The sequence below is a fragment of the Stylophora pistillata genome, unplaced genomic scaffold (genome assembly GCF_964205215.1).
Source record: "Stylophora pistillata unplaced genomic scaffold, jaStyPist1.2 SCAFFOLD_63, whole genome shotgun sequence".
Taxonomy (NCBI): Eukaryota; Metazoa; Cnidaria; class Anthozoa; order Scleractinia; family Pocilloporidae; genus Stylophora; species Stylophora pistillata.
The window spans coordinates 418,982-489,719 of NW_028290915.1; the positions used below are offsets into that span (position 1 = coordinate 418,982).

Below are 70,738 nucleotides of genomic sequence, written 5' to 3' on the forward strand. Positions count from 1 at the left end.
TCTTATTAAGTTCCGATTTAACTTTATTCCTTAACGATTTATATTTATTCCAATCAACTTCAAGCTGGGTAAATTTGGCTTTCTTCCAAAGGCGTTTTCTTTTGTGGAAAAGCTTGCGTATATCAGAAGTGATCCAGGGCACATTTTGTCTTGATTTTATTTTCTTCGAAGGAACGTTGTTTTCAATGGCTTTAAAGAATGCAGACTTCCAATTTAACCAAACCTCTTCCATTGTGTCATTGTCGTTCAATATAGCGTCCCATGGGATATTTGATAGTTCAAGACGAAAGTTATCCCAATTAGCATTTTTGTAGTCAAAGATTTGTTTTGGTCGTTGATATGGACGAGTGACTTTGCATGTCAACTTGAGAGAGACAACATTGTGGTCTGAAGAGCCAATTCCGTCCAAAATTTGGATGTTTTTAAGTGATTCTGGACGATTAGATATCACAAGGTCTAGGATAGCATCTTGACGCGTAGGCTCGTCGATCAATTGAGAGAAACCATAGAAGTTCACAATATTATCGCAGAAATAGTCTGATAAGACATTTGGTTGAGAAGGGCATATCAAGTCCCAATCAATATCCGGAAAATTAAAGTCACCCAATAGAACAACATTAGTGTGATCGGATACCACTGTAACTTTTTCTAGTGACCTTTTAAGGCCTTCTAGATAGTTCATGTCACTTGAAGGAGGGCGGTAGAATACTCCTAGGAAGTACGATCCAGTTTTCAGTGGAATTTCGGCCCATAAGAGTTCGCAAATATCTTCTTCCAAATCAGGACGTCTTGAGCATGATATATTAGATTTAACGGCTAAAAGTACACCGCCACCCCTACTTCCACGGTCATTTCGAAGAACATTATATGAAGATGGAAGGATTTCGTTGTCGGCTATTCCCTCATGAAGCCATGTTCCGGTTATCGCAATTATGTCGGGGTTCATCAGCGCTACATGACTCTGAAGCTCCAGTCTTTTATTGACGATACTACTTGCGTTAAAGGAAGATATTTTAAGAGTATTCTTTCCCAATGGTGGACCAGGGTTTCTTGAGTTACATTGTCTGTGAGGTCCTGGATGAGGATGAATGTCTCCACTTCTAACCACAGAAAGGGCAACCGGGTTGAAGGAAGCCGTACAGTTTGAATAGTACGCCACTCTTGACTTCTGAAACTTCTTGTGAGGTGAGGTGACAAAATGGCCGCCGATCCTTGACATATGCCTTGGCGAAATTAGATTGAAATCGACCAGGTATGAGTTGAAATACTTGAAGAATTTATCCCCGTAATACACTTGAGCATTCTTCGAGAGCTTGAGAGAGTATAAGTTGACAGAGAACAAAGCTAACAGCGAAAAACTTAATAAAATTACGGACAGGCTCGGAACACGTCTTACCGCCATAATATCAAAGGTCACCTATCAAATTCAAAAGGGAGCTAAAAAATCCATTTTCTTCTTACAAAATAATATTTCTTGAGGGCGTTTTTAATAAAACAATTATTCCACTCGCGCTTGTTGGATATGAGATGATTATAGCCAACTCGGCGCTACGCGCCTCGTTGGCTATCTATCATCTCATATCCAACGCGCACTCGTGGAATAATTGTTAAATATAGGGATGTTTCTTTTCGAACATAATACATGAGTAAGACTTGACTACCACATTATACCGCTGACCAAGAAGGCGGAAATCAAATATGGTGCCTATAGTTATCAGGTCGATCACCGGACAAATAACTGATGGGAAAGTAAATCTGCTGGCTTAGCAAGCCAAAAAACGAAGGAATTATTATTTACTGTTCTAGTATTGTATGTTTTCATCTCCTGTAGTTGTAAGATACTGAAATGCTTCAAGAGTATTACTTCAAATTGTTTGTTGCTTTTTTAGTAATTTCTACGTCCGTGACCGAAAGAAAATAAAAGATTCTAAAATAAATTAAGAGATGTACTGTGGGACTCACTGCATGGGTTGTTGTTTCCCATGAAGTCAAATATACAACAGCTTTAATTTTTCTCTTCACATGACAGCAAAATAAACCCACAACATGCAACAAAATTGAGCCGCAGGAGGTGGGAGGTGGAAGGGAGAAATAACTGCTAGTATTAGTGCTCCACGTGTTTAAAAATTATAACCCCGCTCTCAGGTCTTATGAAAATCTGTTGGTAGGAAATAAACGGGGATTTCAACTCGCCTGGCAGAAAGAAAAGGGTGAAAAACAAGGTTATTCAAACTTCAAATTCTCCCCTCTCACCCCACCTTAATGGAGAGTTAATTTGCATGCGCACTTTGCTCTGATTTCCTGCCGGCTCAGTTGGAGGCGTCTGTCCAATTTCATGTCGTACAAAATTACAAAAAAAGGCAAAAAAAAAATTGAGTGAAAAAGAAAATAGAAAGAAAATGTATATTGACATGGCAATTGACCAGGGATTGATTCGCTCATGTTTATTTATGGAATACTAAGTCCCTTGCCCAAAAAAAGTTTTCAAGAAAGGACAAGGAATCAGAAAAGGCGTATAAAAGGCAGCAATTGGAAGAGAGATATCAGCTCTAAATGGAAAATTTCAAAGAATTTCCCCTTTTACATGTGAGCAAAAGTAAGTTTTTCTTTACATAAATCTTTTGAAGGTCACTAAATACTTACAGGTAGAAAAATGAAGCACAATTACAAAAAAGTATAATTACCTCAATAGGTCTTTTACTCAAGAAATATAAGGCCACTGATAACCAAATTTCACAGTGGTCACCACCAGAAAAAAAGCAACGGTATATAAATGCATATTCTATGGAAAGCTGGCAGACAACTGCCCAGGGTAAAAAATCTCAGCACCAAATAGAATGCAAATGCTGTCTCTTAACAACACCAGCAGAGAGTAGACTCTTCAAAAACAGCACAGGTTGTGTGGCAAGCAGAAGGGAGGCATTCACAGATGTAAAAAGTCAAGCCAAAGAGCTTTCAGGAAAAAAAATCTTCAAACCAACACAAAAAGAAGGGAAAAGCGTAGGCTCAGTGATATATAAGGAATTTGACTCTGAATGTAAGGAGCAACTGGGAAAGTCCTTTAGGGAAGTCATGTCCATGGTTTCCGAGGCTGGGTTGACAAAGAAAGTTTCACCTGTTAAGGCAAAAAAAAAAAATACGTAAAGAAGAGAGAAAATTAAAAAAAAAAAGTATAGAAAATTCCTGAAAAAAAATTAGGTTAACCTTCACCTGGCTCAACGAACATATTTTGCAACCAGGAAAAGGCAAAGAATGGTACAATGTTCTGAAACCATTGATGAAGCAGAAGGAGGGTAAAAAATTCCCCAAAGCGGAACACCTGAAGTCATACAGCCTGAAAAATTACACAACAACCTAAACTGCAACCCCAAATCCAGATATTGTGCCAACAGGTATGAAAACCACCCGGCAAAAATACAAGTTCTTGTCATGAAGGCCACTAAGCAACTACAGTCTGATACAAAAGTATGGGATGCAACCTTCTTAATGCAGAATAACTGGCTTCCCAATGCTAATGACTATGAGTTATCAGATGAGGGAACCAGTACTCTTGAGAAGAAAAAAGTTGCTCTGAAATTGCTACAATCCTGGACGATGATCACAGTACATTTGTAAAGTATTTTGATCAAGCATTCTTACCTAATCTTATTACCTTAAATGATTTAGTCAGGTCATTTAAAAAAGGTAGTAAGTCACTTGAGAGTGATTGTTGTCCATCATTTTTACCACCGAAAGCTTCAGATTGAGAGCGAATTTGTTACTGGTAATTAACACTTATTTACTAATTGCTCACCTTCATCATAAGCGAGTCAAAGATTATGTTTGGCTGCAGAATAGCTGTGCTGTTGAGCTATCTTGTCCCTATGGATTTAAAAAAATACACTGTGAATATGAGATTAGAAAAGAAGTCTCAGGCAACAGTTTACATTACTTGGCTTAAAATTCTACCATAACTTAGATGGCTTTAATTTCACAAGTTGGACAACATACCCTGACGAATGTGGAAGTTGAATAAGAATTTAGGTAAAAATCATTGTTAAGAAAAGGTAATGGTCAGATTCCTATTTGCCATGTTCATGTATGATTGAGAATGTCTGTGTTATTCGTCACAGGCTGGCAAATCAGTCATTGTTAACTAAGGTTAAAGACGACAACCCAATTTAGTTTGTCACCTCTCTTGGGATCGATTCAATCTAAAACATTGATGTATACTTTAAATTTCGCTACACATGTATAAGAACACAACTGTTGACGCATAGCTTTTTGCTCTCTCTCATTTACATGCCGTGTAGATTGAGTAATGAACTCGCTTTGTTGAAGCTCATATAAATACATTTACCCACAAAATTGTACTATAAATCTTCGTTAAATTTCTAACTCGGGATTGAGCCGAGGCATTTAAATTTGGTAAACAACAAAATTTACGCTACGGGTAAGTTTTCACACCGCGGTTTATCTGTTTCCACCTCATCGTACACTGAGGGGATTGGAAAATTTCCGAAACATACCAAAGCATTTGTAATCTGTAATTTAGTAAAGGAAAAAATGCGATTTCCTTAAATGAAACGTTCGTTATTTGGATTTACGCCTCAGGGCATTATGGAAGCTACGGCAAATTAGAGCTAATTCGCCGAATGAAACACAAAAATACCACTCACCTCAGCTGTAGACCTCACATCTGCACTAAAACAACGTCTTCTAAAAAAATTTCGGTAGATACATCCATGTTCGCCTTCTAAATGTGTAAAGGCTCTGATCTAAACTTTGAACGCGCCGTGCGGTAACGGCAGCCATTTTTTTAAGTTTTGAAACTCTGCTGGGGGTCTCAAACCAAGATAAAACCCAGGCCTCAAACTACTTGAGTTCAGGCTAATTTCTCTAAAACCTAATAGGAGTAAATCATACATTTTCATAAAGAGGTGAACAAAACTCTCCTCATTATTTTAATCTGACTTCATTCAGTCTTGTTCCCAGGGGATACAAGCCTTGGGAAACAATTTCTTTTTGTCCTCTCTGATACTATCAGCTGTTAAAAAAAAAAACAAGAAAAACACTGTTGCCTTGAATTACTGTAAAATATTGTAGAAGTCTGAGCTTTCACCACTCAAAGGCATCATCCGGGACGGATAAGATAAAATATTTCACGAGGGCCGAATAAAAGGGAGAGAAGTGTCACTATATCAATGAGCTAGTGTCACTGTGATTGATCAGCTGTACAGGTTCTCATAAAATTTTTAAGATACCTCTTATTTAATAAGTTGAAAAGTAAGGTTGTGAAGGGTGTATCTGATGTTTTTGGGTAGCAAGGATAGATGAAGTTGAATATAATTTTTATCTGGATAATAATTGATTTATTTAACTATTATTACAACAGGAGGCTCAGGATGTTATTTGATTTTATTCACCTTTAGGAAACAGGCTGGTTTTTCTTTTTTAGTTCACACCTCTCCAGTTATGGTAGAATTCTCATCTGTTGAGGTTTAGGGGTAGTTTGAGGAAAATAAAATGATCAGATTTCAATAAAATTTTTCAAGTCATAAGGCACATGTGATGATATTTTGAAGACTGACGATTGAAAATAACCTTCTTTCCTCTGCTAAAAATCCCCCCAGGTTATGACGACCAAAGCCCTAGTGATAACATTATCTTACTTTTCTCAACGCGACAGTTACATTTTGTGTTTCAGTGTCGTTCACGCCGGCTGTGATTCGTGAGAAAAACTTTTCAACCAAAACCCAGATTTCTGTGAAATTTAATGTTTTGCTGAAATTGCAAATACATTGCACTGCAAGTTGAAGCTCTCAAACACTCAAAGGAAAGTGAGTATTACAAATGTACTCGATTTGTTGAGATAGCAGTGACACAACTCAATTACTTTCCAATACGTCTGTGCTCGACAGGCCTCCTGTATCATTAACAAAAAGTATCATCTACATCGATCGCGCCACTAATTATTAGAGAGTACTGGAATTGAACTGGATTGTACACCCTTTTGCTTTTGGAAAATCAATCGAGTGCGAGTTCCTTTCGCCCATGCACCGCACAACGATATTGAAGACTACGACGCTTGAATGAAAGTTATAGAGGGAAAAATTGATAAGAAAAGCTGTCTGAAGAGGTCGTGACCCTATTGTTTTCCGACGAATTTTCCTCCTTCACTTCAATCGCGGGAAACCCAATCCGGCGCGTAGTGAAGCGTTAAGCCTTGGTGAAACGGCGCATGGTAGTCGATGATAGTTGATGACAGTCGATGATAGTTGAAGCGCGCGCTTCTGTTTGACCACCAACTATCATGCACTATCATCGACTATCACCAATTAGTATATACTAAAACAGTGGATAGCGTTGAAGGCGCGCTCTGATTGGCAGGTCAAACTCGGAATATCCTTTGCTATTTACCTCCGAGCAACTCGGAGGTAAATAGTGTAGCTAGCTAGTATCCGCTAGCTAGATATATATATATATCACTGTCATTAGTTCCTCTTGTGTCCTTACAAAATACTTTTCTTGGCTCCGCACTATCTTTCAAGCTTTGCAACCACCTCACTTCATCCCAAAATACTCCACTGTGTTCTGTGTAAAAAGGAAAAACAAAATACAGAAAAAAAGTCAACATAAAATCAATGTAGAAATCAATCGGAATTAACACTCCTTCATCGTAACACTAAAGAGCAATCCGGCCCGACAAGAATCATCGCCAACAATCAATTCTATACAACAAATTCTGGTATTGCCGCTAGCTTCATCAATATTTTGATTGTGTAAGCCCTACACTTGCCAGCTCCCTAGGGAATTATGTTGGCAACCCCCTTACATACAGAAAATCTTCTCCTCCCAGTAGTTTTGTCATTTAATTAACTCCCATAAGTGACCAAGACAGAATTTCTCCTTACAATATCTATTCAATATCTAGCAGAGAAGTACTGACAATAGCTAAAAACATCAGTTAGGGGATTTTAGGTTGATCCAATAAAAAATTCTCCAAACCAACTTCATAAGAACTCTATGGCAGACTGTAAGGAGAATCAAGGTAAGGAGACCTCGCTAGTGAAGTTGTAGATAAATGAACAATTAAGATAAAGGCAAAGAACGAAAAATTGCAACATCTCAATCATGAGGTCAGTTAATTCATACAGAACAGGACGATTCCTTGTAAAAATACACTGGCCCAATCAAAAAAAGAAAACATAAATATACATTTATAAGCCCTACACTTCCCTGCTCACTAGGGAATTATGTTTGCAACCTCCTTAAATACAGAAAATCTTCTGCACCCTGGAGTTTTGTCGTTTAACTCCCGTAAGTGACCAAGACAGAATTTATCCCTACAATATCTATTTTCAATATCTAGCAGAGAAGTACTGACAATTATAAGCTAAAAACAGTAATCAGGGGATTTTAGGTTGATGCAATACAGAATTCTCCAAACCGACATCATAAGAACTCCATGGCAGACAGTAAAGGAGATTCGATTTAAGGAGATCTCGCTAGTGAAGTTGTAGATAAACAAACAATTAAGATAAATGCAAAGAACGAAAAATCGTAACATCTCAATAATTAGGTCAGTTCATACAGAATAGGATGATTCCTTTTAAAAATACACTGCTTCAATCAAAAAAAGAAAAAAAGATATACATTGATAAGCCCTACACTTGCCAGCTCCCTAGGGAATTATGTTTGCAACCCCCTTAAATACAGAAAATCTCCTCCTTCCTGGAGTTTTGCTCTAACTGAGATGACTCAAGGACAGGTTTGTAATCTCTTCTCTAAATGAGATGACAGCAGAACTCCACTGCATATTCCAAATGAATTGATGAGGATTGCTTCTGAGAATCTCTCAAAAACCTTCATGGCATAAATTTCTATGGAGTCCACCAAGACTAGCACAGTACCAGATATTTTCAAACTATCTCCAGTGACTTCAATCTGTTTATAGACATGGCATATCATCACTGCGCCAGGAGAGAACCTGCCCATATTACAGTTCTATCACCCTTTAGTAGAGTTCTTATTGATCGATTGATTGATTGATGGACTTATTTACTCAACTTTAATCGTACAGATCTTCATCCTTTATCATCCTTTATTGTGACCAAGACAGAATTTGTCCCTACGATATCTAATATTCAACATGTATCAGAGAAGTAGCGAGAATAACTAGGAAAACATAAGTCAGGGGATTTTAGGTTGGTCCAGTAGAAAATTCTCCAAGCCGACATCATAAGAACTCTATGGTAGACAGTAAAGGAGATTGAATAGTCCATTTTACAGTTGTGTGCTTGGTTACCAAGCCTTTGAACGGGAGTGAGGCTAGGGATGACCTTGTTATGATACAAACCTTGCTGCCTTTCAAATGTAAATCACTTTGTTATCATGCTAGCTCGATAGAGGTCTCTATCACAACAAGGTCGTCTTTAGCCTCACTCTGAATCAAAGGCTTAGCGACTAAGAACACAACTGTAAAATGGCCTATTTAAGAAGATCTCGCTGGTGAATTTGTGGATAATATAAATGAACAATTAAGGTAAATGAGTAGAAAGAATTAAAATCACAACATCTCAATAATTAGGTCAGTTCATACAAAATAGGATAATTCCCGTAAGTACTAAAAGAAGGGAATGACCTAAAACCACCTGCAAAAATCTAAAACCACCTACAACCACCCACAACCACCACCTACAACCATCTAAAACCACCTACAACCACCACCTACAACCATCTAAAACCACCTACAACCACCACCTACAACCATCTAAAACCACCTACAACCACCCACAACCACCAACTACAACCATCTAAAACCACCTAACACCACCTTCAGAATACTATTGTGTGACAATTTGTGACAATTTAAAAGCACACAGGAAATGTTGCTGTATGTCTCACATGTCATGACCAAGTTACTAAAACAAGGAATGACCTACAATGAGCTACCATGGAAACAAGGACTGACCTAAAATGATCGACAACGATTTACAATATGACCTACAATGAGCTACAATGGCCTACAGGGAGCTATTATGAGTGTTACAAAAAATTGTGGTGTGGCTTGTGTGACTTTCTAGGCCCATGATGGTGTGATGGTCTCTTTGTTTTGCTCTCTAAAAATTTCAACGAGTTAAAGCAGGCCAAATATGTCTCATAGTCTCGCGGTGCTGTGATACATGACCTTATTAATGGTTTTGATATGAAAATATCAATGAGTAAAAGGTGCTGACAGGCCAAATACGACTCATAGCCTCATGTTAGTGAAAAATTATGGCAGGCTTGTTATATAAGACCCTCAAAGACATCTTAACCGTCACCTATGTGACATTTATGTATCTGTAACATATATATGTGAAATTACTTGACATGTGTGTGACATATATGTATAGATTTTGGAGCAATTGTACGTATATTTAACATAGATGTAATATCTAACAAGGTAAATTAACACATATGTAACACCCCTTGCCAAAAAAGATGGCCTTGAAGTATACTTTAAGTATACTAGAAGTAATGGTTATACTGCAATCATACTTCAATAATACTTCAATAGTGCTGCACTTACTAAAGTACATCTGCAGTACCCTTTCTTAAGTACACTTTAAGTATACTGCTCAAGAGAAAATCATGTTATTTATTGTTGATGTTGGGTTCATTGGTGTACTTTCAGTAAACTTCTCATGTACTAAAATCCCCAGTAATTCTTCAACATTCCTAGAAATTCCTTAGATTTCCTTGGAATTTCCTGCAAATTTGAGATTCGCAATATTTCAGGGAAGGCATTGATGCTCTGAATTGGAATTCCTAAGAATTTCAAGTCCTGTTGGCTATGAATGTGGAATTTTTCTTGGGATAATTAAAAAGTTTCTGATGTTACACAAGTAAAATACAGGAGCTTCTAGTCATGTGTTTGATAGTTAATGATGCAAAAAATATGACAGACACATTTAGTGATTAATAGCTGCCTAAAATCATTATATTAGCTTTGGAAATTGTCTAACTGCTATAAATCCTTCTTCATTTACAGCATTTGTTCAATAAAAGTTGAAAGAGGAGAACAGTGTCACAATTTTAAAGTCCATAAAACAGTACGGGACAAATGTACAAAAAGCAAGAGAGGCATTTCCAAAACAGCGAGACAATAAGATGAACTTTATTACTTGTAACTGTACCCTTACCAAAATTAAGTATATTTTTAGTATACTAATTCTGTAATGAAAGTGTACTGCAAATAAGATACACAAAGTATACTTTCAGTAGACTTGAAGTATGGTTTACAGTGCTACTAAAAGTATACTTGTAGTACACTTGGTCCGACCTTAAAGTGGAACACCCAAAAGTATACTTGAAGTATACTTGAAAGGTACTTAAAATTTTGCAGTGCACTTGAAGTATAGTTCATGAGTAGAAGCAATAGTGGCAAACTGAGTGGTACTTAAAGTATACTTTAAGTTATGATACTTAGAATGTATTCAAGATAATTATTATAAATGAATGGCATGCATACATGCAGCCAGTCAAATTAATATGCAATAAGAAGCATGCACCCTCTAGTTCATATGGCATGTGTTCAGCTTTATTATATACTTGGTCAAGTCAGATAGGCATTGAAACGTATAAGTATGAAATTCATTTCGTTAATTAATTTGGTACAACTGTCCATGACAATGAAATAAGCAAAATTTGTAAAAGACCGCTTCAAAATGGTCTTTTAATGTAAAAACAAATATATTTTACAATGAAATCCATCATTGGATTATTTTATAAAGTTATTACAATAAATTCCATGCAAATTAGAAGTGACTCTCATAATGTTGGGATACTTAACCAAAATGAGTTATTGTTTCAAAAGAAAGAATATCCATAAAATGGAGTTCATCATTCAATCATGTACAACAGAAAACAGATTTCATACAAATCAGCAGTGTCTTACCATGTCTCTAGCTAGGATTAAAGCCCACAAAAAAAATGGTTGTCATAAAATGTAACAAATTTATCATAAAAAATGGACTTCACTATTTAATAATTATAAAAGTAAGCAACTTGTGCAAATCATAACAGCAAATAGTTTATCTAGTGAGCATCCAATCATATCATATTAATTCATGTTAATAAATGTAATCAACAAAATTGTCTACTTTCCTAGGCGGTTTCCAACCACTTGCCCTTGTGGTTAGTGAACAAATTGAATTTCCAGGAATTCCTGGGAATTCTTAGGAATTTCAACTGAGAGCACCAATGACTTCCCTGAAATACATTGAATTTAAAAACTTGCTGGAAATTCCAAGGAATTTCAAGGAATGTTTAAGAATGACTGGGAATTTTAGGAATACTTGAAGGCAACTTATATCAAATAAATACATGGCTTGCATTATCTCTCAACTATAAATTCAAGTAGTCAATGAAATTTATTTACATGCTTAATTAACTGAGCTTTACATGTTGATTATTTGCTGTTGTCTATTAACTGCAATATGTAGTGATAGGATGAACTTTCTTTTTCTATTCTTAAAAACTTCATAAAAATTATCCTCAATTACAGCTGTTAATTAAAAATAGTCCTACTGAATCAGTAAATTTTGTTTGACACAATCTGTTGATTCTTCATCATGAAATGCAATAAGTTGGGTCATGTTTATTGCAAGAAATACTATCAGTGAAAAGATAGTCTTGAAAAGAATCAATTGATTTGGGATGATGATAGAAATATCATTTTATCCTTTCCTCCTTGAGTCAGGCTTTGACTTAATTAAATGCAGTTGTAACTTCTTTGGATAAAACTCTTGCGTATTAAAATTAAAATGTAAGGTGTCAAGCAGCATCTTCATGCGATATGTTGTTTGTTTTTGTTGATACTGCAAGTTAAAATTGAGAGATTTCTTCTAAAGTTGGACTGAACACTCTTGGGAGTGAAAGGCTTAATTTCATTAAAAGAATTGATTTTTGAAAATGAAATTCTTGTTGAAACTGTAGTAATTAATTGCATTGAAGTTATCCCAAACTGCAGACTTAAGCAGTTGTTTTTCTTTTTTCTGGTGGCCTCGCAGCTTGCCAAACGCAAGAAAAATAATCCTGAAACCTTTAGTCTATGGATAGAGTTATTTCATTGTAAAGCATAAGCTTAAGAAACTGTGTCATGCAAGTGACCGATTCACTTCACAGGTTTGACCACATACCAAATATTACAATTTGTACCCACCACTAACTTTGAGAATCGTAAATGGCCGCTCAAGCCTTGTACTGGCCAGTCAATAACTGTTGACTCTTCTTTTAACTTGATGGCGCCAACAACTTGCTTTCCATTTACAACACTACTTAAATTTCTACTGTATTTAGATCATTTTTGAAATACATGATTGTAATCACAGTTTCTTTAATTAACCTCAATTGACATGAATTTTTAATGATTCTGTCATTGTTGTACTATAATCGTTTTAGCAAATTTTTTCCATTGAGAACTGTTATAATTATAAATAGAAAAACTTAAAACTGAAAAGAAAATGAGAAGGTCGCTCTGTGCGGGAGCAAGCACAACCTATCTCACAAAAGGTAGCTCCCATTAATACTTTTTGTCACATATGTCAAATGTATGTCACATATATGTGGCATATATTTTATATTTATTTGTGTAAAATTGATATGTTGACATATATGCCACATAACTGGACATAGGTTCTAAATTGCTACATTTGAGACGTGTGTCATATATGTGACACATATGTCAGATAAATTATGTTACATGTATGTGACATATATTTTACATATATCTGCTACATATGTATGCGACAGATATGTTACATGTATGTGACATATGTGAGATACATATGTAGCAGATATATGTAAAAGATATACATGTGGTTTTGGTAAGGGCCATTAGAAAGGAACACCTATACTTTTCTATTTTCAAAATAACCAGCCGTTTTAGGAAAGAAAAAAGCCATAGGTAGTTTCAAGTGGAAGTAAGACTCTTATAAAATGTAGCTGCTTGACTCCTCATGCAGGTTTTGTAAGTTTTGCTTTTTGAAATGAAACCATTGAAAGCAGGCCTTATACCTCAGCATTATCATCAATGGCAAAAGTGAGGAAAAACTGAGTAAAATTTTCAGGTGGGTTTTGAAGCATTTAGAGACATTAAAAAATACTTGACTTAAATATTGTAACCTCTGCAGAGAGTGAAGATTGACTTTTTCTGATGTTTGTTACATGAATGTTTATCCCCTCTACTAATGGAATTAATTAAAGTGCCTATAAAATTTCCAGTAGACCAACCATGAGTATAAATTAAAACATCCATTTGGGGTCTTTTAGCCCTTTAACTCCCAAGAATTGATGATAATTAATTGTGACCTCCAATTGCTCCACATTTCCTGGTAAAAAAATTGGGGAGAATTGAGTTTTAGACCAAGATAACTTCTACCTAATAAGTTTGAGTATTGTAGCGCGTGTAGCTTAGTGCCAACCAATTTTCAATTGTGTAGGAAAATGAAAATGAAATTTCATTTTAGTTTTTCGTTGCGCTGTAAAAAAAAGAAGTTGGACTTGAATGTTTTCGTATGGACTTTGGAAAAGGTGTTGCACGTGAAGTCAAGTGGCTATCTTGAAAACAGGGAATGGGGAATCTTTAAAAGCGGGACTCTCAAGTAGCGAGAAACTTTAAAACGAGAAATATTTAGGGGCGTAAAATGAACCCGCCGAAATGAATGAGCGGTCTGGTGAAGCTGCTCTTTAATTCAATTTTACGCAAGGGAAGCATGAAAATTAACGACTGTTGACACAGGTAAAATTACGTTGCAATTAAAAGGGCAGTCAGCAGATACCTTGAATGCTGAAAATGGTGAAATTGTTAAAATTATTTAGGCATGAGAATCTTTATTTTCATCAAGATATTTGGTTGCTACAATTCTGTTTATAAGAAAGCGTAGTGAAGGGCTTAATTTGTCGTTGTTTGTTCAAGGATGAAATAAAGAACTTTTTGTGACCAAAATGTCGCTCTTGTTCATTTACAGTCATAGGAAACGGTACTATCAAGCACCGACTTTAATAAGGACGTGTGGGAAGGCTTTACAAACGGGGATTAGGCGAAAATAAAGGGCAAAGGCAAAATGGGATTAGGCGGAAAATAAAACTTGATGAAAGGTAACAGGTACGTGAAGAAACAGAAACATTTCGCGCTCTAAGAAATAGGTAGAAAGCTGAATATTGTGATCCAAAAATACTAACTGTAGGCATAGTTGGTCCCTTCTACTAACTATGCTTTAGCACGCTTAAAATTGGGAAACTTTATACTCGTTGAAGTTTGCAAAAAGTTTTGAAACATTCGTTGGCTGTTTTATGGTATGATATGAAATTTTCACTTGAACACGACAAGGACTTTGACTTGAGTTGAAGAATGAAGAAGCATAATATTTTCTAGAAAATTGTAGTTGTTTGGAAAAAAAAGTCGCTTGCAAGTTTAAAGATTCCTAGGTGCTGTAGAAGATTAGACATTTGTGAAGAATTATAAATGTTATAAATACGCTGTACCCGAATGAAGAGCGCGCATTATCTAAATGGCGTTGGTTTATGGGCAACCATATGGAGTAAAGTTGAAGCCTAAGCAAGGTTGTTATAAGTGAGCAAGTTACTTACAGAAATCCTGCGATTGGAGATGAATTGCAGCTAGTTCTTTGCGCAAGAATAGCGGTCCGGGCCTGTGAATAAACATTTAGATGGCAATATACAGTAGCGTGCGGATGGTTGCTGCGAATAAATGTACGTAACGACCCGTATGTAGGTGATGACGCGTGAAGGAATTGTGACGTTGCATTCGAGCGGCAAAGTGTAGTGAAGTGAAGTTTTAGTAATGGCGGGCGGGTTGAAAGGAATAAAGGGTGGAGTTATGTTGTTTTGGTTGATTTAGGGCCGCCTGGTGACGGAAGGGCATCATGAAGCCTGGAAGTCCGTAAGCCTTGTGTATCATTCAAAGAATGGAGTGATAGGAGACGGGGGCCAGGTGGAAAGTGTAAAAGCAACTCTCTATGTTAAATGCGCAAATAAACAAGCATGGCGCGTGGAGTTTTAGAGCTTGTAGAGTGGGGGTTTTAGGTGTGGTGTTGAACAGGCGAGTTGCTTTTAGACTTAGATAGATTTTGATATATGCTAAAAGCGCTACGGGTGCTCGCGAATGAAATTTCGGATATGCCAATGTAAATGGGCACGGCCGCGTGGCATGCCTGCAAAATCCGAGAAAACGCGCGCTGGTGGCATGTTGAGAGCCCTGGCAAAGATGGGATACGTGGGCAGGGAGGCTGAAACTCACTGAGCTTGTAGTCCAGCGGGATGGGTATTACGGCGCGCAAAGCGCGCGTCTCAAACAATAGGCACGGCCGCGTGGCATGCCTGCAAAATCCGAGAAAACGCGCGCTGGTGGCATGTTGAGAGCCCTGGCAAAGATGGGATACGTGGGCAGGGAGGCTGAAACTCACTGAGCTTGTAGTCCAGCGGGATGGGTATTACGGCGCGCAAAGCGCGCGTCTCAAACAATAGGCACGGCCGCGTGGCATGCCTGCAAAATCCGAGAAAACGCGCGCTGGTGGCATGTTGAGAGCCCTGGCAAAGATGGGATACGTGGGCAGGGAGGCTGAAACTCACTGAGCTTGTAGTCCAGCGGGATGGGTATTACGGCGCGCAAAGCGCGCGTCTCAAACAATAGGCACGGCCGCGTGGCATGCCTGCAAAATCCGAGAAAACGCGCGCTGGTGGCATGTTGAGAGCCCTGGCAAAGATGGGATACGTGGGCAGGGAGGCTGAAACTCACTGAGCTTGTAGTCCAGCGGGATGGGTATTACGGCGCGCAAAGCGCGCGTCTCAAACAATAGGCACGGCCGCGTGGCATGCCTGCAAAATCCAAGAAAACGCGCGCTGGTGGCATGTTGAGAGCCCTGGCAAAGATGGGATACGTGGGCAGGGAGGCTGAAACTCTCTGAGCTTGTAGTCCAGCGGGATGGGTATTACGGCGCGCAAAGCGCGCGTCTCAAACAATAGGCACGGCCGCGTGGCATGCCTGCAAAATCCGAGAAAACGCGCGCTGGTGGCATGTTGAGAGCCCTGGCAAAGATGGGATACGTGGGCAGGGAGGCTGAAACTCACTGAGCTTGTAGTCCAGCGGGATGGGTATTACGGCGCGCAAAGCGCGCGTCTCAAACAATAGGCACGGCCGCGTGGCATGCCTGCAAAATCCGAGAAAACGCGCGCTGGTGGCATGTTGAGAGCCCTGGCAAAGATGGGATACGTGGGCAGGGAGGCTGAAACTCACTGAGCTTGTAGTCCAGCGGGATGGGTATTACGGCGCGCAAAGCGCGCGTCTCAAACAATAGGCACGGCCGCGTGGCATGCCTGCAAAATCCGAGAAAACGCGCGCTGGTGGCATGTTGAGAGCCCTGGCAAAGATGGGATACGTGGGCAGGGAGGCTGAAACTCACTGAGCTTGTAGTCCAGCGAGATGGGTATTACGGCGCGCAAAGCGCGCGTCTCAAACAATAGGCACGGCCGCGTGGCATGCCTGCAAAATCCGAGAAAACGCGCGCTGGTGGCATGTTGAGAGCCCTGGCAAAGATGGGATACGTGGGCAGGGACGCTGAAACTCACTGAGCTTGTAGTCCAGCGGGATGGGTATTACGGCGCGCAAAGCGCGCGTCTCAAACAATAGGCACGGCCGCGTGGCATGCCTGCAAAATCCGAGAAAACGCGCGCTGGTGGCATGTTGAGAGCCCTGGCAAAGATGGGATACGTGGGCAGGGAGGCTGAAACTCACTGAGCTTGTAGTCCAGCGTGATGGGTATTACGGCGCGCAAAGCGCGCGTCTCAAACAATAGGCACGGCCGCGTGGCATGCCTGCAAAATCCGAGAAAACGCGCGCTGGTGGCATGTTGAGAGCCCTGGCAAAGATGGGATAGGTGGGCAGGGAGACTGAAACTCACTGAGCTTGTAGTCCAGCGGGATGGGTATTACGGCGCGCAAAGCGCGCGTCTCAAACAATAGGCACGGCCGCGTGGCATGCCTGCAAAATCCGAGAAAACGCGCGCTGGTGGCATGTTGAGAGCCCTGGCAAAGATGGGATACGTGGGCAGGGAGGCTGAAACTCACTGAGCTTGTAGTCCAGCGGGATGGGTATTACGGCGCGCAAAGCGCGCGTCTCAAACAATAGGCACGGCCGCGTGGCATGCCTGCAAAATCCGAGAAAACGCGCGCTGGTGGCATGTTGAGAGCCCTGGCAAAGATGGGATAGGTGGGCAGGGAGGCTGAAACTCACTGAGCTTGTAGTCCAGCGGGATGGGTATTACGGCGCGCAAAGCGCGCGTCTCAAACAATAGGCACAGCCGCGTGGCATGCCTGCAAAATCCGAGAAAACGCGCGCTGGTGGCATGTTGAGAGCCCTGGCAAAGATGGGATACGTGGGCAGGGACGCTGAAACTCACTGAGCTTGTAGTCCAGCGGGATGGGTTTTACGGCGCGCAAAGCGCGCGTCTGAAACAATAGGCACGGCCGCGTGGCATGCCTGGAAAATCCGAGAAAACGCGCGCTGGTGGCATGTTGAGAGCCCTGGCAAAGATGGGATACGTGGGTAGGGAGGCTGAAACTCACTGAGCTTGTAGTCCAGCGGGATGGGTATTACGGCGCGCAAAGCGCGCGTCTCAAACAATAGGCACGGCCGCGTGGCATGCCTGCAAAATCCGAGAAAACGCGCGCTGGTGGCATGTTGAGAGCCCTGGCAAAGATGGGATAGGTGGGCAGGGAGGCTGAAACTCACTGAGCTTGTAGTCCAGCGGGATGGGTATTACGGCGCGCAAAGCGCGCGTCTCAAACAATAGGCACGGCCGCGTGGCATGCCTGCAAAATCCGAGAAAACGCGCGCTGGTGGCATGTTGAGAGCCCTGGCAAAGATGGGATACGTGGGCAGGGAGGCTGAAACTCACTGAGCTTGTAGTCCAGCGGGATGGGTATTACGGCGCGCAAAGCGCGCGTCTCAAACAATAGGCACGGCCGCGTGGCATGCCTGCAAAATCCGAGAAAACGCGCGCTGGTGGCATGTTGAGAGCCCTGGCAAAGATGGGATACGTGGGCAGGGAGGCTGAAACTCACTGAGCTTGTAGTCCAGCGGGATGGGTATTACGGCGCGCAAAGCGCGCGTCTCAAACAATAGGCACGGCCGCGTGGCATGCCTGCAAAATCCGAGAAAACGCGCGCTGGTGGCATGTTGAGAGCCCTGGCAAAGATGGGATACGTGGGCAGGGAGGCTGAAACTCACTGAGCTTGTAGTCCAGCGGGATGGGTATTACGGCGCGCAAAGCGCGCGTCTCAAACAATAGGCACGGCCGCGTGGCATGCCTGCAAAATCCGAGAAAACGCGCGCTGGTGGCATGTTGAGAGCCCTGGCAAAGATGGGATACGTGGGCAGGGAGGCTGAAACTCACTGAGCTTGTAGTTCAGCGGGATGGGTATTACAGCGCGCAAAGCGCGCGTCTCAAACAATAGGCACGGCCGCGTGGCATGCCTGCAAAATCCGAGAAAACGCGCGCTGGTGGCATGTTGAGCGCCCTGGCAAAGATGGGGTACGTGGGCATGGAGGCTGAAACTCACTGAGCTTGTAGTCCAGCGGGATGGGTATTACGGCGCGCAAAGCGCGCGTCTCAAACAATAGGCACGGCCGCGTGGCATGCCTGCAAAATCCGAGAAAACGCGCGCTGGTGGCATGTTGAGAGCCCTGGCAAAGATGGGATACGTGGGCAGGGAGGCTGAAACTCACTGAGCTTGTAGTCCAGCGGGATGGGTATTACGGCGCGCAAAGCGCGCGTCTCAAACAATAGGCACGGCCGCGTGGCATGCCTGCAAAATCCGAGAAAACGCGCGCTGGTGGCATGTTGAGAGCCCTGGCAAAGATGGGATACGTGGGCAGGGAGACTGAAACTCACTGAGCTTGTAGTCCAGCGCGATGGGTATTACGGCGCGCAAAGCGCGCGTCACAAACAATAGGCACGGCCGCGTGGCATGCCTGCAAAATCCGAGAAAACGCGCGCTGGTGGCATGTTGAGAGCCCTGGCAAAGATGGGATACGTGGGCAGGGAGGCTGAAACTCACTGAGCTTGTAGTCCAGCGAGATGGGTATTACGGCGCGCAAAGCGCGCGTCTCAAACAATAGGCACGGCCGCGTGGCATGCCTGCAAAATCCGAGAAAACGCGCGCTGGTGGCATGTTGAGAGCCCTGGCAAAGATGGGATACGTGGGCAGGGGGGCTGAAACTCCCTGAGCTTGTAGTCCAGCGGGATGGGTATTACGGCGCGCAAAGCGCGCGTCTCAAACAATAGGCACGGCCGCGTGGCATGCCTGCAAAATCCGAGAAAACGCGCGCTGGTGGCATGTTGAGAGCCCTGGCAAAGATGGGATAGGTGGGCAGGGAGGCTGAAACTCACTGAGCTTGTAGTCCAGCGGGATGGGTATTACGGCGCGCAAAGCGCGCGTCTCAAACAATAGGCACGGCCGCGTGCCATGCCTGCAAAATCCGAGAAAACGCGCGCTGGTGGCATGTTGAGAGCCCTGGCAAAGATGGGATACGTGGGCAGGGACGCTGAAACTCACTGAGCTTGTAGTCCAGCGGGATGGGTATTACGGCGCGCAAAGCGCGCGTCTCAAACAATAGGCACGGCCGCGAGGCATGCCTGCAAAATCCGAGAAAACGCGCGCTGGTGGCATGTTGAGAGCCCTGGCAAAGATGGGATACGTGGGCAGGGACGCTGAAACTCACTGAGCTTGTAGTCCAGCGAGATGGGTATTACGGCGCGCAAAGCGCGCGTCTCAAACAATAGGCACGGCCGCGTGGCATGCCTGCAAAATCCGAGAAAACGCGCGCTGGTGGCATGTTGAGAGCCCTGGCAAAGATGGGATACGTGGACAGGGAGGCTGAAACTCACTGAGCTTGTAGTCCAGCGGGATGGGTATTACGGCGCGCAAAGCGCGCGTCTCAAACAATAGGCACGGCCGCGTGGCCTGCCTGCAAAATCCGAGAAAACGCGCGCTGGTGGCATGTTGAGAGCCCTGGCAAAGATGGGATACGTGGGCAGGGAGGCTGAAACTCACTGAGCTTGTAGTCCAGCGGCATGGGTATTACGGCGCGCAAAGCGCGCGTCTCAAACAATAGGCACGGCCGCGTGGCATGCCTGCAAAATCCGAGAAAACACGCGCTGGTGGCATGTTCAGAGCCCTGGCAAAGATGGGATACGTGGGCAGGGAGGCTGAAACTCACTGAGCTTGTAGTCCAGCGGGATGGGTATTACGGCGCGCAAAGTGCGCGTCTCAAACAATAGGCACGGCCGCGTGGCATGCCTGCAAAATCCGAGAAAACGCGCGCTGGTGGCATGTTGAGAGCCCTGGCAAAGATGGGATACGTGGGCAGGGAGGCTGAAACTCACTGAGCTTGTAGTCCAGCGGGATGGGTATTACGGCGCGCAAAGCGCGCGTCTCAAACAATAGGCACGGCCGCGTGGCATGCCTGCAAAATCCGAGAAAACGCGCGCTGGTGGCATGTTGAGAGCCCTGGCAAAGATGGGATACGTGGGCAGGGAGGCTGAAACTCACTGAGCTTGTAGTCCAGCGGGATGGGTATTACGGCGCGCAAAGCGCGCGTCTCAAACAATAGGCACGGCCGCGTGGCATGCCTGCAAAATCCGAGAAAACGCGCGCTGGTGGCATGTTGAGAGCCCTGGCAAAGATGGGATACGTGGGCAGGGAGGCTGAAACTCACTGAGCTTGTAGTCCAGCGGGATGGGTATTACGGCGCGCAAAGCGCGCGTCTCAAACAATAGGCACGGCCGCGTGGCATGCCTGCAAAATCCGAGAAAACGCGCGCTGGTGGCATGTTGAGAGCCCTGGCAAAGATGGGATACGTGGGCAGGGAGGCTGAAACTCACTGAGCTTGTAGTCCAGCGGGATGGGTATTACGGCGCGCAAAGCGCGCGTCTCAAACAATAGGCACGGCCGCGTGGCATGCCTGCAAAATCCGAGAAAACGCGCGCTGGTGGCATGTTGAGAGCCCTGGCAAAGATGGGATACGTGGGCAGGGAGGCTGAAACTCACTGAGCTTGTAGTCCAGCGGGATGGGTATTACGGCAGAGCAAAGCGCGCGTCTCAAACAATAGGCACGGCCGCGTGGCATGCCTGCAAAATCCGAGAAAACGCGCGCTTGTGGCATGTTGAGAGCCCTGGCAAAGATGGGATACGTGGGCAGGGAGGCTGAAACTCACTGAGCTTGTAGTCCAGTGGATGGGTATTACGGCGCGCAAAGCGCGCGTCTCAAGCAATAGGCACGGCCGCGTGGCATGCCTGCAAAATCCGAGAAAACGCGCGCTGGTGGCATGTTGAGAGCCCTGGCAAAGATGGGGTAGCGTGGGCAGGGACGCTGAAACTCACTGAGCTTGTAGTCCAGCGGATGGGTATTACGGCGCGCAAAGCGCGCGTCTCAAACAATAGGCACGGCCGCGTGGCATCTTTGAGAGCCCTGGCAAAGATGGGATACGTGGGCAGGGAGGCTGAACTCACTGAGCTTGTAGTCCAGCGGATGGTATTACTGCGCGCAAAGCGCGCGTCTCAAGCAATAGGCACGCCGCGTGGCATGCCTGCAAAATCCGAGAAAACGCGCGCTGGTGGCATGTTGAGAGCCCTGGCAAAGATGGGATAGGTGGGCAGGGACGCTGAAACTCACTGAGCTTGTAGTCCAGCGGGATGGTATTACGGCGCGCAAAGCGCGCGTCTCAAACAATAGGCACGGCCGCGTGGCACAAAGCGCGCGTCTCAAACAATAGGCACGGCCGCGTGGCATGCCTGCAAAATCCGAGAAAACGCGCGCTTGTGGCATGTTGAGAGCCCTGGCAAAGATGGGATACGTGGGCAGGGAGGCTGAAACTCACTGAGCTTGTAGTCCAGCGGGATGGGTATTACGGCGCGCAAAGCGCGCGTCTCAAGCAATAGGCACGGCCGCGTGGCATGCCTGCAAAATCCGAGAAAACGCGCGCTGGTGGCATGTTGAGAGCCCTGGCAAAGATGGGATAGGTGGGCAGGGACGCTGAAACTCACTGAGCTTGTAGTCCAGCGGGATGGGTATTACGGCGCGCAAAGCGCGCGTCTCAAACAATAGGCACGGCCGCGTGGCATGCCTGCAAAATCCGAGAAAACGCGCGCTGGTGGCATGTTGAGAGCCCTGGCAAAGATGGGATACGTGGGCAGGGAGGCTGAAACTCTCTGAGCTTGTAGTCCAGCGAGATGGGTATTACGGCGCGCAAAGCGCGCGTCTCAAACAATAGGCACGGCCGCGTGGCATGCCTGCAAAATCCGAGAAAACGCGCGCTGGTGGCATGTTGAGAGCCCTGGCAAAGATGGGATACGTGGGCAGGGAGGCTGAAACTCACTGAGCTTGTAGTCCAGCGGGATGGGTATTACGGCGCGCAAAGCGCGCGTCTCAAACAATAGGCACGGCCGCGTGGCATGCCTGCAAAATCCGAGAAAACGCGCGCTGGTGGCATGTTGAGAGCCCTGGCAAAGATGGGATAGGTGGGCAGGGAGGCTGAAACTCACTGAGCTTGTAGTCCAGCGGGATGGGTATTACGGCGCGCAAAGCGCGCGTCTCAAACAATAGGCACGGCCGCGTGGCATGCCTGCAAAATCCGAGAAAACGCGCGCTGGTGGCATGTTGAGAGCCCTGGCAAAGATGGGATACGTGGGCAGGGAGGCTGAAACTCACTGAGCTTGTAGTCCAGCGGGATGGGTATTACGGCGCGCAAAGCGCGCGTCTCAAACAATAGGCACGGCCGCGTGGCATGCCTGCAAAATCGGAGAAAACGCGCGCTGGTGGCATGTTGAAAGCCGTGGCAAAGATGGGATACGTGGGCAGGGAGGCTGAAACTCACTGAGCTTGTAGTCCAGCGCGATGGGTATTACGGCGCGCAAAGCGCGCGTCTCAAACAATAGGCACGGCCGCGTGGCATGCCTGCAAAATCCGAGAAAACGCGCGCTGGTGGCATGTTGAGAGCCCTGGCAAAGATGGGATACGTGCGCAGGGAGGCTGAAACTCACTGAGCTTGTAGTCTAGCGGGATGGGTATTACGGCGCGCAAAGCGCGCGTCTCAAACAATAGGCACGGCCGCGTGGCATGCCTGCAAAATCCGAGAAAACGCGCGCTGGTGGCATGTTGAGAGCCCTGGCAAAGATGGGATAGGTGGGCAGGGAGGCTGAAACTCACTGAGCTTGTAGTCCAGCGGGATGGGTATTACGGCGCGCAAAGCGCGCGTCTCAAACAATAGGCACGGCCGCGTGGCATGCCTGCAAAATCCGAGAAAACGCGCGCTGGTGGCATGTTGAGAGCCCTGGCAAAGATGGGATACGTGGGCAGGGAGGCTGAAACTCACTGAGCTTGTAGTCCAGCGGGATGGGTATTACGGCGCGCAAAGCGCGCGTCTCAAACAATAGGCACGGCCGCGTGGCATGCCTGCAAAATCTGAGAAAACGCGCGCTGGTGGCATGTTGAAAGCCGTGGCAAAGATGGGATACGTGAGCAGGGAGGCTGAAACTCACTGAGCTTGTAGTCCAGCGTGATGGGTATTACGGCGCGCAAAGCGCGCGTCTCAAACAATAGGCACGGCCGCGTGGCATGCCTGCAAAATCCGAGAAAACGCGCGCTGGTGGCATGTTGAGAGCCCTGGCAAAGATGGGATACGTGCGCAGGGAGGCTGAAACTCACTGAGCTTGTAGTCTAGCGGGATGGGTATTACGGCGCGCAAAGCGCGCGTCTCAAACAATAGGCACGGCCGCGTGGCATGCCTGCAAAATCCGAGAAAACGCGCGCTGGTGGCATGTTGAGAGCCCTGGCAAAGATGGGATACGTGGGCAGGGAGGCTGAAACTCACTGAGCTTGTAGTCCAGCGGGATGGGTATTACGGCGCGCAAAGCGCGCGTCTCAAACAATAGGCACGGCCGCGTGGCATGCCTGCAAAATCCGAGAAAACGCGCGCTGGTGGCATGTTGAGAGCCCTGGCAAAGATGGGATACGTGAGCAGGGAGGCTGAAACTCACTGAGCTTGTAGTCCAGCGTGATGGGTATTACGGCGCGCAAAGCGCGCGTCTCAAACAATAGGCACGGCCGCGTGGCATGCCTGCAAAATCCGAGAAAACGCGCGCTGGTGGCATGTTGAGAGCCCTGGCAAAGATGGGATACGTGGGCAGGGAGGCTGAAACTCACTGAGCTTGTAGTCCAGCGGGATGGGTATTACGGCGCGCAAAGCGCGCGTCTCAAACAATAGGCACGGCCGCGTGGCATGCCTGCAAAATCCGAGAAAACGCGCGCTGGTGGCATGTTGAGAGCCCTGGCAAAGATGGGATACGTGGGCAGGGAGGCTGAAACTCACTGAGCTTGTAGTCCAGCGGGATGGGTATTACGGCGCGCAAAGCGCGCGTCTCAAACAATAGGCACGGCCGCGTGGCATGCCTGCAAAATCCGAGAAAACGCGCGCTGGTGGCATGTTGAGAGCCCTGGCAAAGATGGGATACGTGGGCAGGGAGGCTGAAACTCACTGAGCTTGTAGTCCAGCGTGATGGGTATTACGGCGCGCAAAGCGCGCGTCTCAAACAATAGGCACGACCGCGTGGCATGCCTGCAAAATCCGAGAAAACGCGCGCTGGTGGCATGTTGAGAGCCCTGGCAAAGATGGGATAGGTGGGCAGGGAGGCTGAAACTCACTGAGCTTGTAGTCCAGCGGGATGGGTATTACGGCGCGCAAAGCGCGCGTCTCAAACAATAGGCACGGCCGCGTGGCATGCCTGCAAAATCCGAGAAAACGCGCGCTGGTGGCATGTTGAGAGCCCTGGCAAAGATGGGATACGTGGGCAGGGAGGCTGAAACTCACTGAGCTTGTAGTCCAGCGGGATGGGTATTACGGCGCGCAAAGCGCGCGTCTCAAACAATAGGCACGGCCGCGTGGCATGCCTGCAAAATCCGAGAAAACGCGCGCTGGTGGCATGTTGAGAGCCCTGGCAAAGATGGGATACGTGGGCAGGGAGGCTGAAACTCACTGAGCTTGTAGTCCAGCGGGATGGGTATTACGGCGCGCAAAGCGCGCGTCTCAAACAATAGGCACGGCCGCGTGGCATGCCTGCAAAATCCGAGAAAACGCGCGCTGGTGGCATGTTGAGAGCCCTGGCAAAGATGGGATACGTGGGCAGGGAGGCTGAAACTCACTGAGCTTGTAGTTCAGCGGGATGGGTATTACAGCGCGCAAAGCGCGCGTCTCAAACAATAGGCACGGCCGCGTGGCATGCCTGCAAAATCCGAGAAAACGCGCGCTGGTGGCATGTTGAGCGCCCTGGCAAAGATGGGGTACGTGGGCATGGAGGCTGAAACTCACTGAGCTTGTAGTCCAGCGGGATGGGTATTACGGCGCGCAAAGCGCGCGTCTCAAACAATAGGCACGGCCGCGTGGCATGCCTGCAAAATCCGAGAAAACGCGCGCTGGTGGCATGTTGAGAGCCCTGGCAAAGATGGGATACGTGGGCAGGGAGGCTGAAACTCACTGAGCTTGTAGTCCAGCGGGATGGGTATTACGGCGCGCAAAGCGCGCGTCTCAAACAATAGGCACGGCCGCGTGGCATGCCTGCAAAATCCGAGAAAACGCGCGCTGGTGGCATGTTGAGAGCCCTGGCAAAGATGGGATACGTGGGCAGGGAGACTGAAACTCACTGAGCTTGTAGTCCAGCGCAATGGGTATTACGGCGCGCAAAGCGCGCGTCACAAACAATAGGCACGGCCGCGTGGCATGCCTGCAAAATCCGAGAAAACGCGCGCTGGTGGCATGTTGAGAGCCCTGGCAAAGATGGGATACGTGGGCAGGGAGGCTGAAACTCACTGAGCTTGTAGTCCAGCGGGATGGGTATTACGGCGCGCAAAGCGCGCGTCTCAAACAATAGGCACGGCCGCGTGGCATGCCTGCAAAATCCGAGAAAACGCGCGCTGGTGGCATGTTGAGAGCCCTGGCAAAGATGGGATACGTGGGCAGGGAGGCTGAAACTCACTGAGCTTGTAGTCCAGCGGGATGGGTATTACGGCGCGCAAAGCGCGCGTCTCAAACAATAGGCACGGCCGCGTGGCATGCCTGCAAAATCCGAGAAAACGCGCGCTGGTGGCATGTTGAGAGCCCTGGCAAAGATGGGATACGTGGGCAGGGAGGCTGAAACTCACTGAGCTTGTAGTCCAGCGGGATGGGTATTACGGCGCGCAAAGCGCGCGTCTCAAACAATAGGCACGGCCGCGTGGCATGCCTGCAAAATCCGAGAAAACGCGCGCTGGTGGCATGTTGAGAGCCCTGGCAAAGATGGGATACGTGGGCAGGGAGGCTGAAACTCACTGAGCTTGTAGTCCAGCGGGATGGGTATTACGGCGCGAAAAGCGCGCGTCTCAAACAATAGGCACGGCCGCGTGGCATGCCTGCAAAATCCGAGAAAACGCGCGCTGGTGGCATGTTGAGAGCCCTGGCAAAGATGGGATACGTGGGCAGGGAGGCTGAAACTCACTGAGCTTGTAGTCCAGCGGGATGGGTATTACGGCGCGCAAAGCGCGCGTCTCAAACAATAGGCACGGCCGCGTGGCATGCCTGCAAAATCCGAGAAAACGCGCGCTGGTGGCATGTTGAGAGCCCTGGCAAAGATGGGATACGTGGGCAGGGAGGCTGAAACTCACTGAGCTTGTAGTCCAGCGGGATGGGTATTACGGCGCGCAAAGCGCGCGTCTCAAACAATAGGCACGGCCGCGTGGCATGCCTGCAAAATCCGAGAAAACGCGCGCTGGTGGCATGTTGAGAGCCCTGGCAAAGATGGGATAGGTGGGCAGGGAGGCTGAAACTCACTGAGCTTGTAGTCCAGCGGGATGGGTATTACGGCGCGCAAAGCGCGCGTCTCAAACAATAGGCACGGCCGCGTGGCATGCCTGCAAAATCCGAGAAAACGCGCGCTGGTGGCATGTTGAGAGCCCTGGCAAAGATGGGATACGTGGGCAGGGAGGCTGAAACTCACTGAGCTTGTAGTCCAGCGGGATGGGTATTACGGCGCGCAAAGCGCGCGTCTCAAACAATAGGCACGGCCGCGTGGCATGCCTGCAAAATCCGAGAAAACGCGCGCTGGTGGCATGTTGAGAGCCCTGGCAAAGATGGGATACGTGGGCAGGGGGGCTGAAACTCCCTGAGCTTGTAGTCCAGCGGGATGGGTATTACGGCCCGCAAAGCGCGCGTCTCAAACAATAGGCACGGCAGCGTGGCATGCCTGCAAAATCCGAGAAAACGCGCGCTGGTGGCATGTTGAGAGCCCTGGCAAAGATGGGATAGGTGGGCAGGGAGGCTGAAACTCACTGAGCTTGTAGTCCAGCGGGATGGGTATTACGGCGCGCAAAGCGCGCGTCTCAAACAATAGGCACGGCCGCGTGGCATGCCTGCAAAATCCGAGAAAACGCGCGCTGGTGGCATGTTGAGAGCCCTGGCAAAGATGGGATACGTGGGCACGGAGGCTGAAACTCACTGAGCTTGTAGTCCAGCGGGATGGGTATTACGGCGCGACAAGCGCGCGTCTCAAACAATAGGCACGGCCGCGTGGCATGCCTGCAAAATCCGAGAAAACGCGCGCTGGTGGCATGTTGAGAGCCCTGGCAAAGATGGGATACGTGAGCAGGGAGGCTGAAACTCACTGAGCTTGTAGTCCAGCGGGATGGGTATTACGGCGCACAAAGCGCGCGTCTCAAACAATAGGCACGGCCGCGTGGCATGCCTGCAAAATCCGAGAAAACGCGCGCTGGTGGCATGTTGAGAGCCCTGGCAAAGATGGGATACGTGGGCAGGGAGGCTGAAACTCACTGAGCTTGTAGTCCAGCGGGATGGGTATTACGGTGCGCAAAGCGCGCGTCTCAAACAATAGGCACGGCCGCGTGGCATGCCTGCAAAATCCGAGAAAACGCGCGCTGGTGGCATGTTGAGAGCCCTGGCAAAGATGGGATACGTGAGCAGGGAGGCTGAAACTCACTGAGCTTGTAGTCCAGCGGGATGGGTATTACGGCGCACAAAGCGCGCGTCTCAAACAATAGGCACGGCCGCGTGGCATGCCTGCAAAATCCGAGAAAACACGCGCTGGTGGCATGTTGAGAGCCCTGGCAAAGATGGGATACGTGGGCAGGGAGGCTGAAACTCACTGAGCTTGTAGTCCAGCGGGATGGGTATTACGGCGCACAAAGCACGCGTCTCAAACAATAGGCACGGCCGCGTGGCATGCCTGCAAAATCCGAGAAAACGCGCGCTGGTGGCATGTTGAGAGCCCTGGCAAAGATGGGATACGTGGGCAGGGAGGCTGAAACTCACTGAGCTTGTAGTCCAGCGAGATGGGTATTACGGCGCGCAAAGCGCGCGTCTCAAACAATAGGCACGGCCGCGTGGCATGCCTGCAAAATCCGAGAAAACGCGCGCTGGTGGCATGTTGAGAGCCCTGGCAAAGATGGGATACGTGAGCAGGGAGGCTGAAACTCACTGAGCTTGTAGTCCATCGGGATGGGTATTACGGCGCACAAAGCGCGCGTCTCAAACAATAGTCACGGCCGCGTGGCATGCCTGCAAAATCCGAGAAAACGCGCGCTGGTGGCATGTTGAGAGCCCTGGCAAAGATGGGATACGTGGGCAGGGAGGCTGAAACTCACTGAGCTTGTAGTCCAGCGGGATGGGTATTACGGCTTGCAAAGCGCGCGTCTCAAACAATAGGCACGGCCGCGTGGCATGCCTGCAAAATCCGAGAAAACGCGCGCTGGTGGCATGTTGAGAGCCCTGGCAAAGATGGGATACGTGGGCAGGGAGGCTGAAACTCACTGAGCTTGTAGTCCAGCGGGATGGGTATTACGGCGCGCAAAGCGCGCGTCTCAAACAATAGGCACGGCCGCGTGGCATGCCTGCAAAATCCGAGAAAACGCGCGCTGGTGGCATGTTGAGAGCCCTGGCAAAGATGGGATACGTGAGCAGGGAGGCTGAAACTCACTGAGCTTGTAGTCCAGCGGGATGGGTATTACGGCGCACAATGCGCGCGTCTCAAACAATAGGCACGGCCGCGTGGCATGCCTGCAAAATCCGAGAAAACGCGCGCTGGTGGCATGTTGAGAGCCCTGGCAAAGATGGGATACGTGGGCAAGGAGGCTGAAACTCACTGAGCTTGTAGTCCAGCGGGATGGGTATTACGGCGCGACAAGCGCGCGTCTCAAACAATAGGCACGGCCGCGTGGCATGCCTGCAAAATCCGAGAAAACGCGCGCTGGTGGCATGTTGAGAGCCCTGGCAAAGATGGGATACGTGAGCAGGGAGGCTGAAACTCACTGAGCTTGTAGTCCAGCGGGATGGGTATTACGGCGCACAAAGCGCGCGTCTCAAACAATAGGCACGGCCGCGTGGCATGCCTGCAAAATCCGAGAAAACGCGCGCTGGTGGCATGTTGAGAGCCCTGGCAAAGATGGGATACGTGGCCAGGGAGGCTGAAACTCACTGAGCTTGTAGTCCAGCGGGATGGGTATTACGGCGCGCAAAGCGCGCGTCTCAAACAATAGGCACGGCCGCGTGGCATGCCTGCAAAATCCGAGAAAACGCGCGCTGGTGGCATGTTGAGAGCCCTGGCAAAGATGGGATACGTGGGCAGGGAGGCTGAAACTCACTGAGCTTGTAGTCCAGCGGGATGGGTATTACGGCGCGCAAAGCGCGCGTCTCAAACAATAGGCACGGCCGCGTGGCATGCCTGCAAAATCCGAGAAAACGCGCGCTGGTGGCATGTTGAGAGCCCTGGCAAAGATGGGATACGTGAGCAGGGAGGCTGAAACTCACTGAGCTTGTAGTCCAGCGGGATGGGTATTACGGCGCACAAAGCGCGCGTCTCAAACAATAGGCACGGCCGCGTGGCATGCCTGCAAAATCCGAGAAAACGCGCGCTGGTGGCATGTTGAGAGCCCTGGCAAAGATGGGATACGTGGGCAGGGAGGCTGAAACTCACTGAGCTTGTAGTCCAGCGGGATGGGTATTACGGCGCACAAAGCGCGCGTCTCAAACAATAGGCACGGCCGCGTGGCATGCCTGCAAAATCCGAGAAAACGCGCGCTGGTGGCATGTTGAGAGCCCTGGCAAAGATGGGATACGTGAGCAGGGAGGCTGAAACTCACTGAGCTTGTAGTCCAGCGGGATGGGTATTACGGCGCACAAAGCGCGCGTCTCAAACAATAGGCACGGCCGCGTGGCATGCCTGCAAAATCCGAGAAAACGCGCGCTTGTGGCATGTTGAGAGCCCTGGCAAAGATGGGATACGTGGGCAGGGAGGCTGAAACTCACTGAGCTTGTAGTCCAGCGGGATGGGTATTACGGCGCGCAAAGCGCGCGTCTCAAACAATAGGCACGGCCGCGTGGCATGCCTGCAAAATCCGAGACAACGCGCGCTGGTGGCATGTTGAGAGCCCTGGCAAAGATGGGATACGTGAGCAGGGAGGCTGAAACTCACTGAGCTTGTAGTCCAGCGGGATGGGTATTACGGCGCTCAAAGCGCGCGTCTCAAACAATAGGCACGGCCGCGTGGCATGCCTGCAAAATCCGAGAAAACGCGCGCTGGTGGCATGTTGAGAGCCCTGGCAAAGATGGGATACGTGGGCAGGGAGGTTGAAACTCACTGAGCTTGTAGTCCAGCGAGATGGGTATTACGGCGCGCAAAGCGCGCGTCTCAAACAATAGGCACGGCCGCGTGGCATGCCTGCAAAATCCGAGAAAACGCGCGCTGGTGGCATGTTGAGAGCCCTGGCAAAGATGGGATACGTGAGCAGGGAGGCTGAAACTCACTGAGCTTGTAGTCCAGCGGGATGGGTATTACGGCGCACAAAGCGCGCGTCTCAAACAATAGGCACGGCCGCGTGGCATGCCTGCAAAATCCGAGAAAACGCGCGCTGGTGGCATGTTGAGAGCCCTGGCAAAGATGGGATACGTGGGCAAAGAGGCTGAAACTCACTGAGCTTGTAGTCCAGCGGGATGGGTATTACGGTGCGCAAAGCGCGCGTCTCAAACAATAGGCACGGCCGCGTGGCATGCCTGCAAAATCCGAGAAAACGCGCGCTGGTGGCATGTTGAGAGCCCTGGCAAAGATGGGATACGTGAGCAGGGAGGCTGAAACTCACTGAGCTTGTAGTCCAGCGGAATGGGTATTACGGCGCACAAAGCGCGCGTCTCAAACAATAGGCACGGCCGCGTGGCATGCCTGCAAAATCCGAGACAACGCGCGCTGGTGGCATGTTGAGAGCCCTGGCAAAGATGGGATACGTGGCCAGGGAGGCTGAAACTCACTGAGCTTGTAGTCCAGCGGGATGGGTATTACGGCGCACAAAGCGCGCGTCTCAAACAATAGGCACGGCCGCGTGGCATGCCTGCAAAATCCGAGAAAACGCGCGCTGGTGGCATGTTGAGAGCCCTGGCAAAGATGGGATACGTGGGCAGGGAGGCTGAAACTCACTGAGCTTGTAGTCCAGCGGAATGGGTATTACGGCGCGCAAAGCGCGCGTCTCAAACAATAGGCACGGCCGCGTGGCATGCCTGCAAAATCCGAGAAAACGCGCGCTGGTGGCATGTTGAGAGCCCTGGCAAAGATGGGATACGTGAGCAGGGAGGCTGAAACTCACTGAGCTTGTAGTCCAGCGGGATGGGTATTACGGCGCACAAAGCGCGCGTCTCAAACAATAGGCACGGCCGCGTGGCATGCCTGCAAAATCCGAGAAAACGCGCGCTGGTGGCATGTTGAGAGCCCTGGCAAAGATGGGATACGTGGGCAGGGAGGCTGAAACTCACTGAGCTTGTAGTCCAGCGGGATGGGTATTACGGCGCGCAAAGCGCGCGTCTCAAACAATAGGCACGGCCGCGTGGCATGCCTGCAAAATCCGAGAAAACGCGCGCTGGTGGCATGTTGAGAGCCCTGGCAAAGATGGGATACGTGAGCAGGGAGGCTGAAACTCACTGAGCTTGTAGTCCAGCCGGATGGGTATTACGGCGCACAAAGCGCGCGTCTCAAACAATAGGCACGGCCGCGTGGCATGCCTGCAAAATCCGAGAAAACGCGCGCTGGTGGCATGTTGAGAGCCCTGGCAAAGATGGGATACGTGGGCAGGGAGGCTGAAACTCACTGAGCTTGTAGTCCAGCGGGATGGGTATTACGGCGCGCAAAGCGCGCGTCTCAAACAATAGGCACGGCCGCGTGGCATGCCTGCAAAATCCGAGAAAACGCGCGCTGGTGGCATGTTGAGAGCCCTGGCAAAGATGGGATACGTGAGTAGGGAGGCTGAAACTCACTGAGCTTGTAGTCCAGCGGGATGGGTATTACGGCGCCCAAAGCGCGCGTCTCAAACAATAGGCACGGCCGCGTGGCATGCCTGCAAAATCCGAGAAAACGCGCGCTGGTGGCATGTTTAGAGCCCTGGCAAAGATGGGATACGTGGGCAGGGAGGCTGAAACTCGCTGAGCTTGTAGTCCAGCGGGATGGGTATTACGGCGCACAAAGCGCGCGTCTCAAACAATAGGCACGGCCGCGTGGCATGCCTGCAAAATCCGAGAAAACGCGCGCTGGTGGCATGTTGAGAGCCCTGGCAAAGATGAGATACGTGATTAGGGAGGCTGAAACTCACTGAGCTTGTAGTCCAGCGGGATGGGTATTACGGCGCACAAAGCGCGCGTCTCAAACAATAGGCACGGCCGCGTGGCATGCCTGCAAAATCCGAGAAAACGCGCGCTGGTGGCATGTTGAGAGCCCTGGCAAAGATGGGATACGTGGGCAGGGAGGCTGAAACTCACTGAGCTTGTAGTCCAGCGAGATGGGTATTACGGTGCGCAAAGCGCGCGTCTCAAACAATAGGCACGGCCGCGTGGCATGCCTGCAAAATCCGAGAAAACGCGCGCTGGTGGCATGTTGAGAGCCCTGGCAAAGATGGGATACGTGAGCAGGGAGGCTGAAACTCACTGAGCTTGTAGTCCAGCGGGATGGGTATTACGGCGCACAAAGCGCGCGTCTCAAACAATAGGCACGGTCGCGTGGCATGTCTGCAAAATCCGAGAAAACACGCGCTGGTGGCATGTTGAGAGCCCTGGCAAAGATGGGATACGTGGGCAGGGAGGCTGAAACTCACTGAGCTTGTAGTCCAGCGGGATGGGTATTACGGCGCACAAAGCGCGCGTCTCAAACAATAGGCACGGCCGCGTGGCATGCCTGCAAAATCCGAGACAACGCGCGCTGGTGGCATGTTGAGAGCCCTGGCAAAGATGGGATACGTGGGCAGGGAGGCTGAAACTCACTGAGCTTGTAGTCCAGCGGGATGGGTATTACGGCGCAAAAAAGGGCGCGTCTCAAACAATAGGCACGGCCGCGTGGCATGCCTGCAAAATCAGAGAAAACGCGCACTGGTGGCATGTTGAGAGCCCTCGCAAAGATGGGATACGTGGGCAGGGAGGCTGAAACTCACTGAGCTTTTAGTCCAGCGGGATGGGTATTACGGCGCGCAAAGCGCGCGTCTCAAACAATAGGCACGGCCGCGTGGCATGCCTGCAAAATCCGAGAAAACGCGCGCTGGTGGCATGTTGAGAGCCCTGGCAAAGATGGGATACGTGGGCAGGGAGGCTGAAACTCACTGAGCTTGTAGTCCAGCGGGATGGGTATTACGGCTCGCAAAGCGCGCGTCTCAAACAATAGGCACGGCCGCGTGGCATGCCTGCAAAATCCGAGAAAACGCGCGCTGGTGGCATGTTGAGAGCCCTGGCAAAGATGGGATACGTGAGCAGGGAGGCTGAAACTCACTGAGCTTGTAGTCCAGCGGGATGGGTATTACGGCGCACAAAGCGCGCGTCTCAAACAATAGGCACGGCCGCGTGGCATGCCTGCAAAATCCGAGAAAACGCGCGCTGGTGGCATGTTGAGAGCCCTGGCAAAGATGGGATACGTGGGCAGGGAGGCTGAAACTCACTGAGCTTGTAGTCCAGCGAGATGGGTATTACGGCGCGCAAAGCGCGCGTCTCAAACAATAGGCACGGCCGCGTGGCATGCCTGCAAAATCCGAGAAAACGCGCGCTGGTGGCATGTTGAGAGCCCTGGCAAAGATGGGATACGTGAGCAGGGAGGCTGAAACTCACTGAGCTTGTAGTCCAGCAGGATGGGTATTACGGCGCACAAAGCGCGCGTCTCAAACAATAGGCACGGCCGCGTGGCATGCCTGCAAAATCCGAGAAAACGCGCGCTGGTGGCATGTTGAGAGCCCTGGCAAAGATGGGATACGTGGGCAGGGAGGCTGAAACTCACTGAGCTTGTAGTCCAGCGGGATGGGTATTACGGCGCGCAAAGCGCGCGTCTCAAACAATAGGCACGGCCGCGTGGCATGCCTGCAAAATCCGAGAAAACGCGCGCTGGTGGCATGTTGAGAGCCCTGGCAAAGATGGGATACGTGGGCAGGGAGGCTGAAACTCACTGAGCTTGTAGTCCAGCGGGATGGGTATTACTGCGCGCAAAGCGCGCGTCTCAAACAATAGGCACGGCCGCGTGGCTAGCCTGCAAAATCCGAGAAAACGCGCGCTGGTGGCATGTTGAGAGCCCTGGAAAAGATGGGATACGTGAGCAGGGAGGCTGAAACTCACTGAGCTTGTAGTCCAGCGGAATGGGTATTACGGCGCACAAAGCGCGCGTCTCAAACAATAGGCACGGCCGCGTGGCATGCCTGCAAAATCCGAGAAAACGCGCGATGGTGGCATGTTGAGAGCCCTGGCAAAGATGGGATACGTGGGCAGGGAGGCTGAAACTCACTGAGCTTGTAGTCCAGCGGGATTGGTATTACGGCGCGCAAAGCGCGCGTCTCAAACAATAGGCACGGCCGCGTGGCATGCCTGCAAAATCCGAGAAAACGCGCGCTGGTGGCATGTTGAGAGCCCTGGCAAAGATGGGATACGTGAGCAGGGAGGCTGAAACTCACTGAGCTTGTAGTCCAGCGGGATGGGTATTACGGCGCACAAAGCGCGCGTCTCAAACAATAGGCACGGCCGCGTGGCATGCCTGCAAAATCCGACACAACGCGCGCTGGTGGCATGTTGAGAGCCCTGGCAAAGATGGGATACGTGGGCAGGGAGGCTGAAACTCACTGAGCTTGTAGTCCAGCGGGATGGGTATTACGGCGCACAAAGCGCGCGTCTCAAACAATAGGCACGGCCGCGTCGCATGCCTGCAAAATCCGAGAAATCGCGCGCTGGTGGCATGTTGAGAGCCCTGGCAAAGATGGGATACGTAGGCAGGGAGGCTGAAACTCACTGAGCTTGTAGTCCAGCGGAATGGGTATTACGGCGCGCAAAGCGCGCGTCTCAAACAATAGGCACGGCCGCGTGGCATGCCTGCAAAATCCGAGAAAACGCGCGCTGGTGGCATGTTGAGAGCCCTGGCAAAGATGGGATACGTGAGCAGGGAGGCTGAAACTCACTGAGCTTGTAGTCCAGCGATATGGGTATTACGGCGCACAAAGCGCGCGTCTCAAACAATAGGCACGGCCGCGTGGCATGCCTGCAAAATCCGAGAAAACGCGCGCTGGTGGCATGTTGAGAGCCCTGGCAAAGATGGGATACGTGGGCAGGGAGGCTGAAACTCACTGAGCTTGTAGTCCAGCGGGATGGGTATTACGGTGCGCAAAGCGCGCGTCTCAAACAATAGGCACGGCCGCGTGGCATGCCTGCAAAATCCGAGAAAACGCGCGCTGGTGGCATGTTGAGAGCCCTGGCAAAGATGGGATACGTGGGCAGGGAGGCTGAAACTCACTGAGCTTGTAGTCCAGCGGGATGGGTATTACGGTGCGCAAAGCGCGCGTCTCAAACAATAGGCACGGCCGCGTGGCATGCCTGCAAAATCCGAGAAAACGCGCGCTGGTGGCATGTTGAGAGCCCTGGCAAAGATGGGATACGTGAGCAGGGAGGCTGAAACTCACTGAGCTTGTAGTCCAGCGGGATGGGTATTACGGCGCACAAAGCGCGCGTCTCAAACAATAGGCACGGCCGCGTGGCATGCCTGCAAAATCAGAGAAAACGCGCACTGGTGGCATGTTGAGAGCCCTAGCAAAGATGGGATACGTGGGCAGGGAGGCTGAAACTCACTGAGCTTGTAGTCCAGCGGGATGGGTATTACGGCGCGCAAAGCGCGCGTCTCAAACAATAGGCACGGCCGCGTGGCATGCCTGCAAAATCCGAGAAAACGCGCGCTGGTGGCATGTTGAGAGCCCTGGCAAAGATGGGATACGTGGGCAGGGAAGCTGAAACTCACTGAGCTTGTAGTCCAGCGGGATGGGTATTACGGCGCGCAAAGCGCGCGTCTCAAACAATAGGCACGGCCGCGTGGCATGCCTGCAAAATCCGAGAAAACGCGCGCTGGTGGCATGTTGAGAGCCCTGGCAAAGATGGGATACGTGAGCAGGGAGGCTGAAACTCACTGAGCTTGTAGTCCAGCGGGATGGGTATTACGGCGCACAAAGCGCGCGTCTCAAACAATAGGCACGGCCGCGTGGCATGCCTGCAAAATCCGAGAAAACGCGCGCTGGTGGCATGTTGAGAGCCCTGGCAAAGATGGGATACGTTGGCAGCGAGGCTGAAACTCACTGAGCTTGTAGTCCAGCGGGATGGGTATTACGGCGCGCAAAGCGCGCGTCTCAAACAATAGGCACGGCCGCGTGGCATGCCTGCAAAATCCGAGAAAACGCGCGCTGGTGGCATGTTGAGAGCCCTGGCAAAGATGGGATACGTGGGCAGGGCGGCTGAAACTCACTGAGCTTGTAGTCCAGCGGGATGGGTATTACGGCGGGCAAAGCGCGCGTCTCAAACAATAGGCACGGCCGCGTGGCATGCCTGCAAAATCTGAGAAAACGCGCGCTGGTGGCATGTTGAGAGCCCTGGCAAAGATGGGATACGTGGGCAGGGAGGCTGAAACTCACTGAGCTTGTAGTCCAGCGGGATGGGTATTACGGCGCGCAAAGCGCGCGTCTCAAACAATAGGCACGGCCGCGTGGCATGCCTGCAAAATCCGAGAAAACGCGCGCTGGTGGCATGTTGAGAGCCCTGGCAAAGATGGGATACGTGAGCAGGGAGGCTGAAACTCACTGAGCTTGTAGTCCAGCGGGATGGGTATTACGGCGCGCAAAGCGCGCGTCTCAAACAATAGGCACGGCCGCGTGGCATGCCTGCAAAATCCGAGAAAACGCGCGCTGGTGGCATGTTGAGAGCCCTGGCAAAGATGGGATACGTGGGCAGGGCGGCTGAAACTCACTGAGCTTGTAGTCCAGCGCGATGGGTATTACGGCGCGCAAAGCGCGCGTCTCAAACAATAGGCACGGCCGCGTGGCATGCCTGCAAAATCCGAGAAAACGCGCGCTGGTGGCATGTTGAGAGCCCTGGCAAAGATGGGATACGTGGGCAGGGAGGCTGAAACTCACTGAGCTTGTAGTCCAGCGGGATGGGTATTACGGCGTGCAAAGCGCGCGTCTCAAACAATAGGCACGGCCGCGTGGCATGCCAGCAAAATCCGAGAAAACGCGCGCTGGTGGCATGTTGAGAGCCCTGGCAAAGATGGGATACGTGAGCAGGGAGGCTGAAACTCACTGAGCTTGTAGTCCAGCGGGATGGGTATTACGGCGCACAAAGCGCGCGTCTCAAACAATAGGCACGGCCACGTGGCATGCCTGCAAAATCCGAGAAAACGCGCGCTGGTGGCATGTTGAGAGCCCTGGCAAAGATGGGATACGTGGGCAGGGAGGCTGAAACTCACTGAGCTTGTAGTCCAGCGGGATGGGTATTACGGCGCGCAAAACGCGCGTCTCAAACAATAGGCACGGCCGCGTGGCATGCCTGCAAAATCCGAGAAAACGCGCGCTGGTGGCATGTTGAGAGCCCTGGCAAAGATGGGATACGTGAGCAGGGAGGCTGAAACTCACTGAGCTTGTAGTCCAGCGGGATGGGTATTACGGCGCACAAAGCGCGCGTCTCAAACAATAGGCACGGCCGCGTGGCATGCCTGCAAAATCCGAGAAAACGCGCGCTGGTGGCATGTTAAGAGCCCTGGCAAAGATGGGATACGTGGGCAGGGATGCTGAAACTCACTGAGCTTGTAGTCCAGCGGGATGGGTATTACGGCGCGCAAAGCGCGCGTCTCAAACAATAGGCACGGCCGCGTGGCATGCCTGCAAAATCCGAGAAAACGCGCGCTGGTGGCATGTTGAGAGCCCTGGCAAAGATGGGATACGTGAGCAGGGAGGCTGAAACTCACTGAGCTTGTAGTCCAGCGGGATGGGTATTACGGCGCACAAAGCGCGCGTCTCAAACAATAGGCACGGCCGCGTGGCATGCCTCCAAAATCCGAGAAAACGCGCGCTGGTGGCATGTTGAGAGCCCTGGCAAAGATGGGATACGTGAGCAGGGAGGCTGAAACTCACTGAGCTTGTAGTCCAGCGGGATGGGTATTACGGCGCGCAAAGCGCGCGTCTCAAACAATAGGCACGGCCGCGTGGCATGCCTGCAAAATCCGAGAAAACGCGCGCTGGTGGCATGTTGAGAGCCCTGGCAAAGATGGGATACGTGGGCAGGGAGGCTGAAACTCACTGAGCTTGTAGTCCAGCGGGATGGGTATTACGGCGCGCAAAGCGCGCGTCTGAAACAATAGGCACGGCCGCGTGGCATGCCTGCAAAATCCGAGAAAACGCGCGCTGGTGGCATGTTGAGAGCCCTGGCAAAGATGGGATACGTGGGCAGGGAGGCTGAAACTCACTGAGCTTGTAGTCCAGCGGGATGGGTATTACGGCGCGCAAAGCGCGCGTCTCAAACAATAGGCACGGCCGCGTGGCATGCCTGCAAAATCCGAGAAAATGCGCGCTGGTGGCATGTTGAGAGCCCTGGCAAAGATGGGATACGTGGGCAGCGATGCTGAAACTCACTGAGCTTGTAGTCCAGCGGGATGGGTATTACGGCGCGCAAAGCGCGCGTCTCAAACAATAGGCACGGCCGCGTGGCATGCCTGCAAAATCCGAGAAAACGCGCGCTGGTGGCATGTTGAGAGCCCTGGCAAGGATGGGATACGTGAGCAGGGAGGCTGAAACTCACTGAGCTTGTAGTCCAGCGGGATGGGTATTACGGCGCACAAAGCGCGCGTCTGAAACAATAGGCACGGCCGCGTGGCATGCCTGCAAAATCCGAGAAAACGCGCGCTGGTGGCATGTTGAGAGCCCTGGCAAAGATGGGATACGTGGGCAGGGAGGCTGAAACTCACTGAGCTTGTAGTCCAGCGGGATGGGTATTACGGCGCGCAAAGCGCGCGTCTCAAACAATAGGCACGGCCGCGTGGCATGCCTGCAAAATCCGAGAAAACGCGCGCTGGTGGCATGTTGAGAGCCCTGGCAAAGATGGGATACGTGGGCAGGGAGGCTGAAACTCACTGAGCTTGTAGTCCAGCGGGATGGGTATTACGGCGCGCAAAGCGCGCGTCTCAAACAATAGGCACGGCCGCGTGGCATGCCTGCAAAATCCGAGAAAACGCGCGCTGGTGGCATGTTGAGAGCCCTGGCAAAGATGGGATACGTGAGCAGGGAGGCTGAAACTCACTGAGCTTGTAGTCCAGCGGGATGGGTATTACGGCGCACAAAGCGCGCGTCTCAAACAATAGGCACGGCCGCGTGGTATGCCTGCAAAATCCGAGAAAACGCGCGCTGGTGGCATGTTGAGAGCCCTGGCAAAGATGGGATACGTGGGCAGGGAGGCTGAAACTCACTGAGCTTGTAGTCCAGCGAGATGGGTATTACGGCCCGCAAAGCGCGCGTCTCAAACAATAGGCACGGCCGCGTGGCATGCCTGCAAAATCCGAGAAAACGCGCGCTGGTGGCATGTTGAGAGCCCTGGCAAACTCAAGTGGATTAAGGCCTGGTTCCCATGTCCATATTCACGGTTTTGACAAAGTTTAACTATAACTTCTTTAAAACGTGGCCAATTTCCATAAAACTTTGCCAAACGTTAGGCCTTCACCTAGTGGATGGAAGTTTATCGTCCGAAAAACGTGATGAAATTTGATACTTGCAAAAACCAATAATTTCGGCGCCAAAAAGCTATGTGCCTTCCACAACAAATTCCCACCACTTGCTCTCACAACAATCACAGAAAAACCTCCGATTCATATCAGTGTAGTGATAAACGCTATTAAACCACTCGGAATGAGCACAATATTTCTATAATATTTAACAGGTAATTGTTCGCGTTTGCTTGAGTCAACTTAAGTACCGATTTCGTGATCTTAACACAAATTTATACGAAACATAAGAAATGTAACTGTAGGTTCTGATTAGAAATAAAGAAAGTGATAGTGGTGGAGTCCAAAATGAATAATACTACAACTAAATAATCTTAACTAGTGGTGGGAAGTTAAGAAACTCGCAGACAGCGTTTCAAGTGTTCCAGCCGCCATATTTTCACGCGAGGATTCCCCTGGCATAGTTGCCATGGTTTAAATCAACCAATTACTTTTGAGAAATGCGTTTACAAGGCCAGGGTACGAAGCCAAAACATGGCGAACTAAGTTTTAAGGTCGAAAGAAAAGCTTATTTCAAATCCCATAAGATTTGCTATCTTGGGCTTTCGGAAGACAAAAACTCGGAGGAAATGGAGCAAGAATCCTTGCTTAACCTACGTGTTTTTTTCCCTTTAATTTGAAATGGTCTGAAATGGTGAATTACGAGTAGGGCTACAACGACCTGTGGTAAAGGAGAGAAGTCAATAAAAAATAAGGGCTTTTCGTTCTCTTCTCTTAAACCTGCGGGTAAAAAACGCGGTTTTTGTTAAAATAAATTAGTAACTTTATCTCTAATGGTTTTGAATTCGGTAATACTTTATTGGTTTAGGCGCAATTTTCGAAAGTAAAGAGCGCGCGCTCATCCCGTAGCAAGATAAATTGTTCGCTACAAGTAAGAAAGGAAGAAGATTTGGCAAGCAAACGATGTCTCTCATATTTAATTGTGGATTTTCAAGAGTTGCCGTTAAAGAAAGTTTCCATAAACCGGGAAGGACGACGAAGGAGGCTGATCCCGTTCAGCGATGGAGAAACTACCAAGAAACGCTAGGTGAATCAGCACAGTCAATTTTCGCCGTTGACAAGTCCACATATCTGAGAAAGGCAAGAATTATTTATGATTCATTTCGAAAAATGAACTCTCGGAGCCGAACTGAATACCTCAAGTACTTTTCGCTTGCAAACTGGAACGGTTTACCCGATTCTCAGAAGTCAGAACACACTATGTCGCACTGTCATGCCTGCCAAGTACATCACTTCGCCATCCAGTCCCTCTTTCCGAACACTGTCAGGTTCACGCCGCAAAAGCTAGTTCAAGAAGCCCTTGTAGAAAATAGGAACGTAGCAAACAAAAAAGTAAAGCCCACCCAAAAAGCAATAAAAACGGCCGCAAAACACATTTACTTAAAAATAAATGGGCACTTTCAGAAAACGTTTAACGTTAGCTTTGCTGAAGCTCAAACTAAAGTATCCGAGCTCGAGTTACAGCAAAAGAAAAGCAAAATACAAAAGAAACGCGAACGTCGACAGCGAGCACGTCAAGAGAAGCAGAAAGTGCAAGAGGAATGGTCCAAACGTGACGCAGATACAATGCTGAGCACGAGGCAGTCTTACAGTCAGCGGGAAAAACAAAGGACCACTCTGTACTTTGAGACAATGGAGGAAGCAGCTGTAAGGGTTGGAAAACGGAAGAGACAGGAAGATCTTGGAGTTAGCAAGAAAAAACGCCATTCTCCACCGCCACATCAGGTCGACTTCGACAAAGAAAACCTCCTGAAAGAAGTAACAAATATGAAAGAAGGAGACAAGGTGAGGTTACTTGCATTTAACACAAACAGTGAAGTTCCTTACATCTACCATAAATACAATAATACAATGTAGATACACATACAAGTACATGGAAATTGTAGGGGGCCCTGGAAAAAATATGGAAGTCTAGTAACAATGCACTGATTCTTTAAAATAAAACAGCCTTAAGATTGCTTATTAGCATACCATAAATTTTTTCCTAGATCAATTATTCGCATCTTGCAAGAAGATATGGTCTGGCAGATCTAAGGCTAGGAAATATGGTGGTAAAAGAGTACCTTGAAAACCAAGGAGTAGACCTAAAGCGTTTCCAGCAGCTGCGAAGAGGTGATCAGTCCCTTCCAAGGCGGAGACTGAACAGGATGGTTGGAGGAGACATCACTGTTCCTGTGCCCAGAACAAACAAAGAAATTAAACACACACTGAAGGTAAATCTTGTCTGACTGAAGTTTAACTTTAAAATCCTTGAGAAAATTATTCAATGCAGCCAGAGAGTCTTTTTTTTGTGACTATCAATGATGGTGACCTCTTAGTATTGTAATAATTAATAAATTTTTGTTGGTACTAATGCAGCTATTAAGTACAAAAATATTATGTACTTCTGTCAGTAGTTCACGTGCAGACAATTAAAACAAGTACAATGCTTTCCACAAGTTTACATGCAGTGTATGTGGCCATAAATGTACTCTCCCACCCTCTACATCAAACAAAAAAAGATGTAAACTACCACCAGATTGTTATGCGCCTATTAAGTTATTATGAAGGAAGCAAATTGTAATTAAAATGCTTTTTAAAAAAAATTTAAATACAGGACAGGCACATAGAGTCATTTCACTGTATTTCTCACTAGGACAAACTGGATGCAGGAGAATATACCATTGGTGAGCTGGTTGTTCCTAGGATGTATAAAAAGCTTGTTCTGAAGAGTGATGGCACCCTTCAACAAGTGGAATTTACAGTTTCTGCCAGAAAGATCCCTCTCTCTGAAATCAGAAAGAGAGAGCTTCAGAGATGCGAACAACTTGGCATTGTGCGTGCCTATTCTGATGCTCACTATGAAGACATGTCAGATGAGAAAGTTATAGAATGTCTGATGGAGATTGGTGAATGTGACAAGCATGTCCGGGAGGATTTAACAGCAAGCCAAAGAAAAGAACTGCTCATCAAGTTCCAGAGAACCAGGCATCTCATGATCTGGGGAGACAATTCAACCATTCTGAACCATGGTCACATATTGTACCTTATTCAGTGCCTTTATGATCCTGCCTTCTTCTACACCCCTGAAGAGATGAAGGCCAGAGGGTATGGAGATGTTGATGTAGCAGCAATTGTTGAAAGGCCTCATCTCTATATTCTTGGGAGATGTGGATCAAAAGAGGTTGAGCAGCTTGCATATGTTGAGACCAGACAAGAATGCCTTGATTACCTTCCTTACCAAGTAGAAACCAGTGATGGAGTTAAAGTGAATGATGTAATGCGGTTCTTCCATGGAGATGGCCCAGAGCAGCAGTTTGAGAGTGGAGAGCAGAGGGGAGGAAATGCTGGTTGTAGTGGATGTAGTGGAGATTCACGAAGGTATCGTGACCTTACATACAGTTTTAGACGCCCCCAATTGTCTCTAGCAGATCGGCAAAACATAGTGCTGGCAGGGCCCGCAGGGAAAGCAAAAAGAAATGGTGGAATCAGACCATTCAAAGATATGTCAGTTGCTGAACTGCGGAGGGAATGTAGAGCACGTGGATTGTGTGATGAAGGCTACAAGAAGGATCTGCAGATCATCCTAAAAGAGCATCTTGGTGGTATACAGAGAGTACCAGCAATGTTTACCATGGATCAAGGAAGAAGCATAAAGGATCTTCATTTAGGTATGTAATTAACTCAAATATTTACAGTACTAGCATAACACAAAGTTATTATAAAGTTATCTTTTACCATAAAGGAGAATTACTCTCCTTACTGTATGTTAAATTCATGGACTAGTGGCTCTATGGCTGGTTAATACAAAATAACAATTTGTACTTTTATGTGCATTTGATCATTAAGGAGAAATCTAATTTTTTGCAAAGCATCATGTGCATGTTGTATCATTTTCTACTCATAGGGACAATAACAACTTTTATTATTAAATTGAGCTTACTGACAAGTATCAAACAATATTGATTGTAAAAGCAAAATTAATTGGTCTGATTCTCCTAACATGGACCAGGACATACTGTACATGTAAAAGCAACACCTCACAATAGCAGTTTAAAAACACTCATATTTCACCCAAGCATATAACCAAATTTATATGTATTTATAAAATCCAGTTAAATTAATTTTCTTTGGTTTTATTTATTTCCTTTCACTATACAGGGATGTATGAGGTCCTTCCCACTGAACCATTACATGATGTGAAGGAAAACATCTCAAACATCATCACTGAAATTTCTGCCCACCTTTCAGATGATGTGAAAAAGTTGTGTGAGGAGACACTGAGCTTAGTTTCTGGAACAAAAGACCAACTGCGTGGTTCAGATTATCGTGAGATCTGTATCGTGCTTGCAAAACAGTTGAGAGGTGAACATTGTTCTACTTTTGAAGTTATATAGACTGAGGTCCTAATTAACTTTATACTTAAAATATTCAATTTGTCCTGACAATAATACTTTTGTTATTATCCCACCTCCCAACACACACCCCTGGTAGGTCAGACCAGTTTGCACTAAAATTGGCAGAAGAATCAGGAAAATGTTATTATAAGTCTCTAAAAATTTCGCATTTTTCACATTACATTGACATCTTATAGATAGTTACTTTTCAAAAGTAACCAGCTGTTGTGCTGTGTGCTTAATTACTGCTGTTCTGCTAAGTTATTTTTATCATCAAGTTGAACAGTTAACAACTGTTAATACATGTTGTCTCCCCACTTACAGAAAGTTGTTCTTTAGTTCTATCAAAATTATTTTTAATCAAGTGTTTTTATAGCTATATTTTATTATTTTCCCCTTCATAGGTTTTGTCGATGAGAAGGTACAGCTCTTGTTGGACACCATGACAGAAATCATGCAAATTCTGTATGCTAAGGTACAAGAGAGATGCCAAAAAAATGTATTAAGGCTTCACAATCAAACCTTTCTTCATGCTATTGCATGTGAGGAGGTTATTGGAAAGCCTATAATACTTAGGGAGAAAAAATTCTATGGCCGTTACCTGCACTCACTGGTGTGCCATGCACCCATCCAACATCGCATCATCTGCTCCAGGTCAACCAACACTGAACAACAAGAGCGCCATTTCAACACTTTTGCCAGTATATCCCTGGCAACATCAAGCAGACGACCTGGAGAGATCATCACCCCTGGCCTGATCAGGATGCAAGCAGAAATGAAACAAGGTGAAATCAACCGACGAAGTGCCATTCAAGAGCAGGAGTCACGACTGGGGAAACTATCCAAGTGCTTGCCAAAACCAGAAAATAGTATCATCCCCCACAGAATCATCCTTAAATACCAGAGCGCCTATCAAGCACACCTGGAGCGCATTTCTGACTTCCTATTGTGTGGAGAAGGAGTTTGGTGGAGGCATGTTGCTAAAGGTGTTGAATTCTTTGATGTCACTTCCCCCTGTGAAACTCGAAGAGAAGTGCACACCCTTCCACCTTTACACCACTTTCGCTCCCACACACTGAAGTCAGAGAGTAAATACCTTCAAGAAAACTGGAAGAAGTGTGTATCATCAGCTCATATTCAAATACCTCACCATGCTATCAGAGTATTTGATGAAAGGGGTGAGCTTGACCACATCATTCACACTGGCTTCCTGCAGGATGATGAAGATGAAGACGAAAGTGAAACAGAGAGTGACAGAAATGAAGAATTGAATGGAGTTGGAAGTGAAGATTATGCAGAAGAGAGCAGGCTAATGGATCATGACAGTGAAGATGATGAAGATGAAACTGACAAAAGAGAAGAAAGAGTGATTGCTCTTGTTCAAGTGGGAGAGGACCTTTTGGGCCAGGGTGACCAGAGAAATGGGTTGGAACTAGAGAAAGATCAAGAAGAGACAGGGGTGATTACAGTGCAACCTGAAGAGTTACCAATTACTGGTGAAACCCATGAGACCAGACACACTTTCAATGAACCCAATTTATCTACATCCTCCTTATACTCGACTATAGCCAAAAATGTGGCTAAAGTTATTGGTGAGACAGAGGATGTAAAGAAACTTGACAGTGCTAGAAACAATCTTCGAAAAAACTTAAACAGTAAGACTCTGCAGGAAAAATATGAATCTCAACTAGCTTATGTGCAGTCGCAAGTCCTTGCAAAGCACTCAGAAGTAACAAAAAAATTTAAAGAATGGGAAAAATTATTCACAACCGGAAATGATTGTTTAGAGCCAACTCTGGATGATATTGAGAAAGATGAGAAAGGATGCAACCTGTACAAGACCCTACGATTGTGTAGACAATTGTTAAAGCACTGGAAGATCACTATACACTTATAACCGTATTTATGTCTCCCTTACCTTACATAAGCACATGTGAGTGTCATCAAACCCAACACAAAATCCCGCAGTCAGAAAAATTATCTGACGGAATAGTTATCAGCATGCTGTCAACAATGAGTAATAAAAATACCCTAGGATTACTTTTTCAGTAAAAATTACGTGTACAATTATGTATGGCTGGTTTAGGTACAGCATAATCATTAATAAGGAGTGGAGAGGGGAGTTTAACAATAAGAGATAAGCAGAAAAAGAAATTGAAAACAAGTCCAAGCCACAAGAGGGTTTCTATCCCAATCAAACAAAATATAAATAAGACGCGAGCACTTACCTCTCGATGAAAGTTGTCCTCCTCAATTGATTCTGTTTCCTTTCCGTTTCTTTTCTCTTTTTTTTTTATTGTTTGTTTTGTTTTCTGTCATCTCTGAACTCTAACTTCGGAAACATTATTGCAAAGCGAAAATTAGTTTGCTTACCTTTCTGTCACTATGGTAACCCCTGAAGAGTTTCCTTAGAGGATGCGTAATTAGCGGCTACCGCTGACGATAAAGCGAGATTTAACTCGTGACATGATATGACAAGCTCAAATCAATGCTTTCCCGCCTTCCCGCCAATTTTTAAGTGCATTTTCTGTGCAAACAAATCAACAACGAATATGGAGGATGTTGCGAATACTAGCAAATTAATTCCCTTTCGATGGCGTCAAAATATCATTGCTGAGCGGCGACGAATGAGAAACGACAGAAAGAAGCGTAAGCGGCTTCAGAGAAAAAAAGTTAAAGAGGATGAAGCAAGGAAGGCAGTTTCCGAACGCATACGTAAGGAAACCATGCAGAAAGATCGATTCCTATACCTTGCAAGGAAATATTACTTGAAGTGGCAACAAATAAACAAGGCCCATAAAAAACTTCAAGAAAAAGCTGGTACCCTATCACCGGTTTCTAGATTTGGAACCAACCCTAGGGTGAGTAGTGCTTCTGAAAACGTACATACACTCAAAAAGTCAGACTGATGTTGTATGTTGGGTTCTAGGAGGGGAGGGGGGTGTGCATTTTGAAATGAGTATGGTGCTTCAAGGAGAAAAGTCAGTGTTGAGTATAAGCTATAGTCTGTCGGATTAAGCGAAAATACAATCACCATTTTGATCAAATTATCTGATAACAACAACCACATAATGCACATTTCTCTCCAGCTCAATGTTGGCAAACTGAAAAAATGTAGTCATAGCATCCCTGAAGTGTTTTATTTCAACAATGAACAGGGGTACAGAGGGGAAGAAGTGAAAAAAATAAACAATTGTATTCACACCACATCTGTAACCCCTATGCCCATCTAAAACAATAGAAATGCTTCCCTATACCATTTTATTTCTCATGTGTCAAGCAAGTTCTTATTATAGCTAGTAATTTGCAGATGAACTGTCTGCCCAGATAAAAAACACGATAACCAAACTTTGCCAAAGGATCAAAGGATGTCATGAATCACCATTTCACCAGAAGAATAAATGTATCTTTCAAAATAACAAAATGGCTGCAGAATTTGAATAGTACCTAATTTTTGAGATTTGAAAAATTCAAAAGGCACCCAAATGTCTAAAGTGGTGTAGGTAGGGTAAAAATTTACATTTCTTTTTTTAAAATGTCACTTAAAAACTTAAATTAACTGCAATTCATATTTGCAGCTTTTTTCCCCACAAGGTATTATATCTGGCAGACATATACCAGAAATTTCTCCATACCAGTTAAGGGCTCCACAAGACAATGGCAATAAAGACATCACAGTTCACCTTGGTCATGGTGTATTTGGTAGTTGTCAAAAAAAGTATTACAAGGGAATTCCAGTAGCTGTGAAGGAGTACAATAACCTATCTTCTACTAAGGATATTCAACGTGAAGCAGATGTAATGGCAAGATGTTCCCATCCATCTCTTCCTCACATCTTTGGAGTCAATGTAACACAAAAACCTTACTTTCTGGTTTCCTATTTCTATGGTATTAACAACCAGACTTGTACTTTGTACAGTGCATTATACCATCCCACCATACCCTTCACAAAATATTGTGCTGGAAAGATTATGTTTGAACTGTGCCAAGCTCTACAGCACCTTCACATGAAACAACTTCTCCATCGAGATATCAAAAGTGATAATATTCTCCTGACAATTCTGCACACAGGATTTCATCCCATGCTCATTGATTTTGGCAAGTCCATTAAAGTATCTGAAGCTACTTCCAAAAGGAAGAGTCTAAGTGCACATGAACAGGATGGCTACCGTAAAAAGTACAGACACATTGCTCCTGAAATTATTCTTGGCCAGCCACCATCATTTGCTTCCGATTTATTTTCATTTGGTGTAGTCATGTCTGATATCAGTGCCAACATTCCTTGTGAAAATTGCTTTCTTGAAGGAAAAAGGAAATGCTTAGAAGAAGATCCCAAATTAAGATGTTCGATTGCGTACCTTCTCAATCAGCTTGAAAGAAATGTATCCCTTTGCAAAAAGTGAAAGCAGTTCCCAGGTGATAATTATGTATAGTATGGCCAAATTCAATGCTCCATTCATAAGCTATAAAATAGTAATTATGACAGCAGAGACCAGACAGTCGAAATGTTGCAAAGTGCACCTGACAGGCAGTTTCAGTTTGTTATTGTATTCACGCTACTGGGTTTTCAAAGTGCATTCATTTTTCGGAAACTCACTGCAAAGATGTAGTCATCTTTTGGTAGCCAGTGAAAACAATAACATCTACACAAGGCCTTTCACAATAATATGAGGAATGCCTACATGTACAATGTACAATGATCACTTTCCTACAACTACTCAAAGGGTTCACATTTAAAACAAAAATGTACATCATGAATTAAGAATTAAGATAAAAACTGACTAGCAGCTGTTGGACCTTTGTCCAATGGCACTCTTGTGTTGTGTTAGACCCATAAGCCACTCTTTTTGTAACACTTCAAGGGTTATGTGCATGAAGGAGCTCTTATCCATAGAAAAAATCCACTGCCAAAGGATCATCTTCTTGCTATCTAAATAATATCAGTCAAAATGTCCAACCAAATTTAAATTAGTTCAACACAGCAGTGGCACACTGAGATGAGCCTAAAGTAGGTTAATTTACAATCAAAGCCAATAATTTCAACTTTGACCATTCAAGAGAAATTAATAGTTGTTTATATTCTTGCTGAGCACAGTTATTGGTCGTTATTGTCAAAGTGGCCACAAATACTGCATACACATAGCTTACAGGTCCCGCAGCTAATAAGAGAGGAAAAACGTCCTGGGTGAAAATGTCGTGCACATTCTATTAGTGAATGAAACTATTAATTATAGTGAACAGCAATACACTTACGTTCAATGAATTGATTGTTGAGCTCTGAGGTGAACAACAAACGCAAAAACCAAATCGGCAGTGCAAACAGAAATTGAACATCCAGAACGTGGCTGCGTAGGGTATGCGTATCGCTCAAGACTTAAAGAGGCTTTAAAACGTTTACGTGAATGCGTCCCGCACATATATGCAGTTCGCCATGCCACTTACTTTGCGTGTGAAAGATCGAAACGGCCATTCAATGCTACATTATTGATCTTTGTAAGAACAATTTAGGTTTCCGGTCTCGTACACAGAAAGGCCAAAAACTAGCAGCTGTATAAAATACTAAAAATCTTTAACTTGTCTTGACGGAATGGCCCGTATTTAACATAAAAAATCTTGAGAATCCGACGTCCAAACACCTAACACGACAAACGTGGAGTGCTACACGCGACACGTAAGAGAAAGAAGTCATATGACACCACTTTTAACCCCAGTTGCCACGCTACGGGTTAAGAGGTTTCGGGTGTCAGAAGGTCTCAAAAGCGTTTTAGAACCAGGCCTTAATCTACTTGAGAAGATGGGATACGTGAGCAGGGAGGATGACACTCACTGAGCTTGTAGTCCAGCGGGATGGGTATTACGGCGCACAAAGCGCGCGTCTCAAACAATAGGCACGGCCGCGTGGCATGCCTGCAAAATCCGAGAAAACGCGCGCTGGTGGCATGTTGAGAGCCCTGGCAAAGATGGGATACGTGGGAAGGGAGGCTAAAACTCACTGAGCTTGTAGTCCAGCGGGATGGGTATTACGGCGCGCAAAGCGCGCGTCTCAAACAATAGGCACGGCCGCGTGGCATGCCTGCAAAATCCGAGAAAACGCGCGCTGGTGGCATGTTGAGAGCCCTGGCAAAGATGGGATACGTGGGCAGGGAGGCTGAAACTCACTGAGCTTGTAGTCCAGCGGGATGGGTATTACGGCGCTCAAAGCGCGCGTCTCAAACAATAGGCACGGCCGCGTGGCATGCCTGCAAAATCCGAGAAAACGCGCGCTGGTGGCATGTTGAGAGCCCTGGCAAAGATGGGATACGTGGGCAGGGAGGCTGAAACTCACTGAGCTTGTAGTCCAGCGGGATGGGTATTACGGCGCGCAAAGCGCGCGTCTCAAACAATAGGCACGGCCGCGTGGCATGCCTTCAAAATCCGAGAAAACGCGCGCTGGTGGCATGTTGAGAGCCCTGGCAAAGATGGGATACGTGCGCAGGGAGACTGAAACTCACTGAGCTTGTAGTCCAGCGTGATGGGTATTACGGCGCACAAAGCGCGCGTCTCAAACAATAGGCACGGCCGCGTGGCATGCCTGCAAAATCCGAGAAAACGCGCGCTGGTGGCATGTTGAGAGCCCTGGCAAAGATGGGATACGTGGGCAGGGAGGCTGAAACTCACTGAGCTTGTAGTCCAGCGGGATGGGTATTACGACGCGCAAAGCGCGCGTCTCAAACAATAGGCACGGCCGCGTGGAATGCCTGCAAAATCCGAGAAAACGCGCGCTGGTGGCATGTTGAGAGCCCTGGCAAAGATGGGATACGTGGGCAGGGAGGCTGTAACTCACTGAGAGTGTAGTCCAGCGGGATGGGTATTACGGCGCGCAAAGCGCGCGTCTCAAACAATAGGCACGGCCGCGTGGCATGCCTGCAAAATCCGAGAAAACGCGCGCTGGTGGCATGTTGAGAGCCCTGGCAAAGATGGGATACGTGAGCAGGGAGGCTGAAACTCACTGAGCTTGTAGTCCAGCGGGATGGGTATTACGGCTCTCAAAGCGCGCGTCTCAAACAATAGGCACGGCCGCGTGGCATGCCTGCAAAATCCGAGAAAACGCGCGCTGGTGGCATGTTGAGAGCCCTGGCAAAGATGGGATACGTGGGCAGGGAGGCTGAAACTCACTGAGCTTGTAGTCCAGAGGGATGGGTATTACGGCGCGCAAAGCGCGCGTCTCAAACAATAGGCACGGCCGCGTGGCATGCCTGCAAAATCCGAGAAAACGCGCGCTGGTGGCATGTTGAGAGCCCTGGCAAAGATGGGATACGTGGGCAGCGAGGCTGAAACTCACTGAGCTTGTAGTCCAGCGGGATGGGTATTACGGCGCGCAAAGCGCGCGTCTCAAACAATAGGCACGGCCGCGTGGCATGCCTGCAAAATCCGAGAAAACGCGCGCTGGTGGCATGTTGAGAGCCCTGGCAAAGATGGGATACGTGAGCAGGGAGGCTGAAACTCACTGAGCTTGTAGTCCAGCGGGATGGGTATTACGGCGCACAAAGCGCGCGTCTCAAACAATAGGCACGGCCGCGTGGCATGCCTGCAAAATCCGAGAAAACGCGCGCTGGTGGCATGTTGAGAGCCCTGGCAAAGATGGGATACGTGGGCAGGGAGGCTGAAACTCACTGAGCTTGTAGTCCAGCGGGATGGGTATTACGGCGCTCAAAGCGCGCGTCTCAAACAATAGGCACGGCCGCGTGGCATGCCTGCAAAATCCGAGAAAACGCGCGCTGGTGGCATGTTGAGAGCCCTGGCAAAGATGGGATACGTGGGCAGGGAGGCTGAAACTCACTGAGCTTGTAGTCCAGCGGGATGGGTATTACGGCGCGCAAAGCGCGCGTCTCAAACAATAGGCACGGCCGCGTGGCATGCCTTCAAAATCCGAGAAAACGCGCGCTGGTGGCATGTTGAGAGCCCTGGCAAAGATGGGATACGTGCGCAGGGAGGCTGAAACTCACTGAGCTTGTAGTCCAGCGGGATGGGTATTACGGCGCACAAAGCGCGCGTCTCAAACAATAGGCACGGCCGCGTGGCATGCCTGCAAAATCCGAGAAAACGCGCGCTGGTGGCATGTTGAGAGCCCTGGCAAAGATGGGATACGTGGGCAGGGAGGCTGAAACTCACTGAGCTTGTAGTCCAGCGGCATGGGTATTACGGCGCGCAAAGCGCGCGTCTCAAACAATAGGCACGGCCGCGTGGAATGCCTGCAAAATCCGAGAAAACGCGCGCTGGTGGCATGTTGAGAGCCCTGGCAAAGATGGGATACGTGGGCAGGGAGGCTGTAACTCACTGAGAGTGTAGTCCAGCGGAATGGGTATTACGGCGCGCAAAGCGCGCGTCTCAAACAATAGGCACGGCCGCGTGCCATGCCTGCAAAATCCGAGAAAACGCGCGCTGGTGGCATGTTGAGAGCCCTGGCAAAGATGGGATACGTGAGCAGGGAGGCTGAAACTCACTGAGCTTGTAGTCCAGCGGGATGGGTATTACGGCTCTCAAAGCGCGCGTCTCAAACAATAGGCACGGCCGCGTGGCATGCCTGCAAAATCCGAGAAAACGCGCGCTGGTGGCATGTTGAGAGCCCTGGCAAAGATGGGATACGTGGGCAGGGAGGCTGAAACTCACTGAGCTTATAGTCCAGAGGGATGGGTATTACGGCGCGCAAAGCGCGCGTCTCAAACAATAGGCACGGCCGCGTGGCATGCCTGCAAAATCCGAGAAAACGCGCGCTGGTGGCATGTTGAGAGCCCTGGCAAAGATGGGATACGTGGGCAGCGAGGCTGAAACTCACTGAGCTTGTAGTCCAGCGGGATGGGTATTACGGCGCGCAAAGCGCGCGTCTCAAACAATAGGCACGGCCGCGTGGCATGCCTGCAAAATCCGAGAAAACGCGCGCAGGTGGCATGTTGAGAGCCCTGGCAAAGATGGGATACGTGAGCAGGGAGGCTGAAACTCACTGAGCTTGTAGTCCAGCGGGATGGGTATTACGGCGCACAAAGCGCGCGTCTCAAACAATAGGCACGGCCGCGTGGCATGCCTGCAAAATCCGAGAAAACGCGCGCTGGTGGCATGTTGAGAGCCCTGGCAAAGATGGGATACGTGGGCAGGGAGGCTGAAACTCACTGAGCTTGTAGTCCAGCGAGATGGGTATTACGGCGCGCAAAGCGCGCGTCTCAAACAATAGGCACGGCCGCGTGGCATGCCTGCAAAATCCGAGAAAACGCGCGCTGGTGGCATGTTGAGAGCCCTGGCAAAGATGGGATACGTGAGCAGGGAGGCTGAAACTCACTGAGCTTGTAGTCCAGCGGGATGGGTATTACGGCGCACAAAGCGCGCGTCTCAAACAATAGGCACGGCCGCGTGGCATGCCTGCAAAATCCGAGAAAACGCGCGCTGGTGGCATGTTGAGAGCCCTGGCAAAGATGGGATACGTGGGCAGGGAGGCTGAAACTCACTGAGCTTGTACTCCAGCGGGATGGGTATTACGGCGCGCAAAGCGCGCGTCTCAAACAATAGGCACGGCCGCGTGGCATGCCTGCAAAATCCGAGAAAACGCGCGCTGGTGGCATGTTGAGAGCCCTGGCAAAGATGGGATACGTGGGCAGGGAGGCTGAAACTCACTGAGCTTGTAGTCCAGCGGGATGGGTATTACGGCGCGCAAAGCGCGCGTCTCAAACAATAGGCACGGCCGCGTGGCATGCCTTCAAAATCCGAGAAAACGCGCGCTGGTGGCATGTTGACAGTCCTGGCAAAGATGGGATACGTGAGCAGGGAGGCTGAAACTCACTGAGCTTGTAGTACAGCGGGATGGGTATTACGGCGCCCAAAGCGCGCGTCTCAAACAATAGGCACGGCCGCGTGGCATGCCTGCAAAATCCGAGAAAACGCGCGCTGGTGGCATGTTGAGAGCCCTGGCAAAGATGGGATACGTGGGCAGGGAGGCTGAAACTCACTGAGCTTGTAGTCCAGTTGGATGGGTATTACGGCGCGCAAAGCGCGCGTCTCAAACAATAGGCACGGCCGCTTGGCATGCCTGCAAAATCCGAGAAAACGCGCGCTTGTGGCATGTTGAGAGCCCTGGCAAAGATGGGATACGTGAGCAGGGAGGCTGAAACTCACTGAGCTTGTAGTCCAGCGGGATGGGTATTACGGCGATCAAAGCGCGCGTCTCAAATAATAGGCACGGCCGCGTGGCATGCCTGCAAAATCCGAGAAAACGCGCGCTGGTGGCATGTTGAGAGCCCTGGCAAAGATGGGATACGTGGGCAGGGAGGCTGAAACTCACTGAGCTTGTAGTCCAGCGGGATGGGTATTACGGCGCGCAAAGCGCGCGTCTCAAACAATAGGCACGGCCGCGTGGCATGCCTGCAAAATCCGAGAAAACGCGCGCTGGTGGCATGTTGAGAGCCCTGGCAAAGATAAGATACGTGGGCAGGGAGGCTGAAACTCACTGAGCTTGTAGTCCAGCGAGATGGGTATTACGGCGCGCAAAGCGCGCGTCTCAAACAATAGGCACGGCCGCGTGGCATGCCTGCAAAATCCGAGAAAACGCGCGCTGGTGGCATGTTGAGAGCCCTGGCAAAGATGGAATACGTGGGCAGGGAGGCTGAAACTCACTGAGCTTGTAGTCCAGCGGGATGGGTATTACGGCGCGCAAAGCGCGCGTCTCAAACAATAGGCACGGCCGTGTGGCATGCCTGCAAAATCCGAGAAAACGCGCGCTGGTGGCATGTTGAGAGCCCTGCCAAAGATGGGATACGTGAGCAGGGAGGCTGAAACTCACTGAGCTTGTAGTCCAGCGGGATGGGTATTACGGCGCACAAAGCGCGCGTCTCAAACAATAGGCACGGCCGCGTGGCATGCCTGCAAAATCCGAGAAAACGCGCGCTGGTGGCATGTTGAGAGCCCTGGAAAAGATGGGATACGTGGGCAGGGAGGCTGAAACTCACTGAGCTTGTAGTCCAGCGGGATGGGTATTACGGCGCGCAAAGCGCGCGTCTCAAACAATAGGCACGGCCGCGTGGCATGCCTGCAAAATCCGAGAAAACGCGCGCTGGTGGCATGTTGAGAGCCCTGGCAAAGATGGGATACGTGAGCAGGGAGGCTGAAACTCACTGAGCTTGTAGTCCAGCGGGATGGGTATTACGGCGCGCAAAGCGCGCGTCTCAAACAATAGGCACGGCCGCGTGGCATGCCTGCAAAATCCGAGAAAACGCGCGCTGGTGGCATGTTGAGAGCCCTGGCAAAGATGGGATACGTGGGCAGGGAGGCTGAAACTCACTGAGCTTGTAGTCCAGCGGGATGGGTATTACGGCGCGCAAAGCGCGCGTCTCAAACAATAGGCACGGCCGCGTGGCATGCCTGCAAAATCCGAGAGAACGCGCGCTGGTGGCATGTTGAGAGCCCTGGCAAAGATGGGATACGTGAGCAGGGAGGCTGAAACTCACTGAGCTTGTAGTCCAGCGGGATAAGTATTACGGCGCACAAAGCGCGCGTCTCAAACAATAGGCACGGCCGCGTGGTATGCCTGCAAAATCCGAGAAAACGCGCGCTGGTGGCATGTTGAGAGCCCTGGCAAAGATGGGATACGTGGGCAGGGAGGCTGAAACTCACTGAGCTTGTAGTCCAGCGAGATGGGTATTACGGCGCGCAAAGCGCGCGTCTCAAACAATAGGCACGGCCGCGTGGCATGCCTGCAAAATCCGAGAAAACGCGCGCTGGTGGCATGTTGAGAGCCCTGGCAAAGATGGGATACGTGAGCAGGGAGGATGACACTCACTGAGCTTGTAGTCCAGCGGGATGGGTATTACGGCGCACAAAGCGCGCGTCTCAAACAATAGGCACGGCCGCGTGGCATGCCTGCAAAATCCGAGAAAACGCGCGCTGGTGGCATGTTGAGAGCCCTGGCAAAGATGGGATACGTGAGCAGGGAGGCTGAAACTCACTGAGCTTGTAGTCCAGCGGGATGGGTATTACGGCGCACAAAGCGCGCGTCTCAAACAATAGGCACGGCCGCGTGGCATGCCTGCAAAATCCGAGAAAACGCGCGCTGGTGGCATGTTGAGAGCCCTGGCAAAGATGGGATACGTGGGCAGGGAGGCTGAAACTCACTGAGCTTGTAGTCCAGCGAGATGGGTATTACGGCGCGCAAAGCGCGCGTCTCAAACAATAGGCACGGCCGCGTGGCATGCCTGCAAAATCCGAGAAAACGCGCGCTGGTGGCATGTTGAGAGCCCTGGCAAAGATGGGATACGTGAGCAGGGAGGCTGAAACTCACTGAGCTTGTAGTCCAGCGGGATGGGTATTACGGCGCACAAAGCGCGCGTCTCAAACAATAGGCAGGGCCGCTTGGCATGCCTGCAAAATCCGAGAAAACGCGCGCTGGTGGCATGTTGAGAGCCCTGGCAAAGATGGGATACGTGGGCAGGGAGGCTGAAACTCACTGAGCTTGTACTCCAGCGGGATGGGTATTACGGCGCGCAAAGCGCGCGTCTCAAACAATAGGCACGGCCGCGTGGCATGCCTGCAAAATCCGAGAAAACGCGCGCTGGTGGCATGTTGAGAGCCCTGGCAAAGATGGGATACGTGGGCAGGGAGGCTGAAACTCACTAAGCTTGTAGTCCAGCGGGATGGGTATTACGGCGCGCAAAGCGCGCGTCTCAAACAATAGGCACGGCCGCGTGGCATGCCTTCAAAATCCGAGAAAACGCGCGCTGGTGGCATGTTGAGAGCCCTGGCAAAGATGGGATACGTGAGCAGGGAGGCTGAAACTCACTGAGCTTGTAGTCCAGCGGGATGGGTATTACGGCGCGCAAAGCGCGCGTCTCAAACAATAGGCACGGCCGCGTGGCATGCCTGCAAAATCCGAGAAAACGCGCGCTGGTGGCATGTTGAGAGCCCTGGCAAAGATGGGATACGTGGGCAGGGAGGCTGAAACTCACTGAGCTTGTAGTCCAGCGGAATGGGTATTACGGCGAGCAAAACGCGCGTCTCAAACAATAGGCACGGCCGCGTGGCATGCCTGCAAAATCCGAGAAAACGCGCGCTGGTGGCATGTTGAGAGCCCTGGCAAAGATGGGATACGTGAGCAGGGAGGCTGAAACTCACTGAGCTTGTAGTCCAGCGGGATGGGTATTACGGCGTTTAAAGCGCGCGTCTCAAACAATAGGCACGGCCGCGTGGCATGCCTGCAAAATCCGAGGAAACGCGCGCTGGTGGCATGTTGAGAGCCCTGGCAAAGATGGGATACGTGGGCAGGGAGGCTGAAACTCACTGAGCTTGTAGTCCAGCGGGATGGGTATTACGGCGCGCAAAGCGCGCGTCTCAAACAATAGGCACGGCCGCGTGGCATGCCTGCAAAATCCGAGAAAACGCGCGCTGGTGGCATGTTGAGAGCCCTGGCAAAGATGGGATACGTGGGCAGGGAGGCTGAAACTCACTGAGCTTGTAGTCCAGCGCGATGGGTATTACGGCGCACAAAGCGCGCGTCTCAAACAATAGGCACGGCCGCGTGGCATGCCTGCAAAATCCGAGAAAACGCGCGCTGGTGGCATGTTGAGAGCCCTGGCTAAGATGGGATACGTGGGCAGGGAGGCTGAACCTCACTGAGCTTGTAGTCCAGCGAGATGGGTATTACGGCGCGCAAAGCGCGCGTCTCAAACAATAGGCACGGCCGCGTGGCATGCCTGCAAAATCCGAGAAAGCGCGCGCTGGTGGCATGTTGAGAGACCTGGCAAAGATGGGATACGTGGGCAGGGAGGCTGAAACTCACTGAGCTGCTAGTCCAGCGGGATGGGTATAACGGCGCGCAAAGCGCGCGTCTCAAACAATAGGCACGGCCGCGTGGCATGCCTGCAAAATCCGAGAAAACGCGCGCTGGTGGCATGTTGAGAGCCCTGGCAAAGATGGGATACGTGAGCAGGGAGGCTGAAACTCACTGAGCTTGTAGTCCAGCGGGATGGGTATTACGGCGCACAAAGCGCGCGTCTCAAACAATAGGCACGGCCGCGTGGCATGCCTGCAAAATCCGAGAAAACGCGCGCTGGTGGCATGTTGAGAGCCCTGGCAAAGATGGGATACGTGAGCAGGGAGGCTGAAACTCACTGAGCTTGTAGTCCAGCGGGATGGGTATTACGGCGCACAAAGCGCGCGTCTCAAACAATAGGCACGGCCGCGTGGCATGCCTGCAAAATCCGAGAAAACGCGCGCTGGTGGCATGTTGAGAGCCCTGGCAAAGATGGGATACGTGAGCAGGGAGGCTGAAACTCACTGACCTTGTAGTCCAGCGGGATGGGTATTACGGTGCACAAAGCGCGCGTCTCAAACAATAGGCACGGCCGCGTGGCATGCCTGCAAAATCCGAGAAAACGCGCGCTGGTGGCATGTTCAGAGCCCTGGCAAAGATGGGATACGTGGGCAGGGAGGCTGAAACTCACTGAGCTTGTAGTCCAGCGGGATGGGTATTACGGCGCGCAAAGCCCGCGTCTCAAACAATAGGCACGGCCGCGTGGCATGCCTGCAAAATCCGAGAAAACGCGCGCTGGTGGCATGTTGAGAGCCCTGGCAAAGATGGGATACGTGGGCAGGGAGGCTGAAACTCACTGAGCTTGTAGTCCAGCGGGATGGGTATTACGGCGCGCAAAGCGCGCGTCTCAAACAATAGGCACGGCCGCGTGGCATGCCTGCAAAATCCGAGAAAACGCGCGCTGGTGGCATGTTGAGAGCCCTGGCAAAGATGGGATACGTGAGAAGGGAGGCTGAAACTCACTGACCTTGTAGTCCAGCGGAATGGGTATTACGGCGCACAAAGTGCGCGTCTCAAACAATAGGCACGGCCGCGTGGCATGCCTGCAAAATCCGAGAAAACGCGCGCTGATGGCATGTTGAGAGCCCTGGCAAAGATGGGATACGTGGGCAGGGAGGCTGAAACTCACTGAGCTTGTAGTCCAGCGGGATGGGTATTACGGCGCGCAAAGCGCGCGTCTCAAACAATAGGCACGGCCGCGTGGCATGCCTGCAAAATCCGAGAAAACGCGCGCTGGTGGCATGTTGAGAGCCCTGGCAAAGATGGGATACGTGGGCAGGGAGGCTGAAACTCACTGAGCTTGTAGTCCAGCGGTATGGGTATTACGGCGCGCAAAGCGCGCGTCTCAAACAATAGGCACGGCCGCGTGGCATGCCTGCAAAATCCGAGAAAACGCGCGCTGGTGGCATGTTGAGAGCCCTGGCAAAGATGGGATACGTGAGCAGGGAGGCTGAAACTCACTGAGCTTGTAGTCCAGCGGGATGGGTATTACGGCGCACAAAGCGCGCGTCTCAAACAATAGGCACGGCCGCGTGGCATGCCTGCAAAATCCGAGAAAACGCGCGCTGGTGGCATGTTGAGAGCCCTGGCAAAGATGGGATACGTGGGCAGGGAGCCTGAAACTCACTGAGCTTGTAGTCCAGCGGGATGGGTATTACGGCGCACAAAGCGCGCGTCTCAAACAATAGGCACGGCCGCGTGGCATGCCCGCAAAATCCGAGAAAACGCGCGGTGGTGGCATGTTGAGAGCCCTGGCAAAGATGGGATACGTGGGCAGGGAGGCTGAAACTCACTGAGCTTGTAGTCCAGCGGGATGGGTATTACGGCGCACAAAGCGCGCGTCTCAAACAATAGGCACGACCGCGTGGCATGCCCGCAAAATCCGAGAAAACGCGCGCTGATGGCATGTTGAGAGCCCTGGCAAAGATGGGATACGTGGGCAGGGAGGCTGAAACTCACTGAGCTTGTAGTCCAGCGGGATGGGTATTACGGCGCACAAAGCGCGCGTCTCAAACAATAGGCACGGCCGCGTGGCATGCCTGCAAAATCCGAGAAAACGCGCGCTGGTGGCATGTTGAGAGCCCTGGCAAAGATGGGATACGTGGGCAGGGAGGCTGAAACTCACTGAGCTTGTAGTCCAGCGGGATGGGTATTACGGCGCACAAAGCGCGCGTCTCAAACAATAGGCACGGCCGCGTGGCATGCCTGCAAAATCCGAGAAAACGCGCGCTGGTGGCATGTTGAGAGCCCTGGCAAAGATGGGATACGTGGGCAGGGAGGCTGAAACTCACTGAGCCTGTAGTCCAGCGGAATGGGTATTACGGCGTACAAAGCGCGCGTCTCAAACAATAGGCACGGCCGCGTGGCATGCCTGCAAAATCCGAGAAAACGCGCGCTGGTGGCATGTTGAGAGCCCTGGCAAAGATGGGATACGTAGGCAGGGAGGCTGAAACTCACTGAGCTTGTAGTCCAGCGGGATGGGTATTACGGCGCGCAAAGCGCGCGTCTCAAACAATAGGCACGGCCGCGTGGCATGCCTGCAAAATCCGAGAAAACGCGCGCTGGTGGCATGTTGAGAGCCCTGGCAAAGATGGGATACGTGGGCAGGGAGGCTGAAACTCACTGAGCTTGTAGTCCAGCGGGATGGGTATTACGGCGCGCAAATTGCGCGTCTCAAACAATAGGCACGGCCGCGTGGCATGCCCGCAAAATCCGAGAAAACGCGCGCTGGTGGCATGTTGAGAGCCCTGGCAAAGATGGGATACGTGAGCAGGGAGGCTGAAACTCACTGAGCTTGTAGTCCAGCGCGATGGGTATTACGGCGCACAAAGCGCGCGTCTCAAACAATAGGCACGGCCGCGTGGCATGCCCGCAAAATCCGAGAAAACGCGCGCTGGTGGCATGTTGAGAGCCCTGGCAAAGATGGGATACGTGGGCAGGGAGGCTGAAACTCACTGAGCTTGTATTCCAGCGGGATGGGTATTACGGCGCACAAAGCGCGCGTCTCAAACAATAGGCACGGCCGCGTGGCATGCCCGCAAAATCCGAGAAAACGCGCGCTGGTGGCATGTTGAGAGCCCTGGCAAAGATGGGATACGTGGGCAGGGAGGCTGAAACTCACTGAGCTTGTAGTCCAGCGGGATGGGTATTACGGCGCACAAAGCGCGCGTCTCAAACAATAGGCACGACCGCGTGGCATGCCCGCAAAATCCGAGAAAACGCGCGCTGGTGGCATGTTGAGAGCCCTGGCAAAGATGGGATACGTGGGCAGGGAGGCTGAAACTCACTGAGCTTGTAGTCCAGCGGGATGGGTATTACGGCGCACAAAGCGCGCGTCTCAAACAATAGGCACGGCCGCGTGGCATGCCCGCAAAATCCGAGAAAACGCGCGCTGGTGGCATGTTGAGAGCCCTGGCAAAGATGGGATACGTGGGCAGGGAGGCTGGAACTCACTGAGCTTGTAGTCCAGCGGGATGGGTATTACGGCGCACAAAGCGCGCGTCTCAAACAATAGGCACGACCGCGTGGCATGCCCGCAAAATCCGAGAAAACGCGCGCTGGTGGCATGTTGAGAGCCCTGGCAAAGATGGGATACGTGGGCAGGGAGGCTGAAACTCACTGAGCTTGTAGTCCAGCGGGATGGGTATTACGGCGCACAAAGCGCGCGTCTCAAACAATAGGCACGGCCGCGTGGCATGCCCGCAAAATCCGAGAAAACGCGCGCTGGTGGCATGTTGAGAGCCCTGGCAAAGATGGGATACGTGGGCAGGGAGGCTGAAACTCACTGCGCTTATAGTCCAGCGGGATGGGTATTACGGCGCACAAAGCGCGCGTCTCAAACAATAGGCACGGCCGCGTGGCATGCCCGCAAAATCCGAGAAAACGCGCGCTGGTGGGATGTTGAGAGCCCTGGCAAAGATGGGATACGTGGGCAGGGAGGCTGAAACTCACTGAGCTTGTAGTCCAGCGGGATGGGTATTACGGCGCACAAAGCGCGCGTCTCAAACAATAGGCACGGCCGCGTGGCATGCCCGCAAAATCCGAGAAAACGCGCGCTGGTGGGATGTTGAGAGCCCTGGCAAAGATGGGATACGTGGGCAGGGAGGCTGAAACTCACTGAGCTTGTAGTCCAGCGCGATGGGTATTACGGCGCACAAAGCGCGCGTCTCAAACAATAGGCACGGCCGCGTGGCATGCCCGCAAAATCCGAGAAAACGCGCGCTGGTGGCATGTTGAGAGCCCTGGCAAAGATGGGATACGTGGGCAGGGAGGCTGAAACTCACTGAGCTTGTAGTCCAGCGGGATGGGTATTACGGCGCACAAAGCGTGCGTCTCAAACAATAGGCACGACCGCGTGTCATGCCCGCAAAATCCGAGAAAACGCGCGCTGGTGGCATGTTGAGAGCCCTGGCAAAGATGGGATACGTAGGCAGGGAGGCTGAAACTCACTGAGCTTGTAGTCCAGCGGGATGGGTATTACGGCGCACAAAGCGCGCGTCTCAAACAATAGGCACGACCGCGTGGCATGCCCGCAAAATCCGAGAAAACGCGCGCTGGTGGCATGTTGAGAGCCCTGGCAAAGATGGGATACGTGCGCAGGGAGGCTGAAACTCACTGAGCTTGTAGTCCAGCGGGATGGGTATTACGGCGCACAAAGCGCGCGTCTCAAACAATAGGCACGGCCGCGTGGCATGCCTGCAAAATCCGAGAAAACGCGCGCTGGTGGCATGTTGAGAGCCCTGGCAAAGATGGGATACGTGGGCAGGGAGGCTGAAACTCACTGAGCTTGTAGTCCAGCGGGATGGGTATTACGGCGCACAAAGCGCGCGTCTCAAACAATAGGCACGGCAGCGTGGCATGCCCGCAAAATCCGATAAAACGCGCGCTGGTGGCATGTTGAGAGCCCTGGCAAAGATGGGATACGTGGGCAGGGAGGCTGAAACTCACTGAGCTTGTAGTCCAGCGGGATGGGTATTACGGCGCACAAAGCGCGCGTCTCAAACAATAGGCACGGCCGCGTGGCATGCCCGCAAAATCCGAGAAAACGCGCGCTGGTGGCATGTTGAGAGCCCTGGCAAAGATGGGATACGTGGGCAGGGAGGCTGAAACTCACTGAGCTTGTAGTCCAGCGGGATGGGTATTACGGCGCACAAAGCGCGCGTCTCAAACAATAGGCACGGCCGCGTGGCATGCCCGCAAAATCCGAGAAAACGCGCGCTGGTGGCATGTTGAGAGCCCTGGCAAAGATGGGATACGTGGGCAGGGAGGCTGAAACTCACTGAGCTTGTAGTCCAGCGAAATGGGTATTACGGCGCACAAAGCGCGCGTCTCAAACAATAGGCACGGCCGCGTGGCATGCCCGCAAAATCCGAGAAAACGCGCGCTGGTGGCATGTTGAGAGCCCTGGCAAAGATGGGATACGTGGGCAGGGAGGCTGAAACTCACTGAGCTTGTAGTCCAGCGGCATGGGTATTACGGCGCACAAAGCGCGCGTCTCAAACAATAGGCACGGCCGCGTGGCATGCACGCAAAATCCGAGAAAACGCGCGCTGGTGGCATGTTGAGAGCCCTGGCAAAGATGGGATACGTGAGCAGGGAGGCTGAAACTCACTGAGCTTGTAGTCCAGCGAGATGGGTATTACGGCGCACAAAGCGCGCGTCTCAAACAATAGGCACGGCCGCGTGGCATGCCCGCAAAATCCGAGAAAACGCGCGCTGGTGGCATGTTGAGAGCCCTGGCAAAGATGGGATACGTGGGCAGGGAGGCTGAAACTCACTGAGCTTGTAGTCCAGCGGGATGGGTATTACGGCGCACAAAGCGCGCGTCTCAAACAATAGGCACGACCGCGTGGCATGCCTGCAAAATCCGAGAAAACGCGCGCTGGTGGCATGTTGAGAGCCCTGGCAAAGATGGGATACGTAGGCAGGGAGGCTGAAACTCACTGAGCTTGTAGTCCAGCGGGATGGGTATTACGGCGCACAAAGCGCGCGTCTCAAACAATAGGCACGACCGCGTGGCATGCCCGCAAAATCCGAGAAAACGCGCGCTGGTGGCATGTTGAGAGCCCTGGCAAAGATGGGATACGTGCGCAGGGAGGCTGAAACTCACTGAGCTTGTAGTCCAGCGGGATGGGTATTACGGCGCACAAAGCGCGCGTCTCAAACAATAGGCACGGCAGCGTGGCATGCCCGCAAAATCCGATAAAACGCGCGCTGGTGGCATGTTGAGAGCCCTGGCAAAGATGGGATACGTGGGCAGGGAGGCTGAAACTCACTGAGCTTGTAGTCCAGCGGGATGGGTATTACGGCGCACAAAGCGCGCGTCTCAAACAATAGGCACGGCCGCGTGGCATGCCCGCAAAATCCGAGAAAACGCGCGCTGGTGGCATGTTGAGAGCCCTGGCAAAGATGGGATACGTGGGCAGGGAGGCTGAAACTCACTGAGCTTGTAGTCCAGCGGGATGGGTATTACGGCGCACAAAGCGCGCGTCTCAAACAATAGGCACGGCCGCGTGGCATGCCCGCAAAATCCGAGAAAACGCGCGCTGGTGGCATGTTGAGAGCCCTGGCAAAGATGGGATACGTGGGCAGGGAGGCTGAAACTCACTGAGCTTGTAGTCCAGCGAAATGGGTATTACGGCGCACAAAGCGCGCGTCTCAAACAATAGGCACGGCCGCGTGGCATGCCCGCAAAATCCGAGAAAACGCGCGCTGGTGGCATGTTGAGAGCCCTGGCAAAGATGGGATACGTGGGCAGGGAGGCTGAAACTCACTGAGCTTGTAGTCCAGCGGGATGGGTATTACGGCGCACAAAGCGCGCGTCTCAAACAATAGGCACGGCCGCGTGGCATGCACGCAAAATCCGAGAAAACGCGCGCTGGTGGCATGTTGAGAGCCCTGGCAAAGATGGGATACGTGAGCAGGGAGGCTGAAACTCACTGAGCTTGTAGTCCAGCGAGATGGGTATTACGGCGCACAAAGCGCGCGTCTCAAACAATAGGCACGGCCGCGTGGCATGCCCGCAAAATCCGAGAAAACGCGCGCTGGTGGCATGTTGAGAGCCCTGGCAAAGATGGGATACGTGGGCAGGGAGGCTGAAACTCACTGAGCTTGTAGTCCAGCGGGATGGGTATTACGGCGCACAAAGCGCGCGTCTCAAACAATAGGCACGACCGCGTGGCATGCCTGCAAAATCCGAGAAAACGCGCGCTGGTGGCATGTTGAGAGCCCTGGCAAAGATGGGATACGTGGGCACAAAGCGCGCGTCTCAAACAATAGGCACGACCGCGTGGCATGCCCGCAAAATCCGAGAAAACGCGCGCTGGTGGCATGTTGAGAGCCCTGGCAAAGATGGGATACGTGGGCAGGGAGGCTGAAACTCACTGAGCTTGTAGTCCAGCGGGATGGGTATTACGGCGCACAAAGCGCGCGTCTCAAACAATAGGCACGGCCGCGTGGCATGCCCGCAAAATCCGAGAAAACGCGCGCTGGTGGCATGTGGAGAGCCCTGGCAAAGATGGGATACGTGGGCAGGGAGGCTAAAACTCACTGAGCTTGTAGTCCAGCGGGATGGGTATTACGGCGCACAAAGCGCGCGTCTCAAACAATAGGCACGGCCGCGTGGCATGCCCGCAAAATCCGAGAAAACGCGCGCTGGTGGCATGTTGAGAGCCCTGGCAAAGATGGGATACGTGGGCAGGGAGGCTGAAACTCACTGAGCTTGTAGTCCAGCGGGATGGGTATTACGGCGCACAAAGCGCGCGTCTCAAACAATAGGCACGGCCGCGTGGCATGCCCGCAAAATCCGAGAAAACGCGCGCTGGTGGCATGTTGAGAGCCCTGGCAAAAAATGGGATACGTGGGCAGGGAGGCTGAAACTCACTGAGCTTGTAGTCCAGCGGGATGGGTATTACGGCGCACAAAGCGCGCGTCTCAAACAATAGGCACGACCGCGTGGCATGCCCGCAAAATCCGAGAAAACGCGCGCTGGTGGCATGTTGAGACCGCGTGGCATGCCCGCAAAATCCGAGAAAACGCGCGCTGGTGGCATGTTGAGAGCCCTGGCAAAGATGGGATACGTGGGCAGGGAGGCTGAAACTCACTGAGCTTGTAGTCCAGCGCGATGGGTATTACGGCGCACAAAGCGCGCGTCTCAAACAATAGGCACGGCCGCGTGGCATGCCCGCAAAATCCGAGAAAACGCGCGCTGGTGGCATGTTGAGAGCCCTGGCAAAGATGGGATACGTGGGCAGGGAGGCTGAAACTCACTGAGCTTGTAGTCCAGCGGGATGGGTATTACGGCGCACAAAGCGCGCGTCTCAAACAATAGGCACGACCGCGTGGCATGCCCGCAAAATCCGAGAAAACGCGCGCTGGTGGCATGTTGAGAGCCCTGGAAAAGATGGGATACGTGGGCAGGGAGGCTGAAAGTCACTGAGCTTGTAGTCCAGCGGGATGGGTATTACGGCGCACAAAGCGCGCGTCTCAAACAATAGGCACGGCCGCGTGGCATGCCCGCAAAATCCGAGAAAACGCGCGCTGGTGGCATGTTGAGAGCCCTGGCAAAGATGGGATACGTGGGCAGGGAGGCTGAAACTCACTGAGCTTGTAGTCCAGCGGGATGGGTATTACGGCGCACAAAGCGCGCGTCTCAAACAATAGGCACGGCGGCGTGGCATGCCCGCAAAATCCGAGAAAACGCGCGCTGGTGGCATGTTGAGAGCCCTGGCAAAGATGGGATACGTGGGCAGGGAGGCTGAAACTCACTGAGCTTGTAGTCCAGCGGGATGGGTATTACGGCGCACAAAACGCGCGTCTCAAACAATAGGCACGACCGCGTGGCATGCCCGCAAAATCCGAGAAAACGCGCGCTGGTGGCATGTTGAGAGCCCTGGCAAAGATGGGATACGTGGGCAGGGAGGCTGAAACTCACTGAGCTTGTAGTCCAGCGGGATGGGTATTACGGCGCACAAAGCGCGCGTCTCAAACAATAGGCACGGCCGCGTGGCATGCCCGCAAAATCCGAGAAAACGCGCGCTGGTGGCATGTTGAGAGCCCTGGCAAAGATGGGATACGTGGGCAGGGAGGCTGAAACTCACTGAGCTTGTAGTCCAGCGGGATGGGTATTACTTCGCACAAAGCGCGCGTCTCAAACAATAGGCACGGCCGCGTGGCATGCCCGCAAAATCCGAGAAAACGCGCGCTGGTGGCATGTTGAGAGCCCTGGCAAAGATGGGATACGTGGGCAGGGAGGCTGAAACTCACTGAGCTTGTAGTCCAGCGGGATGGGTATTACGGCGCACAAAGCGCGCGTCTCAAACAATAGGCACGACCGCGTGGCATGCCCGCAAAATCCGAGAAAACGCGCGCTGGTGGCATGTTGAGAGCCCTGGCAAAGATGGGATACGTGGGCAGGGAGGCTGAAACTCACTGAGCTTGTAGTCCAGCGAGATGGGTATTACGGCGCACAAAGCACTCGTCTCAAACAATAGGCACGACCGCGTGGCATGCCCGCAAAATCCGAGAAAACGCGCGCTGGTGGCATGTTGAGAGCCCTGGCAAAGATGGGATACGTGGGCAGGGAGGCTGAAACTCACTGAGCTTGTAGTCCAGCTGGATGTATATTACGGCGCACAAAGCGCCCGTCTCAAACAATAGGCACGGCCGCGTGGCATGCCCGCAAAATCCGAGAAAACGCGCGCTGGTGGCATGTTGAGAGCCCTGGCAAAGATGGGATACGTGGGCAGGGAGGCTGAAACTCACTGAGCTTGTAGTCCAGCGGGATGGGTATTACGGCGCACAAAGCGCGCGTCTCAAACAATAGGCACGGCCGCGTGGCATGCCCGCAAAATCCGAGAAAACGCGCGCTGGTGGCATGTTGAGAGCCCTGGCAAAGATGGGATACGTGGGCAGGGAGGCTGAAACTCACTGAGCTTGTAGTCCAGCGGGATGGGTATTACGGCGCACAAAGCGCGCGTCTCAAACAATAGGCACGACCGCGTGGCATGCCCGCAAAATCCGAGAAAACGCGCGCTGGTGGCATGTTGAGAGCCCTGGCAAAGATGGGATACGTGGGCAGGGAGGCTGAAACTCACTGAGCTTGTAGTCCAGCGGGATGGGTATTACGGCGCACAAAGCGCGCGTCTCAAACAATAGGCACGGCCGCGTGGCATGCCCGCAAAATCCGAGAAAACGCGCGCTGGTGGCATGTTGAGAGCCCTGGCAAAGATGGGATACGTGGGCAGGGAGGCTGAAACTCACTGAGCTTGTAGTCCAGCGGGATGGGTATTACGGCGCGCAAAGCGCGCGTCTCAAACAATAGGCACGGCCGTGTGGCATGCCTGCAAAATCCGAGAAAACGCGCGCTGGTGGCATGTTGAGAGCCCTGCCAAAGATGGGATACGTGAGCAGGGAGGCTGAAACTCACTGAGCTTGTAGTCCAGCGGGATGGGTATTACGGCGCACAAAGCGCGCGTCTCAAACAATAGGCACGGCCGCGTGGCATGCCTGCAAAATCCGAGAAAACGCGCGCTGGTGGCATGTTGAGAGCCCTGGAAAAGATGGGATACGTGGGCAGGGAGGCTGAAACTCACTGAGCTTGTAGTCCAGCGGGATGGGTATTACGGCGCGCAAAGCGCGCGTCTCAAACAATAGGCACGGCCGCGTGGCATGCCTGCAAAATCCGAGAAAACGCGCGCTGGTGGCATGTTGAGAGCCCTGGCAAAGATGGGATACGTGAGCAGGGAGGCTGAAACTCACTGAGCTTGTAGTCCAGCGGGATGGGTATTACGGCGCGCAAAGCGCGCGTCTCAAACAATAGGCACGGCCGCGTGGCATGCCTGCAAAATCCGAGAAAACGCGCGCTGGTGGCATGTTGAGAGCCCTGGCAAAGATGGGATACGTGGGCAGGGAGGCTGAAACTCACTGAGCTTGTAGTCCAGCGGGATGGGTATTACGGCGCGCAAAGCGCGCGTCTCAAACAATAGGCACGGCCGCGTGGCATGCCTGCAAAATCCGAGAGAACGCGCGCTGGTGGCATGTTGAGAGCCCTGGCAAAGATGGGATACGTGAGCAGGGAGGCTGAAACTCACTGAGCTTGTAGTCCAGCGGGATAAGTATTACGGCGCACAAAGCGCGCGTCTCAAACAATAGGCACGGCCGCGTGGTATGCCTGCAAAATCCGAGAAAACGCGCGCTGGTGGCATGTTGAGAGCCCTGGCAAAGATGGGATACGTGGGCAGGGAGGCTGAAACTCACTGAGCTTGTAGTCCAGCGAGATGGGTATTACGGCGCGCAAAGCGCGCGTCTCAAACAATAGGCACGGCCGCGTGGCATGCCTGCAAAATCCGAGAAAACGCGCGCTGGTGGCATGTTGAGAGCCCTGGCAAAGATGGGATACGTGAGCAGGGAGGATGACACTCACTGAGCTTGTAGTCCAGCGGGATGGGTATTACGGCGCACAAAGCGCGCGTCTCAAACAATAGGCACGGCCGCGTGGCATGCCTGCAAAATCCGAGAAAACGCGCGCTGGTGGCATGTTGAGAGCCCTGGCAAAGATGGGATACGTGAGCAGGGAGGCTGAAACTCACTGAGCTTGTAGTCCAGCGGGATGGGTATTACGGCGCACAAAGCGCGCGTCTCAAACAATAGGCACGGCCGCGTGGCATGCCTGCAAAATCCGAGAAAACGCGCGCTGGTGGCATGTTGAGAGCCCTGGCAAAGATGGGATACGTGGGCAGGGAGGCTGAAACTCACTGAGCTTGTAGTCCAGCGAGATGGGTATTACGGCGCGCAAAGCGCGCGTCTCAAACAATAGGCACGGCCGCGTGGCATGCCTGCAAAATCCGAGAAAACGCGCGCTGGTGGCATGTTGAGAGCCCTGGCAAAGATGGGATACGTGAGCAGGGAGGCTGAAACTCACTGAGCTTGTAGTCCAGCGGGATGGGTATTACGGCGCACAAAGCGCGCGTCTCAAACAATAGGCAGGGCCGCTTGGCATGCCTGCAAAATCCGAGAAAACGCGCGCTGGTGGCATGTTGAGAGCCCTGGCAAAGATGGGATACGTGGGCAGGGAGGCTGAAACTCACTGAGCTTGTACTCCAGCGGGATGGGTATTACGGCGCGCAAAGCGCGCGTCTCAAACAATAGGCACGGCCGCGTGGCATGCCTGCAAAATCCGAGAAAACGCGCGCTGGTGGCATGTTGAGAGCCCTGGCAAAGATGGGATACGTGGGCAGGGAGGCTGAAACTCACTAAGCTTGTAGTCCAGCGGGATGGGTATTACGGCGCGCAAAGCGCGCGTCTCAAACAATAGGCACGGCCGCGTGGCATGCCTTCAAAATCCGAGAAAACGCGCGCTGGTGGCATG

At 50.8% G+C, this 70,738-nt stretch overlaps 2 protein-coding genes and 3 long non-coding RNA genes across 5 annotated transcripts; 2 read left to right on the forward strand and 3 right to left on the reverse strand.

Moving 5' to 3' along the window:
• Window positions 1-2,669: 2,669 nt before the first annotated feature.
• LOC148715639 (uncharacterized) lies at window positions 2,670-4,817 on the reverse strand. Its single transcript, XR_015995919.1, has 3 exons — window positions 4,659-4,817; window positions 3,794-3,861; window positions 2,670-3,115 (listed from the first exon to the last, which is right to left on the reverse strand). It is a non-coding gene; the product is annotated as an uncharacterized LOC148715639 (long non-coding RNA).
• Window positions 4,818-5,379: 562 nt separating this feature from the next.
• LOC148715640 (uncharacterized) lies at window positions 5,380-14,998 on the reverse strand. Its single transcript, XR_015995920.1, has 2 exons — window positions 14,617-14,998; window positions 5,380-6,573 (listed from the first exon to the last, which is right to left on the reverse strand). It is a non-coding gene; the product is annotated as an uncharacterized LOC148715640 (long non-coding RNA).
• A 27,214-nt stretch (window positions 14,999-42,212) lies between these two features.
• Window positions 42,213-46,440, forward strand: LOC148715641 (uncharacterized). Its single transcript, XM_088746698.1, has 4 exons — window positions 42,213-42,380; window positions 42,803-43,817; window positions 44,308-44,511; window positions 44,948-46,440. The coding sequence occupies exons 1-4, from the start codon at window positions 42,213-42,215 to the stop codon at window positions 46,438-46,440; spliced, it is 2,880 nt and encodes a 959-aa protein (XP_088602824.1).
• A 591-nt stretch (window positions 46,441-47,031) lies between these two features.
• Window positions 47,032-49,791, forward strand: LOC111345089 (putative serine/threonine-protein kinase DDB_G0281745). The gene is made up of 2 exons (XM_088746697.1): window positions 47,032-47,404; window positions 48,122-49,791. The coding sequence occupies exons 1-2, from the start codon at window positions 47,096-47,098 to the stop codon at window positions 48,944-48,946; spliced, it is 1,134 nt and encodes a 377-aa protein (XP_088602823.1). The 5' UTR covers window positions 47,032-47,095; the 3' UTR covers window positions 48,947-49,791.
• On the reverse strand, window positions 48,222-50,333 carry LOC148715642 (uncharacterized). The gene is made up of 2 exons (XR_015995918.1): window positions 49,797-50,333; window positions 48,222-49,473 (listed from the first exon to the last, which is right to left on the reverse strand). It is a non-coding gene; the product is annotated as an uncharacterized LOC148715642 (long non-coding RNA).
• Window positions 50,334-70,738: the final 20,405 nt, after the last annotated feature.

Excerpts from the sequence above, each read along its gene's own strand:
- LOC111345089 (XM_088746697.1), top strand. The coding sequence starts at position 47,096 with ATGGAGGATGTTGCGAATACTAGCAAATTAATTCCCTTTCGATGGCGT. Across the intron at positions 47,405-48,121 it reads GATTTGGAACCAACCCTAGG|CTTTTTTCCCCACAAGGTAT; the intron begins GTGAGTAGTGCT and ends TCATATTTGCAG.
- LOC148715641 (XM_088746698.1), top strand. The coding sequence starts at position 42,213 with ATGGTGGTAAAAGAGTACCTTGAAAACCAAGGAGTAGACCTAAAGCGT. Across the intron at positions 42,381-42,802 it reads AAATTAAACACACACTGAAG|GACAAACTGGATGCAGGAGA; the intron begins GTAAATCTTGTC and ends ATTTCTCACTAG. Across the intron at positions 44,512-44,947 it reads GCTTGCAAAACAGTTGAGAG|GTTTTGTCGATGAGAAGGTA; the intron begins GTGAACATTGTT and ends TCCCCTTCATAG.